Below are 56,128 nucleotides of genomic sequence, written 5' to 3' on the forward strand. Positions count from 1 at the left end.
GAACATACTAAATTCATTGTTATATAAGACCTTTCCACATATTTATAAATATGTGTCCATTATTCAAACAATAAAATCTGGAATAGCCTTCAGCTCATACACTACCATACATTCATTTAAGTTGTGACATCATACAATTACACAGAGATCAAGATACCAGTTTCAGTCCCATTATTAACATGAAAAATAGATATTAAATAACAGAGAAACGATACAGACAATAGTTACAGACATTATTATAACAGTCACCTACACAGCTTTAGAACTGCAAATCTACCACAATCTGAAGTTATCAGATTCTATACAATAAAACATTACATATTCAAGCAACTCCTCCACGTGGTCTTGCTTCAATAATTTAATACTTCATTTCAGATCAAAAATTAATTTACTCAAGAGACCTGTATTTCATTAAAATAGAAAAGTTAAAATTCTCTAAAGGCAGAATAAGGAAATGATAAATACATATTACTATTGCACTTTGGGACCACACAGCACACATGAGGATTCTGTCTATGCTATATAGAACAATATAAAAAAAACAGATTTTATCACATAAATATTAATATAGTTTAAGATATATTTTAAAACTTTGTGTTTTACTTCTTCAACTCAAAAATACTTCAAATGAATTTCCTAATTATTTTAAAACCCCACAAATAAATAACAATCTTGTTCAATACTAATACAATAAATTATACAAGTACAATACCACTCTTTTTGGAGTGGAATAGAATTTTAACTAAAATAGTTTCTAACAAAACCTGAAGTCCTTGGTTTGAATATATATTTTACTGATATAGCCCTTACCCTCAACAAAACCTAGAGTCTTGGTGATGCATTGATGTTTTACTGAAATAGCTCTTCATCCATTTTCTGATAATTTCAAAAAAAAAACATTTGCTTCACTTTCTTTCAATGTATTTGATTTAATATTATTTGCAAGAGCTAAATATGCTACAAAAAAGTGTTACATAGAAAATAAACAGAAACAAAAATGACATTATGTAGGATATTACAATATGAAATAGAGTTAGACATTAAGCCGAAAATCCCATTCACAACTGTGTATATATGAAGCAGAAATAAGAGACATTAAGAAACAGAGTTACTGGTATACACTGGTGAACGACAAGACAAATAATAATTCAGTTATGGGTATGGCAGCAAAAGCACTGGCGGTGATTGACAAGAAAATAACAGGAATAATTCCCACTTCTTTCATTTTTGAAATGTGTATCTGGCATGGATTTGAATCCCTATCCTTAATCAAGGGTGATCTGCACCAACACACTGAATCTGGCAGTCCAAAGCTGTTTCCATTGGAACAGGAAAATGGCATTTCCTAGAAATCTTAAAAATAGTTTTCCCGAAATATAGTTTGTTGGATTGTCTACCAAGAACAAAAGTAGCTGGATTATTTATTGAGAACAAAGATGTCGGGAATGAAAGTCGCTACATTCATAAGGTTCAGAGTAATAGCAAAATGAGAAATTCTATCACACAAAATCAATATCAAATATACCTGAACTTGTGTCTATGTTGTAGTGAAAGACTTTGTTTGTCAATACCAGGTGGGAAAAACAGGTTTATTATTAATATTTTAACAGTGACGGAAGAAATTCATGATGCTGTTGGCAGGCGTGGAAGATAAATATTCCCAATATTTACAAAATTCTCTCACACATCCACACCCAAGTAAATTCTGTCAATCTCATTCAGTAGAAAAGAGTTTCACTAACCACATCATCCGGAACATTTGCTGCAGGTTGGTAATGTCAATACAATACAGGTTCTTAAAACACAACCAGTAGAAGATTTGAGTGTAACATTTCAATAATGACACGATCACCTTCATCAAACAAATGACCAGTGTGGAGCATACTAGCACCGACGTACGCAGTGGACGAAATGGTAAGGAATCGTATACTATGTTCGTCAGAGCTAGTGCACTCCATACTGATCGTTTGTCTGATAAAGATGACTGTGTAGTGATTAAAACATCACACTCCAATCTTTTACTGGTTGTGTTATAAGAACTTCTATTCTATCATCCTGAACATTTTCACCTTCATATTCATATCAGGGCATATAAAAAAAAGCAATCAATTGGGATACCCGCACAAAATTAGGAGATACAATCTATACAAAAATGTCATATGATTTACTTACATATTTAACATGCATGATGTTTATTTTCATTTAAATTCGAAGTAAGTATCAAAAGCAAATTCACGTTAAGGAAACAAATCTCATAATTTCTTATCGTACCCTCAACAAATTTCCAATCTGTTAGGTATATTCTGATGAAGAACTGCCTAGCAAATAACGGAGTTTTTGCACATGAATTCATTTTTTGTATGCAAAAACATTTATGCTACATTGAGTATAAAATGGGTAACACATAAATCAAAATTGAAATCCATGATGTAAATAGTAAAGAGAAATAAATCTGTATAATTTATCTTGCTCAAAATTCAAAAAAAGAATGTCTAGAATATGTTTATCAATTAAAAATGATAATTCAATTTCTGTTGTATTCATCTGTTTCACAGAAAAGATTTTTCCCTCTATTTGAATGTAAAAAAAACTCTCAGAAAATGCCTTTCACATTTAAACATTATAGTAATTTTTTCACAGATAATGGGCAGCACATCCACAATATGGCACTACTCGCATACCTTTGTTTTATCACAAAATTTGTTGCAAGCTAAACCAAACATACAGCTGTTATTATACACAAGTATACACATAGTCATCCTCAACACTCGGTAAATCCCAGTCTCACACAGGTTCACATTTCTCCAAAACACAATATATGCCATTCTTTCACAGATTCACACTTCCCTAAAACATAGTAAATATCATACACTCGGCACCTTCCCTGTAAATATTTGGTGAAACTTTTTTAATCTTGGTCGCCTCTTTTTGGGCTTTGAGCGACTTTTGTAGTATTGGTTCAGGAGGAAGAGAAGTACAAGTCCTGTGGCAACAAAGGCCACTACAGGAAATACACTGTTTGAGTCTACATCCTGGAGCTGATTGGCTGGTTTCATCAGCGGGTCTGCCTGAAATCCACCGGATTCTTTCACAATTCCCATATTTGGCATAAGGTCGCTGTCCCGCCGATCAATCCCAGGAGGAACTGGGATATCCAGCCCCGTTGACAGTAATTTTTGTTGCTGATACAGATTGCTATAATTCAGAAACAAAACAACATTAAATACACTCACATGAATACCATAACCTTTGATCAATCAAATCACCTCTGTTAAGTACTATAGATACATCTAGAATCCTGAGGGGCCCTATCATATGTCTCGCCATAGGAAATCACGGTAATGAACAAACAGTGAAGAAGAGATCTGCCATGAACAATGGAAAATTTAACAATAATGATTCAGAATTGGCTGACAACCCAAAACTTGGTTGAGACAATCAAATATTAAAAATTAAGAAAGGCTACTTTGAAGGAGATTAACTAATGATTTCAATAGTTATCATAGAAAAACGGCATCTGTACAGAAAGGCTGATGAACAGAACAAGGTACCATATTGTCATGGTGGGCTGAACAACTTCTATAAAAACATGTTTGTGATGAAGATACCTGTAGCCTGAACTTGTCTCTAAACCTTATGATAGTACAATGTATACTATGAAAAATGATCTGATTTAAAAACGACTTTTGTATACCAAGAGTATGAGGATATAATAGTGTAGTTCAAATCATATCAGTGAAATATCTTTGAAATCCTCCAAAGCTAAATTCTACACCAGATGAAGTAAAAATCAACATTCTGAATCAGAACCTAAATTTTTTTTTCATATTAGAACCAAAAAGAAATATTGCAATTTTAAAGTCAATGACATCAAATTAATGACTTATGTTATGGTGGTTGAGTTTTCTGAGTCTCCCTTAATATCTAAAAAAAGAAATTAATTTGAAATGATAGTCAAAGAGTATGAAATAGTACATACGAGGGAGCAGATACATTCAAGGGTTGTGCAGCTGTCCAGATCAATCTTGGGCATTGAGGCAGAGGCCGTGACCTTGGCGACCCAAGGTGACCTTCTAACACTTTTGAATAACGATGCAGGTGATTCCCTGTAATAATAAATAAGGAAATATTGCATAACATTAATACAGTTATTAATTATCACACTAGAAATAAGAAAAAATGTCTACTACATATGAATGCCCTCATTCCTATACAAACCAAAATTTAAATATTCTTTTGTCTTCTGAAAACTTTGTCTTTTAAGGCCTATTAATGCAGATGTGCATGCACTCCTCATTACTCTGATGTAGGGTTGCAAAAAATTAACGACAGGAAAATAAGGCTGTTAAAACTCACCCTTTGAGTAAAACTCAAATTTGATATACCATTAGTGTATGATATTGTGTTTACTGAAGTTAATGCTTGAATGCCAACATCTTTGACACCAATGCTCTCAACAGCTGGGCACTGCAGAGACAATAGATTAGTAAATGCTACCCACCTTCCATCCTGAGTGGCAGCTCCGCAGGAGGAAGGATGGATTGGTCTGTGCCGGAAAACAAGGGTACCAGGCTATTGTATGCGGTGTACTCCAGGAGGGCACTAAGTAGCCAAAAGCAATCTGAAAACCAATACGGGAATATCACTGTCTCTGTCTGTAATCTAACGAAACAATGATCCTGTAACCTAGCAAGACAATAACCCTGAAACCTAGGTAAACAATGATCCTGTAACCAAGCAAGTCACTGATCATGTTATCTACAGGACAATGATCCTGTAACCAAGCAAGTCACTGATCATGTTATCTACAGGACAATGATCCTGTAACCAAGCAAGTCACTGATCATGTTATCTACAGGACAATGATCCTGTAACCAAGCAAGTCACTGATCACGTTATCTACAGGACAATGATCCTGTAACCAAGCAAGTCACTGATCATGTTATCTACAGGACAATGATCCTGTAACCAAGCAAGTCACTGATCATGTTATCTACAGGACAATGATCCTGTAACCAAGCAAGTCACTGATCACGTTATCTACTAGACAATCATCCTGTAACCTAGCAAAACAAATGATCCTCTCACCTAGAAAGACAATTTTTCTAAAACCAAGCAAACCAATGATCCTAAAACCTTTCAAGTACAAGACAGTGATCTTGTTCCCTAGATACAATGATTCTGTAAACTAGATACAACACTCCTGTAACCTAGTAAGTCAAAGATCCTGTAACCTAGATATAACAATCCTGTAACCTAGATACAATGATCCTGTAACCTAGATACAACACTCCTGTAACCTAAATACAACAATCCTGTAATCTAGATACAACAATCCTGTAACCTAGATACAACACTCCTGTAACCTAGATACAACAATCCTGTAACCTAGATACAATGATCCTGTAACCTAGATACAACAATCCTGTAATCTAGATACAACAATCCTGTAACCTAGATACAACACTCCTGTAACCTAAATACAACACTCCTGTAACCTAGATACAACAATCCTGTAACCTAGATACAATGATCCTGTAATCTAGATACAACAATCCTGTAACCTAGATACAACACTCCTGTAACCTAGATACAACAATCCTGTAACCTAGATACAATGATCCTGTAACCTAGATACAACACTCCTGTAACCTAAATACAACAATCCTGTAATCTAGATACAACAATCCTGTAACCTAGATACAACAATCCTGTAACCTAGATACAATGATCCTGTAACCTAGATACAACACTCCTGTAACCTAAATACAACAATCCTATAATCTAGATACAACAATCCTGTAACCTAGATACAACACTCCTGTAACCTAGATACAACAATCCTGTAACCTAGATACAATGATCCTGTAACCTAGATACAACACTCCTGTAACCTAAATACAACAATCCTGTAATCTAGATACAACAATCCTGTAACCTAGATACAACACTCCTGTAACCTAAATACAACAATCCTGTAACCTAGATACAACAATCCTGTAACCTAGATACAATGATCCTGTAACCTAGATACAACACTCCTGTAACCTAAATACAACAATCCTGTAATCTAGATACAACAATCCTGTAACCTAGATACAACACTCCTGTAACCTAAATACAACAATCCTGTAACCTAGATACAACAATCCTGTAACCTAGATACAACACTCCTGTAACCTAGATACAATGATCCTGTAACCTAGATACAACACTCCTGTAACCTAAATACAACAATCCTGTAATCTAGATACAACAATCCTGTAACCTAGATACAACACTCCTGTAACCTAAATACAACAATCCTGTAACCTAGATACAACACTCCTGTAATCTAGATACAACAATCCTGTAACCTAGATACAAAAATCCTGTAACCTAGATACAACAATCCTGTAACCTAGATACAATGATCCCACAACCAAGCAAGAAAATGAACCTGTAATCTAATAGGCAAATGGTCATGTAACCAATCATGTGAGCCAATGATCTGTTCTTTTCGATCTCCAATACAAGTTTGCTTTAGAACCCCACAACAAGAATGCATACATTAAGAACACCATGATATGCTATGTCCCTTGGTACATTGTTAAGTTTGTCCTCTTATGTCTGTAAATATTTCAAGAACTTAAAAACAATCATTCTATATTTCAAAGCACTTCTCTGGTAAAAATATGTCAATCTTGTCTACACAAAATCATTCATGCAGTGCTAACAATAAATGCCTGTTGACCTAGATATGAATGTTATTACATAAATGTAACAAGTAAGCAAAAGACTAAATATTTATACATAGTACCTTAATTATCTTAAACCTTGAACAGAAAATGATACATAAAATAAATACCATGGTTTCCTTAAGAAGCATCTTTATTTTACTTACCTTTTTGCATATGACTGTTGTCAAGACAATTGGAGTCCCCAAATAAAGCGACACGCCCACTTTCTGGAGCTGATGTGGTCTGGTACAACCCAAGAATGGCCACACCCTCCACCGTCTTGGATTCACCTTTCAGCACTTCATGGCCTAGAACACAAAATTAAATCCACTCATTAATATGTAATCAAATTTGGTAACTCTCATGGTCTAGAAAAAAAACATTCATAGTTTACTCTTGGTCCACAAAACAAAGAAATTTATTATTATTCATTATTTGGACTGATCACCTTTGACAATAACTTACGACTTTTGACAATAACCTATGACTTTTAACACAAAGCCAAGACCTTTGGTATCAACTGATGACCTTGATTGACATTAACCTATGACCTTAGACACCGACTGATGACCTTTGACAAGGGGGATATTGGGTGTTGACATTAACACCTTGGATAATGATTGTCTTTGAAGTTTAAAGAATGACTTTTGTGTGTTAAGTATGTTTCTTTCGAGTTTTAAAGAAAGAAAACAGTTTTGGAACAGCCTCTTTTATACATCTGCATTTCAATGGTTTATGTTCTTTCATTTCTGTTTTTGTAAAGGTGGACTATTTTTACAAGTCCTATTTTTCTCTTTTTTTCACAGATGGTTTACAGCTGTAAAAGACTACAGGAAAATAAAATTCACAAAGGAAATAATAGCCTATTTCACAACTTGAGTGGAAAAGATTATCCTTTTAAGTTTTTGGTAAACCCATCAACAAACCAGTGAACTTACCTTGATCTTTCAAATTATGACTCAAAATCACACCATCATCAGGAAACTTGGCCAGACTTGTTCCGGAGGCATAGTACACTACAAGGAATTACAGAAGATATATAATTTTTATCAAAAGATCATTTTTACGTGTGGATGCTGTAATAGCATTTTCTTATTACCAAACTATTTCAAAATAAGCATGAACGTTTTTAAACATAATTAGTGTATCATCCAATATAACAATCATTCTGATGAAGTATTTCACACACAATATAGAACTCATACAATCAACAAAACGGAGGATTTTACTGGAGATGATTCAATCCAAGGCTTAATACTGGTTCTCTGGCACCTTACTAAATACCTCAATATGTCTATGAGTCTGTAGGTTTGCTGGAGATGTGTTAGTATTGTGCTGTACCATGGAATTATGCTGCCAACTAAGTTAAATGCTACAGGGGACGTACTGTAGCTTCCATCCAATTCTACCAAAGTCCAACTGTAACATTTCTATAAAGGTTCAGTAGAGACTGAACAATCCTTAAAACAGACAGATCAGTCCCAGAGTAACATTTACACTGAGCCTGTGTTCTAAATTTCCTGTAAGTGTGCAGCAGACATAGTAAAATGACTATAGTCAACTTATATGATATTCTACACTTACTGTCATGCTCTCCCATCATGAAGTCTCCCTCGTATACCTGGTCACTGTAAAATACACAACATTACAGGTTATTGAAAACACATAGAATTATTACATGGTTTACAACACTCCTGAACAAATTCTAACGTTTTTCTATCGCAGATTCTTGCATTTCTCTATATCAAAATTTTTTAACAATAATTTCAAGACTTTTATTTTAAACTACAGACAATTGTATGTCAACACAACACTTTGAACATGTTAAAGACCTCTACTAAGAAAACATATAAATGACCTTGTATCAAAACACTTGAATTGTCTCTCCCAACATATTTGACAATTTCTAGCACCTTTCTATGATAATTATATACATGTATTTACATGCGTTGACCTTTCCGTGCATTGACCTTTTCATGCATTGACCTTTTCATAACCTTTATGAAATCTACATCTTACCCATCATTAAGTAATAAGCCAAATACACATCAGATTCTATAATATTTCCATCAGGTGACACAAAAATGACATTTTTCCAAAAAATATTTCCAATTTCTGGTATGTGTTAGAACTCTACATTATTACAGACAATTATACCAGAATGGTTATGTGTTAGCCCTCTAACTTATTACACACAATTATACCAGAATGGTTATGTGTTAGCCCTCTAACTTATTACAGACAATTATACCAGAATGGTTATGTGTTAGCCCTCAAACTTATTACAGACAATTAAACCAGAATGGTTATGTGTTAGCCCTCTAACTTATTACAGACAATTATACCAGAATGGTTATGTGTTAGCCCTCTAACTTATTACAGACAATTATACCAGTATGGTTATGTGTTAGCCCTCTAACTTATTACAGACAATTATACCAGAATGGTTATGTGTTAGCCCTCTAACTTATTACAGACAATTATACCAGAATGGTTATGTGTTAGCCCTCTAACTTATTACAGACAATTATACCAGTATGGTTATGTGTTAGCCCTCTAACTTATTACAGACAATTATACCAGTATAGTTATAAGATACATATATTACCTGAATGCCATTCCAAACGGTGCCAACAGATCATTTGTAGCTGGTAGATTGGCTCCTCCTGTGTCAGGCATCCACCACTGCCTGTAATATAAACACCTCACCCACTTTATCAACAATTCAGTACATACACTAAAGCATCAATTACTGTCGAAAGAGTTCCTAATTGAGATATCTATAAAAACAGGAGGCCCATGGGCTTTAACAGTCTAACCAAAATACACAGAAAACTAAGTGTTCTTCACCAAATATCAAATAGAAATGTATGTGTTCTTCACCAAATATCAAATAGAAATGTATGTGTTCTTCACAAAATTTTCAATGGAAAAAAAAAATATTTGTGACCAATACGGCAATCTTTGAGAAATGATTGCCCTCACCCAATGACGTTTCAGTCAAACAGGTGAGAACTCTGTTCAGGCATATGAGAGGAGAAAGCCCATTTTCTCAATTTACCCTAACGGGCCTCACAAACTCATAAAAATATAATGGCTGAAAAATAGTTCAAAATTTAAGTTTAAAACTGTGAATTAAGAATGAACATCACTCTAGATTGCAGATATACATGTTTGATGCACTACATAGTCTGCTGTTGGTCTTGCAATCATACACTAGTTCACAGAAGATTCTCAACAGTCCAGCATGCCTAACCTACCTTGTATTTTCGTCGTAGAACTTCACTTTCCTCATGACAGACACATTGTACCAGTCTCCAAAGATGATAACAGACAAGCCGTTGTCGACATCACGTTTGAGCTTCGTCACTTCCTCTGGGAAATATTCCTCTTCTGCATCCACAATCAGCAGCGTCCCGTACTGACTGGCATCAAAGCATGTGAATGGAGAACCTACAAGCAAACACAGGAAAAATCCGAACAGTCTACAAATTGTTACAACTGATTTGGCATTTCATCACTAAGCTTTTCAAGGCCTAGAGTAATGTTTGCTGGTCTGTCCTGATTTATGGCTGAATGTTACATTTAGAGAGCAGACAAACTCATAAACAAACTGACCTAAGGTATACTAGGACACTTAAACTTTCAGCCACTACAAATTCAGTTGACCATCATTAAAACCCTCAAAACAAAATTATACAAAATATTTTATAACATAACATGCTTAACACATTGATAAGTATTACATTAGGATTAATTTCTTTCATGCAAACAAACCAGTTTGTTAACATTTTATGCATTAATCATAAGTGACCAGCAAATGTTTAACACTGGACTCAAAAAGTCCTCAAGATTTGCAGGAATGTAAAATAAGATCAGAAGGTCAGTCTATATTTATATACAAAAAAAACTCTGTTCTGACCAGTCAAACTACTGGATAAGGTGAAGTGGCCCTGGTGACACAACGTGGAAATTTTGAAAACTCTTTTCATGCTTATAACTGATCTGCATATGTAATCATTCAAAACTTTCTTTCCCATTTCTACTTATACTTTTCCAGTACCAATATTCTCACCTAACACTTCCAAAAAGTATCCACTGCTCCGGAGGTGTTGGTACATATCTTTAAAATTTGTGTGGATATGATCTCCGTTCCTAAAATCACAGATCAAAAACACTGATATTACATTTTACCCATAAGACAAAAATATCTGCAGAACACTTTAATTTTCCAGTAAATTTAGGTTCATTACTTAATACAAATTCCCTGTTACAATTATCAGTCCTCTAAATGTAACTTTTTTTCAATGACTGGAGGGACATTGGCTATAACCAATGCCTTGCTTTTTTTCTGTTTTTAATATGATATATGAACGCTGGTTCACAAGATGTCATTGGATTCCTGCTATGTTTTTATTTGAGAGTAAGTTAAAAGAACGCTGGTTCACAAGGTACTACACTTCACACTACAACATTTACCAATAAAATCCTTCATAAACATAAGCATTCTATTTTTCATTTATTAAGAATTCTTCCACTTTAAGAATGAGAATTAATACTTTTCGCTGATATAAGACATGCAATCAAACAACATACCAATCAAGGGGGTCATTCTTCATCCTCAGGTTATCCCTGGGGAAGTACCCCGGTGGGTATCGAAGGTTGTGATATTGGTCCCAAAGTACACGTTTACTGCAATGTATAGGATAGTTAAGTTAACATCACATGATGCATAAGCCAACCCACATCTACTGCTGTTGTACAGAATCACTAAAGGTGTTAATTTTTCTATTTAAAGATGGCAGTATATCTGTTTTCAAATTAAAAGGTTGCTAATGTTAAGGAATTCCATTTTTTTCACTAGTTTCAAGGATAGAATAAAATCACACAAAATTGTGTGAAAATAAAATTAATACAGAAAACAAGGGTCTAATTTATGACTTACATGATCCATACATGTCTTATTCAACTTTTTTAAATGACCACAAATAATTTTTTCTAAACAATTTTACCAGAAAAATTGAATACAAAATTATTTTTTAAACCATTATTTATGGTGTTTTATTGAAATAACAGTTTAACTCCTGAATCCACACAATAATAATCATGTTGCCTTGCTATAAAATCACAAAAAGAGATATTTAGATGATGCTTTGGCCTTGTCTAGGTATGAATTTGCCCCAGTAACCTTTTTTCTAAAGTGATGGGTTTCAATGGTCCACTTTCTTTAAATGATACAGATATACATACCTTTTAGGTGGAGTGGGGATAATCTTCACTTTGACAGACAATTTTAGTGTTGTCCTTCTTGGTTCTGTTTCTTCACCCTGAAAAAGTAAATTAATTTGCCAAATTATTTTCATCAATGAGTTTTACAACACACTAATACGTTGATTAATATAGAACAAATCATGCTATTAACATATTGGATTATGATTCCATCAACATAAATTTACATATCTTAAAATACCAAACACAGATGGAGCAGCATATAATGTTCCCCAATGCTAAAGCATACAAGATGTACAACTGACCTGCAATGTTCACCGGTTCTTGAAGCTGTTTATAAATATCTAGACCATGACATTCACAGTGGGTCATGATAAAATTTTTTTGACTTAAGATGATATCAAGTTTGCTAACATTCCATTCAAATCAAGTATCACTTCATGACTGCAGACACATCTTCGTTGAAAATTTCTGATTTTTTATCTATTATAAATACAAAATATTCAAGGCTTCATCCAAGGGATCTACCTGTCTAATATTACTCATCAATAAATTGATACAAGGGCTCAACTTGGATTTTTCAAGCATCTTCTGATTATAAACCATCTGGACAAATATTGTCATACATAAGCTCTTTTACCAGCTTTAGATACTTACCTCAGGTGGAGACTCTATGATGAGGGAGATGTGACCCTGAGCGATGCCCTCCCAGGTATTACCTCCCTTGGCAACAGAGAGTGACACAGCTAAGTAACCAGACCAGGGCCACAGAGAGGCTGAATAAGACAGCGCCACTTCTAGGTAATTACCATGGTGAGGAAGGTATGGGTGCCACGTTGGCTGCAAGGGAGATACAAACCAAACTTAAAAAGAGGAAAATGTTTTAATAACATCCAGTATTGATATATCAGATTTACCTTTGTTAGCATAACTACATTAGATATCAACTATTGAATGGTCATTTCTAAGAATTTCGAACACAACAATATTGAATATGGGTAAAACATTTCCAACCCAAGAAGGTTCTGTTTTAACACAAACAATAAATCTGTTTTGGGTTATGTAAAACATTTATCCAACCCAAATAGGTTCTGTTTTGGTTATTCTTGTAAAACATTTAGGTTCTGTTTTCCTTGTAAAACATTTATCCAACCCAAGGACTCCAGGTTCTGTTTTAGGTTATTCTTGTAAAACATCTATCCAACCCAAGGACTCCAGGTTCTGTTTTGGGTTATTCTTGTAAAACATTTATCCAACCCAAGGACTCCAGGTTCTGTTTTGGGTTATTCTTGTAAAACATCTATCCAACCCAAGGACTCCAGGTTCTGTTTTGGGCTATTCTTGTAAAACATCAATCCAACCTCCCAGGTTTTATTAAGGAGTATTCTCCTATGGAATGCTTTGAAGTAAAATGTAGGAAACCAAGCTATGGAGAGAAGTGATTTATTATTGAAGTCCTGGGGTCAGAGAGATGCTTTATTGGAGAAAAACTCTTACTCTTTAGAAAAATGAACCATTAAACAGAAAAAGATTTAATGAATTATGGAACAAAAGTGCCATTTTTAAAGAGGATGACTTGACTGAACAGTAATTACCCTATACAGCCTTCATATAAAATTCAAATTATTTTTCCAAATGATAAAGACTTTGTCAAAGCTGAAAATGCTCCTTCCTTTAGATTAACAAATACACTATCTCACCTTATCAACAATCTTTCCTGAGACACCCATTCCATTCAGAATAGTGACCTACAAAGAAAATTCACAAATCATTTAACTCATTTTGACATGGGCTTAAAACCACTTAATTGATACAGTATTTGAGAATGTATTAGAGATTGGTGTCTGTCTCCATCGTGAAATAAACCATGAACAATGATAAAATGACTTCTAATATTAATATGTATTCAAAAGGAAAAATATTGCATTGTCGTTTAGTAAAGCAAATCCGTGGAACATACATTGATGATAACGGGCATCTGTCCATAGAAGAGAGGCTGTGAGCAGTATGGCCACATGTAGGGGCACTCAGTCAAGTCAATATAGCTGGGACTCAGACTGCAAATATGTAAGGTACAATTCAAAGGAAAGACACAAATTAAAGCAGTGAAATCATGCAGAATGTTCACAATCTAGTTTCAATCATATATTTTTTTCATTAACTGCTGGTTAACTCTAACCAAGACTTAAGCAACTGGGGCCAGTTACTTAATCAGTTACCTATTGTCAATTACCACATAACTGATCCAAACAACAGTTAAGTTACAATTTAGCTGTGGCCAGGACAGATAGATCACTATGATACTCTCACTAAAAACAAAGAAGTGACAACTTACTGTCTCAGAAAACATAACAACAGAAAGGAAACATGCCCCTGACATTGTCCCAACCTACCTAGCCTGTGGCTTGTAGGTACGCAGTGTCTGATAAGCCTTAATAAGGTCCAGTTTACCGTGACCCTGCTCAAACATGTTTACATCTGGGAGGCGTCTTGCTGAGGCCATCAAGGCTTGCTTCATACTGGCTGGGTTGATGACATGGGCTCTATCCAACACAGCGCTACAAACAACATGAGTAATGTTTAATTTTTTCTTTCTTTACCTAAGGAGCAATTTCTGACCTTACAAAACATTTGTGACATAGTATAAAATTGGAATGACCGTTTTGACAAAATTACACTCACATACAATGAAATCTAAATACTCTTCCTCTATGCTACTGTTTGACAACATTCTTGCAACAAAAATGCATGTAGTGTAATCCCACTGATGGAACATGAGAAGTCTGAAATGTCAAAAGTTCACACACAGTGCGCCTTCGGGTCAGAGGTCCTAACCATTAAAAATACAAGTACTGAGAATGAATTTGGTAGAAAGCATACCCACCTGCCTCCACCCTCCAAACTCCAATCCCCCAAACAAGGAGAGGTATACACACACAACCAGATTGATTTTCTCGTTAGAGTTTCCCTGCTTTACAATTCTGTTTTGTCAGACCTACACAAATGAATGGGTCTGAAAGCTTACCTGTACAGCAATGTGATGGCTCCTACTACTACAGGTGACGCAACGCTTGTTCCTGAGAGTGATCGACAGCCACTCCTACAAACAGAACAAAAAATATATTTTTAAATGTATTCATCACTACGAGATTTACATGCAGTAGAAAAATTACAAGAAAAAAACATTATTCAAGTTCCCAGTTGGGAGTAAATTATTTTCATTTAAAAGCTGGAACTTTTTTTTTGAACTTTTACTAATTCTGGATGTAATGTCAATATGCTGTGAAAGACATGACAAGAGAAACCTTAAAAAACTTACTTAAGAGCTGAACCACGCACAGCAGATCCATAAGTGACAATGTCTGGCTTGACCCGTCCATATCCCTGAGGGAGTTCCTGGTAAAATAAAACAAGACTTTTACTTTCAATCTCTTCTCATTCAGTCAATTACAACTGCATATACAAGTGATTTCTGATGTAATAAAGTATTTCAGTAAATAGTAACCTGTATGACCTTTGAAGGATTATCAAAACTGATGCAATCTTCACATCACGTATATACAGTGGTTCATTGAATAGAGAATTTCTGATGGAGACATGGTGAGCCTCTGTCATGAACATACCATTCTAATGCTCTTTATTTCATGTTTTATGCGTACTCAAAATGTGCATTGAAATATTCAGTGCAATAAACAATTAATGGTCCTAATTGCAGGGAAATATAAAGGTTTATTTACCCTCCGATATATTTCCCTTGGACAATGCCTTCAGGAAATAGAACATCTTCTGGTAAATAAACTTTCAGATTTCCCTATAACCAGGGAAAATTATCATGACTTAAACCACCTACCCATGTGGTCATTCCTCGTGAAGAAAATCTGGCAATCTGGTTTTCAAAGTTGATACCTCCGACACCAATCACATCCATCTGGTCTGCTGGGTTGTTTAAAGTCCTGTACATACAAATAATCATTATTACATTACATATGTATCCAACAATGGCAGTTGTAGGTGAAGAGGTGATATACAAAGTGACACATATCGACATTCAAACCAATAGGCTTTCCCTCCAATAATGTTATATGGAAACTGAAAGATATTTAGGATTATGCCAATTAACATCTACTAGGGCGGTCAGGTAGTACAGTAGAAACGCACATGTCTTTCATCTAAGCGTTCAGGGGCTCTATTCCTAGAACAGATATGAAAAGCTTTAAGGCTTAAAGTTGAAAAACTTGTTTTGAAATTCAATAAATAGTCTAATTCAAATCAATCTATTAGACACCAGAACTCCAAAATAAACTGCATCTATCCATGGTTTGAATTCTGTCTATTACTTTCAAGCAAATTATCAATTAAATTCTATTGGTAGTACTCCTCACCAAAACCAGGCATCCTGGGGTGGATTTGATGTTTCACAGAAATAAACCTTAATAGATTTATATCTATTGATGATAAAAAGACCTGAGGAGAGATAAATACTTACCCATATAGTGGTCCATCATTACCAATGGCTGACACCATGATCACCTTGTTTGCTGTTAATTCCCACACCTGTAAACAAATAAAGAAAACATCTGAAACTTCTCCCAAAACATCTCTAAAACTAACATGCAACTCCCTACCTCATTTCTAAATATGATAAGCAACATGAATGACACTGAGAGTGTCATCGCTGATATATAACAAAATCCATAATTCAACCTTTTTTTGTAGAATTGTTCTTCATGTCTGTTTCCCTTTGAGTACAATATGATTCTGCTATATAACCTACCTTGTCCACAAATGGATGATCCATAAAATCAGGACCCCCGATACTGAGGTTGAGCACATTGATTTTCTTCAGAATGGCGTAGTTAAAGGCATCCAGGAACCAGGAAGTATAAGATACCTGTAACACAAACCACAAATCATTTAACACAGACGCTGCAGAACAAATATATTAACAATCCTTAAATTCCAGACTCATAAACTACTTTACTTTATGAAAATTATTACACTAAAATCGCTTATTTGTCCATTTGGAAAACAAAAATTTTGTTCCTACAGGTATGTATTTTTTTAAAACACAACATAGCTTCTTCAGACTGACTGATATTTACTAAGGTGAATTTCTTTTTTTAAAAGAATATTTGAGTTTTGATTAAAGCACAAAGTTGTTATATAAGTATTTAATCTAACCTGATTGTTTGTAAACACTCTGAAGACATAGATCTCAGAATCAGGAGCAAATCCAAGGCATTCTCTGGAGCTGGCAATCACACCAGCCACAAACGTACCATGTCCAAGTCCTACAATAAACAAATAAGGTCAATTTAATCCACACAATCCAAACCAACCGCTGACTACTTACAATATAAATAAAACACATCTAATTTTAACATTTCATTAAAAAAGCATATCATTTCATTATAAAACATGTACATTTTTGTGGAAAAAAAACCCCACAATATTTTTGTTTGTGGAAAAGACACATACCATCATCCAGTGTTTTCTCATTGGTCCAGTTAGATCTATCTTTAATCCTGCCTTTCTTAAAATGTGGGTGATCCTCAGCAAGTCCTGTGTCAAACACTGCCACTTTTACTCCTATACCTGTATATATACAAAAAAAATCATCATCATCATCATCATCATCATCATCATCATCATCATCATCATCATCATCATCATCATCATCACCACCATCATCATTACATCATCATCATCATCATCATCATCATCATCATCATCATCATCATCACCACCATAACCATCACCATTGACATAATCACTATTAACATCATCATCATCATCATTGACATCATCATCATCATCATCATCATCATCATCATCATCATCATCATCATCATCATCATCATCATCATCATCATCATCATCACCATAACCATCACCATTGACATCATCACTATTGACATCATCATCATCATCATCATCATCATCATCATCATCATCATCATCATCATCATCAACATCATCATCACCATCACCCTAAACATCATCATCATCATCATCATCATCATCATCATCATCATGACCACTACATTCATCAACATTTCCTATAAAAATCAACCAGAACCAGTAAGAGTTATAATTTTCCTTCGATCAGCTACCAATATGATTATTGCATTCCTATGGTAAGTTTAAGAAGTTCATCACATATAAAACATCACCAATAGCGTTCCAATAGTAGCCATGTACCTATAGCAATATTGTTCCCCAAGTAACATACCTACATATAGCAGATATGTTAAAACACTTTCCACAGAAATATTCAAACAGCAACAGTATTCCTGAAGTAACACAATATACTAGTAAGTGTTCCAAGCTAACAATACATTAATTACAGTAGTTCTACAGTATTGTAAAATGTATCAATTACATGGTTACTTTGGTAACACTATTACCGTAGTGACAATGGATGAACAAGCATGAATACAGAAATCAGGTTTCATTAAAAAAGTTTTCAAAGTTATCACAGGCATTTTACTACAAAGACTGAATCTCATAGATTTTGTTTACTGTACCTGTGTAACCCATGTTCCACAGAATCTCGGCCTGAAGAGCACTCACAATCTGTAACAAAACATAACATACTCAACACAGCATTGACATTTCTTCATTTACTTAAATTTCAGGGCTATAAGACGTATGCATATATAGGCCACAGAGCCAACTTTTATCAATTTGATCCACATATCAGCCACACTAACATATAGGTTATATCCTTTCTTAGGATATAGTTATCATTATGTTGACCAAAGTTTGTCCAAACAGACAACAGAAACCAATTTATCAAGATCGTAAGTGAAACAAAATGAAGTTTGCAAATGAATTATACACAAATAATTCTCTATCTTATTTATTTTTCAAAATACTTATAATAGTAAATATCAAACTTGTTTGACTTTGGGTATTCAAAGATTGTCTATGCACAAATATAGGGCGTGATCGACGTTGCATATGGTTGCAGCTCACAATCCTCAAAATATGGTATTTCAATTCAAAAGACCCAAAGGCTCAATAACAGAATTGATAAGGTTGTAAGATAAATAAACATTCTAATTAAGAGGCTTAATATGTAAACATGGTTTTCTGACACACAAGAAGATAATTCAATATATCTTATACCAGATAAACTTAACACAAGTATCAGGATAGATAATGGAAGTGTGTCAAAGTATTTGGAACAGTGATGACATACCTGCTTTGGAACAGCTCTGAGGAGACGTCTATTTCTGTATCGGACTGGGGAGTGCCAGTAAGTTGCGCTCTGTAAACATGTCATAATTGACAGCTATAGCCTATACAGTATACATACCTTAAGTAACATGAGTATAAGAATAATCTGATTTTTTACTTTCAAATCTCCATCTCAATTAAAAACTTACTCTGTTAATCCTTAATGTTTCAGAAACATATAATATACAGGTAATACTGAAAATACATTTTAACAAGAGATCCTAGTTGGATCTTGGTGCCCACCATTGTTTGATCTTTATTTGCTCTTTGAATGATAAATTTTAACATTCCTTTGCAGAAATAGCAATGAAAATCTTTACCTACTAATCCAAGACAGTCACTTGGAAACCATTTTGTTTTTTCTGATCAGTCTAAAAATCTAACAAGTACAAGTTGAGACCAAAGGAAAGATACATAGTTAATTTGAGAGAGACCCATTTAGTACTTCTTAAGAAATAGGGATAACAAACTTTATTCAGCAAAATACAAGATGGCTGCCTGTCAGCCATTTTGTTTTTCTGATCAGTCCCAAACTCAAATAGGCAAAACTAGGGACAAAGAGAAAACCTATACTCAAAATTTGAGATTTTGGTGGGTTTTTTTTATCAGTACAGAACAGGCACAAATAAGGATCAAGGGAAACATACACATGAAATTTGAGAAAGATTTATGCTGCAGTTCTCAAGATATAGTGATAACAAACTTTAAATGTCAAAATCCAAGATGACCATCTGTTGGTCATTTTGTTTTTCTGATCAGTCCCAAAATTAAATGGGCACAACTAGGGACAATGGGGAACCTACATAGGAAATTTGAGAGAGATCCATCCAGTACATTCAAGTTATAGCAATAACAAAGATTGTTTACGGATGGACGGACAGACCAAAGATGTAGGGCAATTTGAATAGCCAACCATCTGACAATGGTGGGCCAAAAACTCATTTTTTCCCTGTGCGTACTATTAGTTGACCGTCTTTTTCTCATGTACCAGTTTTAATTCCACGCAGCAGAGAAAATTAACCTTTGGCTTAAATAGCAAAACTATGGACAGGTAAACTTGGCATCGTAGGTCTGATCCCAAGCAGGCACACTACTTGCTTTGATGCTACACACTTACAGAGGGGGCTTATCTGATGTTAAACATAATTATACAAAAGCTATATAATACCAGTCAGGAGTAAGCTGACCATCACTAGTAAGCCTATATAACACACTGTAACAGTTTCTAATTTGACATTTTAATTAGATCAGATAACCAATCATTATGGTAATTTAAAAATAATTCTCTACCAGAGAAAGACTTTGACGGTTTCTGTTTCTTTTTGGACCACATGAGGCTTGGCAGGGTTCATCACTGTCCGTGCAGTTGCATTCTTTCATCTCCTTGGTATTTCTGTCTGTATGGATTTCCTTTTCAGAATTACTGACCACTTCGTCCTTATTGTAACCCATATCTACAGAAAATAATCATCATATCAGTAAGCTGCCTCAATCACAGACAACTATCATGTATTGAGATAGGACACTTCCTGTTTAGTTTTAAAAGAAATCATTGGTATTTGGAGTGTATCATTCCCTTAACAGATAGAACATAATCACTACTTATTATCTACTTTTCATACTTCCATAATGGAAATGATTTTCTGGCGATGTTTACTTTCAAAACATTCATTTAACTTAAGTCAGTTTGAATGTTTGTGTAAAAATAGAAAAGGATTGACAAAATCCATTGAATTAAATTGGGTCTTTAAGTTACACTATATCAAGACAACCCAGTTCGTTCATACTTTGAACAACATGTCCTAGTAAACATATCAGTATAATTACATCCTTTTGTTCTCAAAATCAAATCCTTCACCATATGTCTAACACATTTAACGAAACAAGATATCATCAAAACAATGGGAACATCACATATTATAGGATGAGAGTCACTTAAGATCTTATCTTGTTGATATGTCACCATTAACTGGTAAATAAATTTCAATACATAAATTGTCAAACCAAAATGATTTATCCTACTGAACTTTAAATAGCGTATTTAAGTTGGTTGACTACAACTGTTTTGCAATCAATTCATTTTTGAGTTTATAGACTTGTTCATGTGATTAACTTTATATGGATAATTTGAGTTGGATGATTACATGATTGCCAACTAGTTAATTGTTAGGTGTAGAGAACCTGACTAAGGATGATGTAGTTAATTGTTAGGTGTAGAGAACCTGACTAAGGATGATGTAGTCAATTGTTAGGTGTAGAGAACCTGACTAAGGATGATGTAGTCAATTGTTAGGTGTAGAGAACCTGACTAAGGATGATGTAGTTAATTGTTAGGTGTAGAGAACCTGACTAAGGATGATGTAGTCAATTGTTAGGTGTAGAGAACCTGACTAAGGATGATGTAGTCAATTGTTAGGTGTAGAGAACCTGACTAAGGATGATGTAGTCAATTGTTAGGTGTAGAGAACCTGACTAAGGATGATGTAGTCAATTGTAAGGTGTAGAGAACCTGACTAAGGATGATGTAGTCAATTGTAAGGTGTAGAGAACCTGACTAAGGATGATGTAGTCAATTGTAAGGTGTAGAGAACCTGACTAAGGATGATGTAGTCAATTGTTAGGTGTAGAGAACCTGACTAAGGATGATGCAGTCAATTGTTAGGTGTAGAAAACCTGACTTAGGATGATGTAGTCAATTGTTAGGTGTAGAGAAGCTGACTAAGGATGATGTAGTTAATTGTTAGGTGTAGAGAACCTGACTAAGGATGATGTAGTCAATTGTAAGGTGTAGAGAACCTGACTAAGGATGATGTAGTCAATTGTAAGGTGTAGAGAACCTGACTAAGGATGATGTAGTCAATTGTTAGGTGTAGAGAACCTGACTAAGGATGATGTAGTCAATTGTTAGGTGTAGAAAACCTGACTTAGGATGATGTAGTCAATTGTTAGGTGTAGAGAAGCTGACTAAGGATGATGTAGTTAATTGTTAGGTGTAGAGAACCTGACTAAGGATGATGTAGTCAATTGTTAGGTGTAGAGAACCTGACTAAGGATGATGTAGTCAATTGTTAGGTGTAGAGAACCTGACTAAGGATGATGTAGTCAATTGTTAGGTGTAGAGAACCTGACTTAGGATGATGTAGTCAATTGTTAGGTATAGAGAACCTGACTAAGGATGATGTATTCAATTGTTAGGTGTAGAGAACCTGACTAAGGATGATGTAGTCAATTGTTAGGTGTAGGGAACCTGACTTAGGATGATGTAGTTAATTGTTAGGTGTAGAGAACCTGACTAAGGATGATGTAGTTAATTGTTAGGTGTAGAGAACCTGACTAAGGATGATGTAGTCAATTGTAAGGTGTAGAGAACCTGACTAAGGATGATGTATTCAATTGTTAGGTGTAGAGAACCTGACTAAGGATGATGTATTCAATTGTTAGGTGTAGGGAACCTGACTTAGGATGATGTAGTCAATTGTTAGGTGTAGGGAACCTGACTTAGGATGATGTAGTTAATTGTTAGGTATAGAGAACCTGACTAAGGATGATGTATTCAATTGTTAGGTGTAGGGAACCTGACTTAGGATGATGTAGTTAATTGTTAGGTGTAGAGAACCTGACTAAGGATGATGTAGTCAATTGTTAGGTGTAGGGAACCTGACTAAGGATGATGTAGTCAATTGTTAGGTGTAGAGAACCTGACTAAGGATGATGTATTCAATTGTTAGGTGTAGAGAACCTGACTAAGGATGATGTAGTTAATTGTTAGGTGTAGAGAACCTGACTAAGGATGATGTAGTCAATTGTTAGGTATAGAGAAGCTGACTAAGGATGATGTAGTCAATTGTTAGGTGTAGAGAACCTGACTAAGGATGATGTAGTCAATTGTTAGGTGTAGAGAACCTGACTAAGGATGATGTAGTCAATTATTAGGTGTAGGGAACCTGACTAAGGATGATGTAGACAATTGTTAGGTGTAGAGAACCTGACTAAGGATGATGTATTCAATTGTTAGGTGTAGAGAACCTGACTAAGGATGATGTAGTTAATTGTTAGGTGTAGAGAACCTGACTAAGGATGATGTAGTCAATTGTTAGGTATAGAGAAGCTGACTAAGGATGATGTAGTCAATTGTTAGGTGTAGAGAACCTGACTAAGGATGATGTAGTCAATTGTTAGGTGTAGAGAACCTGACTAAGGATGATGTAGTCAATTGTTAGGTGTAGAGAACCTGACTAAGGATGATGTAGTCAATTGTTAGGTGTAGGGAACCTGACTAAGGATGATGTAGTCAATTGTTAGGTGTAGAGAACCTGACTAAGGATGATGTATTCAATTGTTAGGTGTAGAGAACCTGACTAAGGATGATGTAGTCAATTGTTAGGTATAGAGAAGCTGACTAAGGATGATGTAGTCAATTGTTAGGTGTAGAGAACCTGACTAAGGATGATGTAGTCAATTGTTAGGTATAGAGAAGCTGACTAAGGATGATGTAGTCAATTGTTAGGTGTAGGGAACCTGACTAAGGATGATGTAGTCAATTGTTAGGTGTAGAGAACCTGACTAAGGATGATGTAGTCAATTGTTAGGTGTAGAGAACCTGACTAAGGATGATGTAGTCAATTGTTAGGTGTAGAGAACCTGACTAAGGATGATGTAGTTAATTGTTAGGTGTAGAGAACCTGACTAAGGATGATACAATACCTAGGATTTCCATTCTGATATCAACCCATCTGTATTAAATACCACAACATAATGGTGACAGGTCGACTCATGCTGTTTAAACTCTACTACAATGAGTTTGTTTTATATTCTATACCTGGTATAAACTTGAGTGTCCTTGTCACTTGTTTGTGTGGTGTAACTCGACGAACTAGTGGATGATCCTGAAGTCCTTCTACTCCTGCCTGTCCTCCATCACTCAACTGTAACACAAATAAATTATGATGTTACAAGGGCACCATCAACTCGATGCTGGTAATAAATATCTGTAACAAAAGCTAAACTTCAGCACAATACCTAACAATTTTTATCTCTGTATGTCTATACCATACATGAATTACGAATATTATAGATAACACTTTTTCATCATGTTCAATTTGCTTACAATATGAATCCATAAAAAAATAACCAGTTACTGACATTACTGAGAAGCTAAATATATTGATAATATATTTTTAACTTTAAATGTGAGATGTAATACCTCACAAGTAAAACAATCATACATTTTTACAGAAGATGGCTAACCTTACTTATACAGAAATTTTAGTTGAGTTTAACAGTTATGAAGTTATAGCCCAGAAAAGCTCTCAGATAGATGGGCAGATGGATGGATGAAGCCCAAATTAATACCCCCTGCATTCGCATTTTGTGGGAGATAAAAAAAAATTAATGAAATTATTACTTACGAGTTGACATCATCCAAAATCAGGGTGAAGTGTTTTCTCGTTAAAAAATACATGATCGTAACAAGCAAGATGGGAAATTACCTATTGGTAAAGATTTTACCACAGAGGTCTGAGTGGAACATGGACAAAAACTGTGTCAACTTTATATGACAATCTTTATTCTCTTTCACGTTAGATATCACAACAGAGAAGCCATGTGCACTTACTTGTGTATTGCAAAAGTTAGCGTTGACATACTAGTATGCAGAGTCTACATTAGGTCTAGATTTATTAATGATTAAAATGGACCTCATTGGTATTCATGAAGCATATCTGTGTGTTTTACAATTAAACAATTATTGATTTGTCATAACAAGGATAGTATTCCCCCAATTATCTTATCAAACTGTGTAGTGAAAGACTGTTATTCTTTGGTAAAGTACACTTGCATGCATTCCATGCTCTGCATATTAATTACTTGCAATACAGATTTGGAGTGGCCTCAATATGTGTCAGCTAGCATGTACATGATGTGACAGTGTGACATGACAGAAAACCTCACTCGCAGAGATTTTAATTACCAGGTTTGTGCATAATATTGTGTGACAAGGCTTACAAAACCAGAGATGCTTATGTGTTATATATGTCTCTAATAGAAAGCGTAAAATGATTATAGGATGAATTCTTCCCTGTAATGAATTTTACTTCCTGTCTTATCAACATATAACAAGTACTAAGAATAAGATGACACTGCTCTCAAGTTGTGATTGACAAAAATTTATCTTTCGGCAACTCAAAAAATTTCACAAATATCAACATGAAACTCAATACAAGGATGTATTATAATCATATTAATAATACATCTTTTGAAGCTGCTAACTTCTTTTGAGTATTTTAGGCGATAGTGTCTGAAGACGCATTACTTAAACTCAAATAAAACCTACACATGTGTCAAGCTGTCAATCTCATTGGATGAAAATCATCATAACTCTATCATTTTTCAGTTATGAGACTGAAACTTCATGTATTAATGTACTATGTTTTTATTAAATTTCATATCTTTTGATGTCACTAAATTTTCTTATTTTAAGATATACATTTGAAGAAGCTACACTTGAGTGTGATACACAATGTACAGTTCTGCCAGCGATCAAGGAAAATTCAAGTCTTCAATGCTCAATCAATTTTACAAATATCAACATGAAACTTGGTAAATGAGAGTATTGTGATCACGTCTATAATGTTGCTGTAACTATATTAATTATTCTAAAATAGATTTTCTACAGTCTTTTAGACTTTTAGAAAGACCACTAAGAATACAAGTCAATGATCCCATAATTCTGCATGTTCCACCATACTGTTCCGCCTCCGAGAACCCGCTGCAAACCAGGCAATAATAGTTTGTGATAGACGCAATCCTCAATATGAAAACTTTCATGAACACCTAGTCTGTCAATTTAGATAAGCTTTTTGTATAACATACCGTTGTCTCATAGCGACAGTATGCATGCATGATACTGTTTTGAAAGACAGCATCATTGTTTATTGCAAACGACTCCCACTAGGTGGTGTGGTGAACTCAGAATATTTCCACAAATCAGAAAGCTAAGATTGGCATCTAGTTCCAATGGCTTTGACAATAGACTGAAAGGGTAGTTGTGTTATGTTTATCATCAAAAATGTTTACCTATAACACTGATGATTTTCAATATATGTTTGTGCTCAGTTGTAATAGAGGGCTACAAATATCAGCAATATCAATAATTTCCATCATAATATACTGGTATAGGTTGTAAAAATTCTTTTTTAACATTATCCTAATCAATCTGCTTGCAAAACTCACCTTGACCACTTCGAAATCGCTGGGATAATCATTAGCTGGGTTGTTTCTCGGCATGATTTTCCATGAAACCACATTTGAGTTATGGAGGGCAGCTGTTAAATAACGTTTCCTTGTTTGTGCTTTATAATATCCATTAAACGTTACAATATATTCTGAAACAGACCAAAATGTGAAAAATGTTAAATCATCAATAGATCTTGACCTATCTGAAACATCTTGTGATAAAGTTAAATGTGATTTCATAGTCATTACTTGGATGAAAAAAAACATGCAATGTAAATACAAAGTATCTATATCCCTATATTGTTTATAAGCAAAACATTTTGGGGAAGTCAAATTTAGGGAAAATCTGACAAAAACAGGAATATCATTACCTTAAAAATATGAAACATATCTTATAATTCAGTAATTGGTAACATAATTCAGAAGACAAAGTAAACCAGATTTAAATGTAAAGAATATATATTGACAAAAACCAAATAGAAGAGCTCCATTTTCATTTGAGAACGTGTCTATTTCATAACCCTGAACAATATTCATATTTACAAATAATTAATCCAATGCATCTTTGGTTTTAGTAAACTTGGACTATAAATAATTACAAAAATCACACTCACCATGATCAACAACCTTGCTACCATATTCAATTTTGATGTTTTCCAAAGGTGATGTTTCATTACATTTAACATTGTCAGTCAGTTGGCTTCCGGGTACGAGTAAAAACAATAGCAGTAACGTCAACAGCATAACTGTACGTCGGAATAACTTCCCAAAAATCTGGGCATACATTTTGTGAAATTCTGACACAGTTATGATGCTACATTTCCAGATCTAATTTTTGGGCCTTTACTTCTTTGTATTAATTCCAATATGAAGACATTTGTCGCAATGGAAACACAGTATTATCTTCTATACTGGCAACATTTCTGCTTGACTTCTGTGACCGAAGCTAAAAACCAAAGAGATTATTTTTAAAATAGGTATAGATTGTATTATAATTTACATCACATTTATGTATTAAGGAAATTATCTAGGAATGTTCAAATCTCTTTTTATCAAAATCAACAAAATATATATGAGTGACACCAACATTAACTGTCTAATTGAAAACATATTAAATGTTAACCTGCCTGTTCAGTGCAATTGGCAGGTCAGATGCATGTTGATTTATTGTTGCCTAAGTTGTATATGACCATAATAATATTTCATAGCTATACTAAATTGACCAAAAACAATATTATTTCAGATACAAATGCATGTGCACAAATTTGACACTTGCAACTTACTGCAGATATCTATAAACAACATCAGAACAAACTGCAAATAAATTTTGATTCAAAACAAGAGCAATTATTAACTCATTTTATTCTCAACAAAACTGATTGCATTTGCTTATGGTACTGTTATGGACATTTCAATGTTAAACTCTGAACATAATTGAAAGCTAAAGTGAAGACAGAAAAACACACACTTGAATGGCTTAGAAATAGTAGATACAAATAAACTTGTTTTGCTTTGAAATGAATTTTTAAAAATCTCTGGGTACTCTGTGGGAATAATTGTTTAATTCATCGCATCCATGGTGGAGGCATTTTCTACCACTTTTTGTTAAGTATCTCTGTTCTGTCTCTGAAATGAGCATAATCGGTATAAATGTATATACCAATAAAAAGCCTAATAAATGCGAGTCTACTGCTGTCATTGCGCCTCGAACCAATATTCATGGGGAAAGTAGTCACAAATTCATACTTTATTGCACAGATAACAACAGATTCATTTTATTTAAGCTGCTTTTTACCAAGTCTGTTTCGCCATAAAGACCTATTTTACCGATGAATAGTTATTATCTTATAGCTATAAAACAACGTATCGCGACCTGATCGGTGTATGTAGGAGACTTGACTGCCAAATGTAATGAAACAAATGGCATGTCCAGTTCATAAATATTTTATATCTCATGGTAAAGTTAAGAAAGACAAAATGATCAAATGTACATTTTTTAAATGCGAGTTTTAGTCGGTGACAGTTTCAATACAGACATCAATGTTTCATGATTTTCGGTGCATCGTAAGTATAAAATAGTAACTACATTAATATCAGTGATCGAAGATAAAACTTTAACGTACCCATCTCGTGTACTCAAGGTAAACTTCAATATGAGATCACTGGCAGATTTATAAATTTGTTAACATAGCAAAATAATCAAAAAAATCTTTCCTGTCCTCTTCTATAACTTCACGCCAGCAGCCATTTTTCCATTAATCACCTTTTGTGTACACTGATGTAAGGACAGTTTTGATTGGCTGGTTGCAAAGATTCCTGAAATTTATTACTTCGGAACTTCTCTGACGATATCATTATTCTAGATAACAATATACGAGAAAATCCGAACTAAAACCCATCAAGCAATATGGCGGAAGAAAGTTTGGACCTTGGGAATGACACCAAAAACTCCAAATTCGTCCTATCTTTCTTCTGTGTTAGCCTTATTTATCATAAAGGTAAGTTTAAAGTTGTTTCCAATATTTCGTTGGAATATCTAATGGACTGTAATATAACATGTAATTTGAAAAACCGTTCTTAATGATAGTCATTTTTTCTTAAATTTTGTTAGATTTTTTAAGAGAGGCTAATTTACAGTCCTTGAACGATCCGATTTTTAATGGAATGTACTGCTATAGCAGATGTATTCGTCGATGAGACATTTTGATGAAAAAATAGACTAGTGGAATCACTGTCCAATGAGTCATTTGTACTTGTTTGGAGTCACATAATTGATTTTGTCTCGCACAGTCGAGGCCAGAGCTCTCGGCATCATTTACAAAAATATTGGTAAGTCGTATGAAAGTTTGTTCGCGAAATGTGAATGAGCCTCACAGAAAAATCATAAGTCAAATTTTCCAATTCAGTTGGTATTATGTTGAACTGTTGTTGGTTTAGAACATCACATCCATCACTGGGTATTATGATTGTATTAAAACTCTCCATCAGAAGTATGCCTTAGTATACCAGTTTTCATCCCATGTCTAAATCCACTGAATGAAGCGTGTACAAATCTTCTGATCACAGTAACCATTTTGTGTTGAAATTTGATTGTTCAAGTGTGGCATAGATAGTGGTGTGTTTGGTTATGGAGGACTGTTCTCAGTCAACTGTTACTTAAGTAAAAATGGCTGCATCTTGGGAGGGATTCAGCTGTTAAAACCAGATACATCAGTGGGATTTTTTTTATCCAGTTGAGTCCAGAACACCATTTCCAAAATTTGATGAACATGTGTCCTTACCCAAAATTCACTGATGCATACATATCTGCCAACTTTTCAAAATTCTCAGTGTGTGAAAGACATTTTTGACTCCAATGTATATTTAATTAATAAATCTAGATAACTTTAAATTGATTAAGTGCATGCTTTAATATACAATAATAATGAAAAAATATCTGCATTTTCCGCAAGTAAGGTTCAAGTTGGAATTTATTCATTTAAATTCTCAGTATTCATTGAACTCATACAACATAACAGAAATTAAGATTGGTGATTATGTGTTTGGATGTTAGTAAGGATATGTATTTCCAAATATGATGCTTCTGAAAGAATTTGTTTAATGGAAATAAGGAAGAAATAATATGAATCATCTCATGAATTTTTAAGCTGTCTTTTTTATTAAAATAGAGAGAAGCAAAAAAGGATAAATGAAATAAATTCATTCATAAAATTCAAAATCTTTTAATCTTGTAATAATGGTCCATCATATTTGAATTTTTGAATTTACTGTGAAATACATTCATAAAGATCGTTTCTCAAATAATTTTCTTGTTGAATTTGTTATTTGACCACGCAGGTAGTATAAACATGGTAATAACTACTTAGTTGTCTGTAAAATGACATCATCTTAACCAAACATTTACCAGGGCCCACTCCTGAGTCCTGACCAATGGTCTATCGTTAATCAGGTAGGGAACAATTGATCAAGTAGAAGAGTGCTCTAAACCGTAGCAGTCAATTAGAATTAAGTGGAATTGGGTGACACTAATTAGATAATTGGGCAATGTACTCACATAGCTACCCTTGATTATGTGGCCAGGTGGTCAATCTTACCAATTTGACAAACATAGCAAGGTTACCTATGGCCTACCTAGTGGGATCTCAGAAATCGGGAGATTACCCCAATTTTGATCCATATGATAGGGAGGCGGGGATGGGGAGTGAAAATCAGGAAACTCCTGTCTGAATCAGGAAAGTTAGCAGGTATGTGCATATGGCAGTTAAACATAGACAAGCATGATTGACAGTTAACTGAAGCTTTCAACCTAATTCAGTAATAACATAGTACATTGTTTTTGATAAATGGATGTTGATATAAATTGTTTCGTGATTTTGGTACGGCTAAACATATGTTTGTTTCCTGTTATTTGTTTAAATATTAAGGATGGTAGGTAAGTAAACAAGGTACTTCCTTGATAATTGCAATAAAAGGTTTAGAAAAGGTACAAAATGTTACATTTGATAGAGTAACTTTTAGGCATAAAAAGACAATATTTTTTGTTTCCAAATATGGTAAATTAAGATATTTATGGTGGCAAATCGCAATGACCTGGGTAACTTGACTGTCAAAAGATATCTATCACATACATATAGAGTAATATAGAATGGAATAACATTTTATTGAAGTGTAGACATAAGGCGTTATCATGCTATCAATATTTCTGTAAAACTTGTTAATGTTTTTCTAGCTACAGAATAGATGGCGACTGGAGAGACCAGCCATGTATCAGCTATAGCCATTGAATCTGAAGAGGTAAAGTGCAGTGTGCCGGTAGTTGTGCCTGCATTAGAGTTAACAGTACAGGTGAAGCAAGGCAATGATGCAAGAAGAAAAACAATGACAGTTGCAGGTACTGATGTAGGTGCCGATGGTGCTACAAAACAACCTGATAACAACAACTCTCAACTCAACAACAATGTTACCCAAACAGAAAGTAGTCCTACATCTACACTTCCACCAGCTGTAGTAACAGATTGTCATAATGATCAAATTTACACAGATTTTGATATTCCAAGCCTCCGATCAAATGGAAATGAGAGTTTCAATTCTAGAAATGAAAAAATCAAAGTAATCTGCAATGGTGAAGTAGATTCCATGGCTGGTGAAGCCATGGGGAACAGTATTGGAACTGGTTGTACATTTGGGAGTTCTGATGATATTAGAACACCCAATGGATTCATCATTGGTAATGGTGGAATGGAGGATCAGGGGTCAAAGGCCTGCCAAGCAGTTCGGCCTAAAACTATTTCTTGGAGTCGATTGGTCAAACAGAGAAAGGATAAAAAGGAGAGAAATCGAAAGCAAAACAATATTCGAGGCCAAAGTCGCGGAGAAGCATATTTATACCCAGAAATGTACTCTAGCTCCGAGGAAGATCTCGATGATATTGTTTCGGTGTCTGCAGAGGATTCCAAATCACAGATACAAAAGTCTTCAAGTGGTGGAGGAACTGATTGGAATTTCCATCTTATCTGTGAAACAAAACAGGAACAAACAAGACCATTGTCGTGTGGTAGTAATTCAAGATACAACTCCAAAACTGAGTGCATAGTTAATGGAACTGTATTGAGTAATGAAAGTACAGACAGCTATGGGTCAAAGTCCTCCTCCTCAGAAAGTGGGACATGCCCTCCATTTGATCCAGTAATGATGGTGAGAAGTGATTGTATTCTAGCACCACTTGCAGTGCCAGAGGACAGTGGAGGATCTTCTCTGTCAAGTGGGTCTGATTCTAATTTTAACCCTAATGATTTTCACTGTGATAATCTTGACTTTTCTTTAGATAATAATAATATGTATAGATATTCCCAGTCCCATGCTAGTCAAGATCAAATTGCTTCACAGGTTTTAGAAATAAACAATATTTCATGTGAAGAAAACATGCCAAAACGTGAAGCAGAAATGAGATCACCAATTATGCCGTTCTTACCAAATGCACAAATTCAACAGCTTCCACGGCCTGCTAGTAATGACAGCTTAGATGAGATAGGTGACTACATTGACACAGATTTTCCATCTCAAGCCAGCCGCCTACTGTTTGCCTGTAGCTCTGCAAGCTCTTCCTCAACCTCATCTGATGAGGACGAGGGGTATGGGGTTAATGCAGAACCTCGGATCCCAGATTATTCAGAACGCGAGGAAGATAGAAATGAACTACCTGTTCTCCCACATGAGCCTTTGCAATTTCACGAAAGGAAATCAAATGGACACAGGGAAGATGAAAGTGAAAGTAGAGTTCTATTTTTAGATGATTCTGCAAGTGATTTGAAGCTCTGTGATAGATTGTCCAATCATGCCTGTTTAAAAGACAATGATCATGACTGTGCAATCAAACCAACCAAACCACTGCCAAGGTTGGGCAGTTGTACAGGTAAAAGTGAAAGTGGAAGTGAGGTTGGAGGTCATATGGGTTCTGACTCATCTGTGGTGTACTCACCTGAAGCAGACTTTCTAGAATTTGTTGACTCTGATCTTCCAGGGTCTGCAGGACTTCACCAATCATTTTCCTTTGTCAGGGATGCAGAGATTCTCACCCCGTTTTTGTCTGATGAACGTTGTTATCCCAGTAATTGTGATGGCGTTCATCAGGCATCTTTGGCCAACAGCTGCGAGGACATGATGGCTGAGGGTGCTGTATCCCTCACCAACAATCTGAACTATGACCGATGTTGTACAGACTTTGAAGACTTTGACAATAACATGGAGAGGTATGATCCACACCTCCAGGTTGATAATGAAAACTTTCACGCCTATTGCAATCCAGATATATGCAAGCAAGAAAAGGTACCCGGTGCAAATTTTCAGAACTCTGCCAGTAATCGTCGTGAAAAGATATTCTACAAAGCTGCTCTGGATAGGGAGAACAGGTTATCATCAGGGTCTTCTGATGAGGAGGAGAATGTCTCTCATAGTTTTATGAAAGATGTGACTGCAAACCTTGAGGGTGATGAGGATCGTGCACCCCAAAATAGCAACACTGAATGCATGTACATGGGGGACCTAGAGAATCTCACTCATGCACTACAAAATGCTGTCATCATGCAACTGCCACCTAAACTTGAGGAATCTTCAGGGTATGATCAATTTTTTTATAAATGTTTTATGTTGGTTTGTCACTACACAGGTTTTGATCAATTTATTATAAAATAAGATTATTTATAAGATATATAACCCTGTATGAAAGTCAATTTTCATAATTTACTTTTCGGAGATAAATTGATTACCGGTATTTCTTAATTTTCTTTAGTTGTAATATGTATCACTTTGAATTGCCACAGTCTGAGCTGAGACAGCATTCTATATTAGAAGTGATAGAAAGTAGGACTTTCTTTCAAATTATGATAGACTTGGTTTAACATATGTAATATCAAGAACAGGACAACTGCTTCTCTTATTCAAAACTTTTTATCCTGGATTTGCCAATGGGCCGACACATAGTTTCTAACTCAAGGAGAGACAGGACAATTAAAATTTAGTAGTATATGTTATTAGAATGCCTTTAACTGGCTTTGAATGATGTTAGTGTTGGTATCCATAAATAACTTTATATATAGGATTCATTCAGGAAACTAACATATTTTCTGGGTTACAAGCTACACCGATATAAAAGCCACAGAGCCAATTTTTACAGATTTTACAACCAACTCCCATGGAAAAAAAGTGCAGCTTATAATCCAGAAAATACAGTGCATTTAATAACATCTATTCATGTTGTTAGTATTTCAAGCAGTTAAGGTCATGATGATCCTTGATTTTCTTTCTAGGGGTCAAGAACTTGAGGTCATAGTTAATATTATTATATAAAAGTATTCAATTGAATTAACATTATCATTACAGCTGACAAATTTTTAAAAGATTTTGAACATACACTATCAATGTAAAATTTAAAGTTAAATACAAGAATACCTTTCAGTATGGTCATATATTGAAATTTCTAATATAAGATAAAAGTTTCCATTATAAATGCATGCTTCCATAAACTCAGTAGCAGAACCATGATTTTTAGATTGGGTAGCCTTTAAGCATATTACACTGATCACAACTCAATGAAAAAATACTTAACATATATGAGAAAGAAAAATTCCTCAAAAAATGCCGGGGCCTGGATTAATCATGAAAAGGGTGGGACCTGTCATGTGCTTGTCCTCTGGGTCCTTCACTGCTATTTACGATAATGATTAATTTCATTTCCCAAGAATCTGTAGTCCTAAGCCACAACAATTGTTTTTATGGCCTTGAGAGTGAGTGCATTCATGTCTAACATATATTGTCTGAAGATATATACACATGTTGACTAATAATAAAGATCCCATCAACTGTATGTAACATATGATTCTACATCTAATTCAAAGTGTAACTGATTGTAGGGAGAGTTCTGATGAGCCAATCTATGAGGAAATAGAATGTCTAGAGCCACTGTTGACAGGTGATAACAGTCTACATGTTGTCAAGGAGGAAGTCACAAAATCTACCGACAATGTGTCCCAGGTATGTCGTACTGAGTGTCTAGAGCCACTGTTCATAGGTGATGCCATTCTTTGTAGAAAGTTCATGTGCAGTTGGTATATCATTTCCAAAATTGGTAGCATCATTCTACTGACTTCATTTTTCCAGGATTTGTCAAAGAATAATTCTTTTTCAAATTCAAAATCACCATTTCGATATTGCATTCATATCAACATTTGGACTGGATAGGGAATGTATTACAAAGATAATATGTCTTATATAGGTAATGTCTTGTTTATGAGTAACATTTTTGAGTAACCCTGGTATCAGTTCTATTGTATTTATGAAATATGTTATATACTATACACTGAAGTTTTAATTGTTTTTTTATGATTCAAACTTCTGAACTTTTTTAGGTTTTACCAAAGTATGAACAGCGACGTCGACGAGGTAACAAGCCTCACTGCCATGTGGAAAAGGTAATGATCTGGAATGAGTATGAGGCATATGTCTTGCAAGTGAAACAGATTGGAACAACAGCTTGTGGTCCGACAGCTGTACTTAATGTAATGGTGAGTTCATGTTTATATTCACAAGTTTTCTGTATTCATTCTGTGCACCAGTGAATACTTCTCCTGTTTGCACAATATTGACTTTTCCTAATCCTTCTATCAATATTACACGATGGATAAAAATTTTGAATTTGAAAAAAAAAATTTTGAGATTACGTTTTTTATTCGAGGATAGAATAAAATTACAAAAAATTGATTCTTTGAAAATGATCACAGGAAAGGACCCCCCATGAATTATGCAACTTTTCTAATTAAATGTTTTGATAAGTGCAAAAATTTGAACCTTGAAATAAAGTAAATGTTATTGTTATGGTTTCCCAAGGTAGCAAACTTTATTGTTCATATTGATACTTTACACGTATAAAAGTCAAGTGCTACTCAGCATATAATAATCTTATATAGTGCATGTGAAATTCCTTTCTCAGACTGACTGCCATCTTTAACTTATTAATTTTACGTTAATTTTGTTTTACTTTACAGAAAGCATTTGATTACCAAGTAGACAAGGATGAGATCTGTAAGCAAATTCTGGCCAATTTAAGGATGGAGGGGGCACCAATACCGTACTACCTCTTCTCTAGGTCTGCCGCAGGTAAATAGAAGTATAGGTGTCAAAGCAATGAAAACACATTATAGAACCATATTGTTTATGAGTGAGGTCTGATTTATGTTTAAATGTTACTAGAAAGATTAATGGCAGACCTTTTTTAAAAGTTTATGATACTTTTATATCTCATTATTTCAATGAGGCGATAATCTTTGTCCATATGACCGCATTTCGTGTAAGGGGAGGAAAAAGTCAGCATCATGGTTATCAATATCACAGTTTTGGTATTAAATACAGCATTGTGGATGAATTCATTTCATTTGAATATGTTGAAGTTAGTCATGTTTGTTTTCGTATCTTATTGATAATTGAACTTAAATACTCTAATCATATTATTTATTATATGTTTGTCAATGTAAAAAGTATTTCTTCTTTACCCAGTTGTCATTGATGTCATGATGACTTCAGAGTGATATCATGACATGACTCTGCTTATCTTGTCATCATGTGGTGACCAATAATTAAGGTAATACACAGATCTTATGACCTACAGATCCTGTCGTTTAATAGAGCAGAAATGAGATAAAATGTGTTATATTCCAGGCACAACAGCTGAGAATCTACTGGAGGGAGTAGAAAAGCTAACTAAGGGAGCTATACGGGGTCGCTTTTTCAATTTTTATCCGCCTCGCAAAGTGGAGCTCCTCAAATGGCTTGGTTACTGGATGAAAAAAGGTAATCTCTTTAATTTTAGGTGTTTGAGAATGTTTTGAACCAGTCTAGAAAAAACACAGCTGCAGTCGGCAACTGTTTATACAGTGGTAGGGGATGGTATATGAAATCACATTCTTTCACTAATTTTTTTATCAGATATTACTGATTTTATGTTGATTTGCCACTGAAGTCTGTGTAATAATCAGAAAAGAAAAGATCCATCATAGTGTTGGTAGGAGTCCCAGCTTAGAACAACTGTAATGTCCTGACTATATCTGTTCAGTTTCACACACAATTATCTCTGTATCCTATTTAATCTGATGCTTGTCCATGAATGGTATTAGTGCCTTTCCTAAGTCAGCAGAAGAAAATAAACTCTAAGGTTAAAATATCGATGAAACATTGAAATATACAGACTGCCAGATAGATTATCCTTTAACATGGCACCGTGTATATACTTGAGGAGTTCAAGGGAGACAACTGTGTCATGACTACATGTACTTCATGCAAGTTCTGAAATATATATATATACATATATAATATCAGTGAAAACTAATCTGAAGTATCATATAACACTTATCTCGATATCCCAGGTGCAGTTCCAATTGCCACTCTAAACCTTCAGCGTGGAGTAAAGCCAGGATGGACAATACCAGATGCCTGGCATCACCAGATGGTGTATGGTGTAAGCTCTAAAGGTAATACTGACCAAATCAGCAAAACTTTATATCACAATTTCAGAAAAAAAAACCCTTCCTATAATTCTCTTTTGATTTCGAAAATTGAAATTTATAAAATGTCCTAGTTTATGCATCATTGAGAGTTAGGTGACTTTGGTGCAAACGGTTGGAATGGTTGGACCTTTTGAACCAGAAGGAGGTATAGATCAGGACAAGTCTTGCAAGTGGAACCTTCTCATGTTCAGAAAAGTAACTAGCAGAATATCATAAATTTTTCAGAATTTTTTAATGATCTGGGAAAGATATGATATTTAGTACAGGTTAATATGGGACATATTTTGTATTTAATAGGAAATTCAGAAACTGTGCATTTTGAGCTTTAGATATAACAATTTCAACATCAGTGCAGGTGTGATTGTTTACTAACATGCAACCTGGATTGACTCTCTGGTTCAAGCAAAAGCACCCTCATCGTAAACAGGTGGGTTTAAGTAATGTGTTGCTTATTCTGGGCCTCTTACGTTTACAGGAGTGTATCTGACAAATCCTCTGGAGATTGTACCCGCAGAGACAGTTATGGAGCAGTTGACTAGTGACTCAGTTCTGTTGGTGAGACGACAAGATGTTGTTAATCGGTTCAGGGACTGGGCTCCACTTAATGATTTTCTCAAACAGAGAGATACACGCTGGCAAACATGGAATGTGCTTGGTAAGTTTAATTCTTTCTTGATCTGGAATCAGTCAAATTAGATTTGTGTGGTAACATAGAAATAAAGTGTAAAAACATGTTAGCTAGATTGAGGTGTTTTTGAGGAAACAAGAAGTCTAGAATGAAGACACAATCAGATTTTAACTCAATTTAGATATTTCTGGCAAATTTCATCATCCATATGAAATAATAACAAAACGTCAAACAAAATTTTAAATACTGAAGTGAAATGAGGATGGGATTGTAGCTTTCAATATTTCAGAGAAACAGAGAACAAAAAATCAAGAGACGAAAATAAAGATTTCAGGGACTTTTAACAGTTTAAATATTTCTGACTAGCTTCATTATCCATACAAGATGAAAAAAAATTCTTGACTTTGTTTTCAGGTCAAGTAGTGAATGTTCTGCGTGAAGCTTGTACTGCGCTGTCACACCAGATACCTCGACACCGTGCCCAGCTCACCTCACACATCACCATCCCTGCGGCATACAAGGCTGGCATAACGCTATTTGTACGTCAAAATACAGAGGTGACAGAGGAACTTCTCAGTGCACAGGAACTAGAATTGAGAGACGGTTCAGAGTTAGAGACTGAAAATTTGAATGGAACAAGTAAATGTGGTGTTCAGTTCGACTTGGACAGTTCAAGTTTAACCTAGTACCTACATCTATGTGTAGTGTCCATTTGAAGATATTTCTTTTTAAGATTTGCTATTAAAACTTTGCTTCTTATATTTATAGTACTAAATTTTGAATAACACAGTTGAACCAGATAGTTTGGATACAAACATGACAGTGCTATTTAAAAAAAGAAACAATCTTTTACCATGAACTCGCTTCTTTTTCTAAATGCAGAATATTTCTTCTGTGTTTTTAAAGTGGAATATTACTACCAGGATATTTTTTATGAAATTGTACTGTTGTTAGGGATATATTGGCTATGAGTGTGTTTGTATACAACATTGCTTAATGTGGGTTTAAGGAAAAGATGAACCCTTAGTAAATGCGTCAATAGAGTTTTGTGTAGATGTGTGTGAAGAGAAGGGAGTGAGGGTGACGCTTTCACCTCAAACATATGCCCACTTGATTACCCAGTGTGTATGAGGATGATCTCTTTGCAGGTATATATGCCCACTGGATTGACCATTATGAGTGAGGGTGTTCTCACCTCGGGTATATGGCCAGTGGATTGCCCTGCATAAGTGAGAATGTTCTCACCTGGGTTATTTGTCGAGTTGATTGCTCTGTGTGTGTGGCTATGTTCTCACCCCAGCTGTGTGTGTGGTATATGTTCAAAAGAGCATCAAGGGGAAATCTTACAAGTATGTGTTCAGCTGTCATAGTGTGTGAAATCAGATCTGGCATTTGTTAGATAGTTACAGATAATGTACCTAAAATCATTGAATTTGTACATCTGAAAATTGTTTTTGATAAGAAACGGTACAAACAATTTGTTATAGATTTAGCATTGATATATTTCCACAATATAGGTAAGTGATTGTATTCATACCTGTTCTCATAGTGAACAATGAATGGTGTTATTGGTGTTAACTTCTTAAGGTAAGTATATTATGGCTGTTAAATATATAAATATAACCCAAAAGTCCTTTTTGGCTGATCTATGTGTTACAATACAAATATGTACAGAAAACATTAGTGCTTATACTGTGCAGAAATATTGTTCAAAAATATTTTTGTTATTAAGTTTCTTAAAAGTTGGTATTGTACAGTAAAAACATTATTGTGATGAAATGTTGACCAGCCTCAGAGTCATTCTCATGTTAGTAATTGTTTGTATTTCAAATAGGAATGGTCATTATAGATAAGGTGTTTTAAATGTGTATTGATATTTTCATATTTTTTAGCTCACCTGGTCTAAAGGAATGATGAGCTTATGCCATGGTATGGTATCATTCATTTGTCCAGCGTCTATCAACATTTTCCTTAACACACTACTGGTCATGAATGACTGAATAGTTTTTACCAAATTTGGTCAAAAGCATTCATGAGGGAAGGGGAACCAAAATTGTTTATATATTGGTTCTTTTCCCTTTTTCTTGAAAATCCTACTTCTCTTGAAGCATTGATTGGATTTAGCCCAAATTTCCTTAGAAGCATCCTTTACAGAAGGGGAAATAACTTTGTATAAACATTGGTTCTCGTTTCTCGGGGACCTGAGGGGCAGGAAGCAGGGGCCAGGAAGGGAAATAGAGGGAAAAATTGAAATCCTTCTTCTGTAAGAATGCCTGAATGTTGTCTCAATTTGATGAGCATGTTTTGATGAAGGGAAATTAATTTGTGTAATTGATAGGTCTCTGTAAACAGGATCACTATTGTTTTTGAAGATGAACATTTGGGGGAAAATAGAGCTAGGTAGTTAGATACTATATAAGAGACTATTACAGAAAACAAAAATCATAGCTCCTTTCATGACCTTTGTGAAAATATTCACCCAGTTTGCTTAAAAATTGTAGTATAACTGAAACATTGGATCCATCAAGGAAAAGAACTTTTAACTTTACTGTATTGTATAGGATCTGTTTACTTGAGAAAATGCTTCTATTTGTAATTGTTTTGGCTGACTGTGACAATTATGATGTAAACATGGTCCAACAATTTACAAATATGCAGTTTGTAAAATCCATTCAAATTATGATAGATTGCCAGTGAAGGAAAAAAATGATAGGTTTTGAGAATAAACACATTTTGGTGTTTATTACATAACATCCCCCCAAGCTAATGCCTAATTCATACAAGTCATTGTCAGTTACTACCCTTGCCATCAAACATTGCCTTATTCACAACCTGTAATTATTCATTAATATTTACCTGAATGGTAAGCGATCTTATGCTTTGGTGTAGTGCCCTGTCAGTGTCATCTTTTTCCTTTAGACAAGTTATATATAGGGCCTTGATATTAGGGCCAATGGCATGCTGGAGTAAATATCAGACGTGTTTAAGTCATCAAACAACTTCTCACTAACCATAAGACCTAGGATCATGACATTTTGCCTGATGCATGCTGGGTATTCAGATGAATGGCCATGATTTATGTTCAAGTTGATAGTGTCAAATGATTATAATTTTCACTTATCTTTGATAATCTCAAGTCCAAGGATCATGATAGTTGACCTGTGTTTTTTTGAGCTAAAGTGATATCTTGATTGTTTAAATGGATGTCCCTGGCAAAAATGTCAAAGGGATCATTTATTTTAAAATCTTAAAACAATTTTTCCCGTAAGTAAAAGGTCCAAGATCCCAACAGTTGACTTGTTGTTTGCTTGGATAATTGGAAGTTAAGTCTGAGATCGGCTTTTAAATGTCAGAACAAGTGAATGATACAAGTGGATGTCCCTGGCAAAAATGTCAAAGGGATCATTTATTTTAAAATCTTAAAACAATTTTTCCCGTAAGTAAAAGGTCCAAGATCCCAACAGTTGACTTGTTGTTTGCTTGGATAATTGGAAGTTAAGTCTGAGATCGGCTTTTAAATGTCAGAACAAGTGAATGATACAAGTGAAGATGTCATGCTTAAAGTGTGTGTTATGTTGATTATACTTGATCATGTTAAGGCCAGTTAAATTGTGTTATTGTGATAACAATGAATTAATGTATGTGATGAATTTTTTTTTTATACTGATGTGAATATCTTGTGTAATTTGGCAGATTCAATGTTAACCCAAAGTTCTGCATTGTGTTGCCTCCTGTGGTGAGTTTTATCTGTGACAATGTGTAGCAGGGTTTTGAAATTACATCATTCTGAAAATTGCTCTGGAAGTGACCTGATATCACATCACCCTCAAAGAGACCCAACATCACCAACTCTAAAAGGTACTTGACATCATATTACTCTGGAGTTGATTAAATATTACATCACTCTAAAGGTGACCTGACATCACAACACCCAGAAGTGATATGACAAATGTCACTGAGGAAGTGATGTGCCTAATGGTGACCTGATATTACATTACAGTGACTTGACATCACTTCACTATGGAATTGTCCTGAGATCACATTACTGCTTAGGTGTCTTGACATCACATCATTTTAGAGGGGACATGATATCACATCTCTCTAAAGTTGAACTCAATCACATCACTCCAGAGGTGACCTGACACTACATCACTCTGGGGGTGACCAGACATCACATTACTCCAGAGGTGTCTTGACATCACATCATTCTAGAGGGGACATGATATCACATCGATCCTGATGAGATCAGACATCACATCTCTCTAAAGGTGAACTCAATCACATCACTCCAGAGGTGACCTGACACTTCATCACTCTGGGGGTGACCAGACAACACTCCAAATGTGACTCGACATCACATCACTCCAGATGTGACCTGACACTACATCACTCTGGGGGTGACCAGACATCACATTACTCCAAATGTGACTTGACATCACATCTCTCCAGATGTGGTCAGACATCACATCACTCCAGAGATGGTCAGACATTGCATCACTCCAGAGGTGAATGTCATGTCACGTCACGTCACTCAAGAGGTGACCCAACACCACTTTAGAGGTAAATGTCACATCACTCCAGAGGTGATCTTACATTACTCCTGAGCATAAAAAATACAATGGATAGTATTGTTGACTTGTGGTTATACCTTTATGATTAATAATAATATTACTTTTGATTGCTTTACATTAATGAATTAGTCGAACATATATGTTGCATGGTAATTTTTACTTTAATATGTGGTAAATACTGTGACCACAAGAAAATTACTGGTGTTTGGGTGTCAGAATGGATGTATGTTGTTTCAAGTTGAGGTCTGTGTATCATACTCTTTCTAGCCAAACTTATCTGTTACATTAGCTGGTTAATGTTCAAGATGTCCATACTCATAATGTAGCCAACAGTTTACAGGTCAAACAAGTATCTCTATGCCTATTTATGACTTCAATGCTTGAGATATAAATATGTGGTATATTTATGCATACTGATAAGAAATTATGACTAGTTGTATATAGTACGCTCTCTACCTGCTCAATACATACTATTCAAGTCAGACATGTCACATGACTGACAATAAAAGTGCTGCATAAGCTATTTTGTGTTTGTTTTAACTCACTTGACTGAAGGTTAAGTAAGCTTATGTTGATACATGGGCCATCATTTCCCTAGTGTTCATTATTTAAACTATTTCCCAATAACCAATACACCTGAAGTCATTAAAGTTCAACAGTATCATGATTGCTTGCATTCAAGGAAATGATATTGGTCTTTTTTCTGTTGCTACGGGTTAAATTGTTTGGTCGCCATAAAAATCTCTGCTCTGTTTTCAAGGAAATTTTGCAGAACGCTTCCATGACCAATAGAAAGAAAAAATCATGTATTAATTTTTTCACATTCTCAAAGGCATTGAGAGGTGGACAAACAGGGAAAGTTGGCTTAAATTTCTAAACTCTTCTCCAGGGTGAGATACGGTAAATAGAAATACCATTAATTGAATGAAGGGACATAAGATGACTAATCAGAATTTTAAAATGTTATTTCTCTAGATACCATAGGTTAGAAAGGAGAATATCAGTTTTGGTAAACTATGCCAACTAGGTTAGATGATAAAAATCTATATCCTGTTGGGACATGACTGATCAGTCAGATTGCCTGAAATATCAAGAATCATTTCTTCAGATCAAGATGATAGTACGATATTGTTATGGATGCATTGAACCTTAAGTGCTTTGTCAAAGTATCCAATTCCTTTTAAATCCCATACCTTCCCACTAAGTTACACTGATAGGGATTTTAACAATCTTATAAATAGGAAACATTCTTTTCCAATTCTGTCATTTAATTGCTCCTTTTTTAGCTCACCTGTCCTGAAGAGCAAAGTGATGTATATGGATACCAGGGTGTTTGGTGCCCGTCAACTTTTACTATCTATAAGCAAAAGACGCAGAAGCATAGTGTTTGGATGATAGGTTCCTTAGATGAAGCCTGACAATATTTGTGAAAAAATATCTTGACTCTTATTCAATGTCACTAGGGTCAAATTTGTTAAAACCTTTAAATTATCTTTTCTAACCAATCGATGCAAATGCATGGTATATTTGGCTGATAAGTTTCTATGATGAATTCCGCCAAAGGATGCGAAAATAATTTACCATAATCCTTACTCCACGTCACAGGGATCGAATTTGTTAAAACCTTTAAACAACTTCTTTTGAATAAGCAAAATGGCGAAGAAGCTTGATATTTGGTTGATAGGTTTTTTTTCAAACCTGTAAGAGATTTCTTCTGGTAAACCAAAAGTCTTAGAAGCATGGTATTTGGTGGAAGGGTATTTCTAGGTAGAAGCCCGGCAAATTTCGAGAATAAAAATCTGGCATTTAACTTAAAATTCAGGTCACTGTTAAGAAGTGAGTATCAGAAGCTGTTTGTTGTTGAAATTGGTTTAAATGGATTGGATGTGCCCACTTTGAATGCAAATGGTATACATATGTCAATATATATTTGTGATATGAACACTGATTCTATTTTTGGTGAAACGTTGAATACCAGGTGAGCGATGCAGGCCCAATGGGCCTCTTGTTTTATATATATTGGCAAAATCACAAATTTCAAGACAACCCTGTAACTTTGTACACTTTGCAGAAGCTGGCGCTCTCTTGTTGCCTTTAGCTTTGGGAGGGATTTTCATTTTTGACATTTTTTTCGGTTTCCTGTCGAAAACTATCCTTAATCATTGGTTCAGTTTTCCTATTTATAAGTAACCACATATTTATATAAATCTCAGAATAAGATTATTGATTTCGTAAATATTTTATTTGCGGACCATACATCACCAGTAAAAGACAATCTACATCAAAATATCAGTAACAATGGTGGAATGGAGTTGTAATATTAACATATTTATATATGACTGTGACTTTCCTTTAAATAGCTGGCACTTTTCCTTAACTTTCTTATCATGCCTATAAAACTCAATTGATTATTTGTTGAATAATGAGACGTATTTTTTTCTTTTCTTTTTTAAACAAGAGTTCCGCTCACAACATTCCGTGTCACCACGTCCATGAATGTTTAAACTTACATGGATATTTTCTATGGTCTCCTCAATGTTAGATAAATCTATTTACGCTGTAATTAGGACTATATCGCTGCATTTTGTCTAACTTGAATTCATCTGCAAGCTATCGATCGTCATTGTGTTGAATCATGGGTATTGGTAGATATGACGTGATTGATGACGTAAAGAGTGGAATCCGCCAATGTATATGTTATAATGAATTATGTAGCGGTTGTAATCACGAGCGGCTATATTTACGGTGTCCAGTGACTGATTACTCGTAAATAATGAATCCTCGGCTTTATGTTCAGCATCGAATATGTGCGAGTTGTTCTGTATACCGGAAGTGTCAGTATTTTTGTCTAATGGCAGATTTTCTGTTTTTGGCGGCGTATGATTTTCTTTTGGTGCACCTTTTACTTGTTCTGATCTAGATAATGCCAGGGCATCTGTTATAGTGATAGAAACACAGAGAGATTTTGAGTTACATCTCAAATACGGAGAGTCACAACTCGATTGCGTGGTAGTTGCGCTGCACGTAGGTCGCGGTTGATATTGCACCCTGTGATTCCATACATCACTGAGGCCATCTAAAACAACGAGACTGCCAAGACCCATCGGAGCTAGTGGGGCATGACCAGCTCTTCCGTAAAATTGAGGATAATCCCTCTGAGGGTCGACGTCTTCTCTCCTTTGATGGGACCGGAAGTCCTCCCATATCTTGTCTACGAACGAATGGAGAAGGTAAAAAATAGGATCGAATGCGCCTATCTCAATTTTCCTCATTTGACCTCCAACCCAAACATGAACTCTATTGTGTAGCGCTTCTATATTACTCTCTTGGCTAGCAGAAAAATAACTGATATCTCCCAATCGTCTCTGAGATAGTATCTGTATTATATCGGCATCAGAAATTAGGCGCCCTTGCGCCGAGATAAGGCGCTGTAGATGGCCGAATCCAAACTGAGTTTCCCAATGCTTGAAAGGACCTTCGATCACTTGACCGTGACCTGAACCCAGAAAATCATCTGACCAGATGATCGACTGATAAGGTTTTTCCATTCGTCCGTCGAGAGTGACGTCCCAGTACGGAATTGTTACGTTAGGACACGCCTGCCGCAGAGCGTTCTCCATCCTACAACGAATTCATATACTTTACTTCGTTTTGCATTGAATTTTTTAAACTGACTTTGTGGGGTATGTTTAGGAACAGTCGTTATTATTATGTAACTAAAATGAAGACAGATATATCCTTTTTAGCCCTCCCTCAAAACTTTACAAAAAAAGATTCGATGAGTTCATAAAACCACAACTCTGACACGAGAATGATATCCGACTTATCTGGTTGAAAACAGTCTAGATGGTAACGGTCGACATTTTTGAGTCTCGATATTTCTTGGCTTGAACGTGAAGCACAACTGAACCCATGCAGGAAGCTACTTGCCATTAATTTCTTTCTAAGTAAACAGGATGAAATCAATTTTAAAATCGGTTTTATAGTTATGATTTCTTAAATACCTCTGATTCTAGAGTTTCACATGAAGGGAAGACAAAGTAGATGACAAATGCGTAAAAGCATTTCATTAATTTAAGCGCTGCTAGCGAGTCTAACTCATAACGAACCTGACATTTAACAGTTAACTCGCCAAATTATCAAAATCCGAGTCTTTACGGGATTTACCGGACAGAGATGTTGCGAAAAAGTCGTGCATACTTACATCAGCAGGAAGACTCTGTGCCATCCGAGGAATCCCGGACCTGCGTGCGCAGCTTTATTAGCAGACGCACGAGAATGGATGTTGGCCAGTAGGTCATACTTGTTGAGGCTTACTGACTATAATACAGATAACTCAATGTTAGTACGGCTTAAAAATAAACAAAATATCCTTTCCCCATGTGACTTCCCGGGAATTACCTGCAGACTGAGAAAAACGTTTTATAAACAAAATGAAGGATAACACAGAGGTTGAGGAATCCAACGTCCTGTTGGTGGCGCTGGTTGGTTGGTGTACATGTCAACCAATAAAATCGTTGATGTTCCATCCTTTATCTATTTATTTTATAAACGATGACATATCTCATGTTATTAATGGTTTGTCTGTCTATTAGAATCTTCACCGAAAAATTAATAATTTTGGAAATCTTGCTTCTATGACTACTAGCACTAATATTATTCCCTGACTCCCCCTACCCTGGCCGGGACAATCTATCGTTATTGTATTGTCAGGGGTATACATCAGCACTGCACTACCCACCATCGTAAAATTGTAGAATCAAATTACAAAGTAGCCCTTTTAAATTCACCTTTTCATTCTTTGTGTTTCAAACACTCACCGTATCGTTTTTGAGAATATTGAGTGCCAAATGAAATTTCAGCCTTTCTCCTTCAGTCATTGCACGGTATTCCTTTCGAATCCGTACCTCGTGTTGTTCCGGGAGGTGTAGTAAAGACCCTAACCAGACAACATCCTGTTTGGTCAGGGGAAACTCGAAGGCATCCATATCAATTTTTTCTTCGTCGGGATTATTGCCGTCTCCGGGAATCACTATTCGGTCATCTGTTTGTATGACCTCGACTCCTATGGTCCCATTCGTAAAAACGACAGGTCGTATGTATGCAGCGGAGACAGCTGATAGGGACAACGTCACAGTCCACAAAAGGATGTTGTATATAGATCGAGGCTAAGGAAGTAAAATAACGTACATCAAATATCGAAATCAGAAAGCATAGTGTGAGGATTGTTCCTGAGGTGAGGTAGGATTGGGGATTTTTTATTATAAAGATCGCCGTTAACTGTTTGCATGTTATTCTCGGTAACCAAGCGGTCTAGGGTCGAGATATCGGGAAAGAAGCCAGCTGGGGTTAAATACTGAAAGTTGTTTCAGTCGAATGACCTAGTTCAATTCAAGTGTCAAATGTGGGGAAAAAAATTTGAAAAAGCATGCTGCATGTCTTTATTGCGGATGGCTTTTGTCTTTACTGTATTCAAAGGATCATTTTTCAGAATGTAATATTTGTGATTTAAAATCTTCATTCAGACGTGGAATTCTTTCATTATAGTGAATAAAATGAGTGACATTTCTGTTGTAAAGAACGACAACTGACGGCAATATATACTCAGGATTATATCACTGTGTTAGTTTATAACACTAGTATATTACTTAAATATAAAAACAAATCTTAAAGATAGCATTACACATAGATGTGAATATGTTTAGAATATTACAGAAAACGGTCCCATACCTTAGTCTCACAAATCGTGATTTGCACGTGACGTTTTGTGTTGAAATTGTCTACCACGTGATCTAAATATAAAATTTACACATATTTGGACTAAACTGATTATCATACATTCCACGACAAATTTGACTTGAGAATTAAAAAGCATTCCAATAAATTAACACTAATTTGATTAACAAGGGGAGGCAATCTTAATTTGTTTACATTATCTATAGATAATATTTCTACCTTTGGGGATCATGTATTGATAATGTCCAAGTTATGTCGTAGCAATGCCAAATCACGAGCTGTAAGCACATAATTTGATGTTCCCGGGGTGATCTGATTTTGGACTTTTCAACATGTATATTAAGGAACCAGTACAACCATTATACATTATAAATGTAATGTTTTGTCCCAGACACACCCGGCACTGTCAATGCGGCGTTGAATGTAAATCTGCAAATTCCTTTTTTTTTTTAAAGAAAATAAAATTCGACTTACCATAATGTTTTAGACAACAACACATTTCCGTAATTTATGTCAAATATCCATGACATATGACTAATATGTACCCGTTTCACTGACGTCACAAGCGGCCTTTCATTTATCACTTTGAGCACTTCTTGGCACATCCACATTCATATGAATAATTAATTACCGACGAACCAGTCCGGGAAACACACTAATATAAATAGAATCATTATTCATATCAAAGAGGCAGACAGCGTCCCAGTGAAGGACAAAGTCTCTGTTACTGGACGAAGTGTCTGCTCACCACATGTCTTCAGAGCAGACCAACATAGAATGAGAAAATGTTACTTTCTGCAAACATCATAGAAATCTGAATTTACTGGTCAGTTGAAGAAAAAAAAAGTTTCTACGAAATATCAATACGATTATTTTCCTACGGCTTTGCTCTCTAAAGTAGTATGTACATGTAATGCGCCCTAATTCAGACTTTCAGGGGTGGCCGCAGGGAAGTGGCGTGATGATTGATATGGCTGGGAGTTATTGGTATGTCAGCTAAATATCACGTGATTCCCGTGGGCTTTCGCAATATATTCCATCTGCACTTTACACATGCATATTCTGATGATGAATAAGGAAATAAAGAAAAAAAAGAAAAAAGCGATGATCTACGCAAGTTCATACTGTGCCTAAGTTGAAATGGAAGGTTGGATCTATAAGTTAAATGTTTAATACTGTTAATTATTTTTCACCAAATATGTATATAGATGTTTATCTCAACACATTAGCTCGTCTTGGAATGGTATTTGTTGTAAGAAAATATCGTGGACATTTTTATTCACGTTCAGTATCAGGTAGAAATACAATCGAAAAATCACATACTCTGGGTCTGGCTTTTCAGTCATGCCTTAGCAAATAGTTACCTTTAGCCGAGATTATTTTTCCATCCATCGATAAAGGTAACAAAACTATATTTACAAGGGACATAACTTCTCATAATTATGACGTCATAGATGTTTACGTCAAATGTTATGACGTAATACACACAACCGGGAAATCCAAGCCATATTCCAGCCGAAATCATACACAACATCCGGTAATACAAACAGATTTACATGCCATGCCCACTGCAAGCCAAGCAATGATTTTGAAGACGGCGGAGGGGTCCGATCACATCATTTCAAGACGTCTTTGTTCGTCAATGTCTCACTTGAAACCAGCTAAATCTGAAGGTATGAATAAACCGCCACCACAAACAGCTGGAAGTATGCCTACATTCCAAAAGGGCAAACCAGGTCCAAGGGCATGTCCAGGGACTACACCACAGCAAATTATCCTTCAGGGTTACAGAGGCAACATGTTCTTTGATCAGGAGACCAGACGCTTCCGTTGGCAAATCATATCACAGAATAACAATATTACAGAAGACATGCTTACCGCGACTTCGATTGACTGTGAATTGCCAGAAGAGAAACCTCCACCTCCGCAGGTAAAAATAATTTAAAAATCACAGTAATGTTTAGCTTTATTAATACGATAACTTTCTAACTTGGATATTATAACAAAACAAAGACAGCACATTTCTGCTTCGTGTCTCGACCGGAATCGAATCTGGTTCTCCGGCGTGATCATTCCACGGTCCTACCAACTGAACCAACGATGCGGTTAAAGACTGTAGATATTGGGATATTGTGTCGGTTCTAATAGCGGGGTTTAGAAGCAAGCCAGTGATTAAGTATCTCGGCTGCATGCGGCAGATGGTTCGCGTACATTGAACTCCAGGGACAAAGAATTGGATATGTGATATCGAGTGCTGGACCGATGGATTTCTGGGTTAGGTGTGCTATAGTGGACATTATTGGTGATGAAATCATAACAAATAGAACACGAGATACAAACGTTCTAACGTTGACTCAGAGGTTTTAACAAGTTTAAGCCTTTGTTAACAGCATAGCTATACAAAAATAACCGATTTGTCACAGATGGTATCATAATCACAGATAACTTGGTAATATACTTATTAACACGAAATATTAATGATCATACCAACAGAAAGCTCGTGTAGTACAACAAATTGTTGCAATTGAACAAATCGTATTAAATTTTCAGTATTTTTTATTGGTACGTTTTTAAAATTTATATGGGATGAAATTATGGAACCATGACGTAACCCGAATCACTGGCACTGTACCCCAGACAAGTCCTGGCAGGAATCTAATGCTTAGATAATTGTAAACGAGGTTGACTGATAGGCTGTCAAAGCTTTGCACATCTGTTGTCCGATGCTTGGTTCCAGTCCTCCAGAAGTCACAGCATATTATTAAAAATGGACGTTGGTGAATTTTTGGATTTTCCTTGAACGGAAGGTGTTCCCCAATAACAATCATTCTTACAGATGGACGAAACAGCTGTATGATGATGTTTACTGCATTGTTTAACTCCACTATATCTCATTCTTTATTAAATGTGGTATTCACTTGTGTGTTTTCTGTACAACCTCAGTGATACCGAATGGAGTTATAAAGCTAAATATGTTTCAATATCTAACAGGTTTATTGATTTGAAAATGTGTAATTAAGATTTTTTTTCAAAAAGCAAATCTCTTCATGAGGCTAAGATGATCAAAGTGATTGTTGATTAATCCAAAAATGTGACAATAATTCAAACTGTTACTTGTCTTAAGCTTTTTTCAAAACACATTTTATTACCCAGATTATCAGCAAACCAACAAAGTTACTGTCGCGACGGAGTGACATGGCTGTCACAAATACTGCCACAGGCAGTTACACGCCTACTGACAATCGGAACATACCCGCTCAGTATGGTGTAGACGAAAAATCCTACGGGCGTTTAGAGGAGCTAGGCTTCCGAAGGAGGTTTATCGCAGCACCGTCAAAAGTGTCTCCGTCAACCAGACCATCCAATTCTATTGTCCCTAAATATGAATCCACAGACAGGACGAGCACTCCCATCATGCAACACACAATAAGGCTCCATATACCCCATGGAAGTACGCCGAACATTGAGGGGCAACACTCGGACGATGACGAGTAAGTACTGTATACCTCCCGAATATCACGTTATAAGGCAAAATTCGCGCCTAACAAAAGGATATAATGCTTAGCAGGATATGGATTGAAAGTTGTTTTTTTTCTTGTTATGTATAATTTGTTTTGCATCCTAAAGTGTAGACCAATGTTATCCACCAGGCTTATGCGTGTATTCTAACATAGTATTTTTTTTTATTTTACCTTTACACACATACTACATGCACACGCGCACTCGCGCGCACGCACACGCACAATCTGCATCAACTGTTTTGTTTTTATGACCATATTAAATGGAGGGAAGACAAATGTGTTTTATGTAACTATAGTTACAAGGGAGATATTGCTAGGAACTGTTCATGTTTCCGCATTTAAGTAGCATTTGTCCATGCTCAGGTTATATCACCTTAAAACGAGCTGAAAATTTCGGCTACATCTGACTAACATCCATTATGCAAGCTAGCTACTGACCCTTGTCATGTATGCTGACGGTCTACGTTACAATGAACTTAAAGCTCAACTTCCTTGACCCAGACGATAACTTCGGAGTCCTCGATCATTTTAAGGCATGCTATTGATAAATCATGAATCGCAAGACTTTTGATAAGTGTCTGTGTTAAAATTAATATAGTAAAGAGTTTAGGGAATAGATTAATGATCGGGGCTTAATGATTACTTGTTATTGCATGTCCAGGAGGAATTATCGTGTTCTTCTCTGTATGGAGGAGGTCAAAGACACATTGAGGTAAAATGTCATACAATTATATTGCCAATGTCATCAGTTTCTACTCGCGATGGGATGGCTACTGAAATGTCATGACTATGGTGTAAGATAGTACGATCTACTGTGACTACCATTGGTACAATATACTGTGACTATCATTGATACGATCTACTGTTACTACCATTGGTACGATCTTCTGTGACTACCATTGGTACGATGTACTGTTACTACCATTGGTACGATCTTCTGTGACTACCATTGGTACGATGTACTGTTACTACCATTGGTACGATCTTCTGTGACAACCATTGGTACGATCTACTGTTACTACCATTGGTACGATCTTCTGTGACTACCATTGGTACGATGTACTGTTACTACCATTGGTACGATCTTCTGTGACTACCATTGGTACGATCTACTGTGACTACCAATGGTACAATCTACTTTGACTACCTTTGGTGCGATCTTCTGTGACTACCAGTGGTACAATCTACTGTGACTACCATTGGTACGATCTACTGTGACTACCATTGGTACGATCTACTGTGACTACCATTGGTACGATCTACTGTTACTACCATTGGTACGATCTTCTGTGACAACCATTGGTACGATCTACTGTTACTACCATTGGTACGATCTATTGTGACTACCATTGGTACAATCTACTGTGACTACCTTTGGTACGATGTACTGTGACTACCATTGGTACGATCTACTGTGACTACCATTGATCCAATCTACTGTGACTACCATTGGTACGATCTACTGTGACTACCATTGGTACGATCTACTGTGACTACCATTGGTACGATCTACTGTGACTACCATTGATCCAATCTACTGTGACTACCATTTGTACGATTTTAAACGAAAATTATATGACTAAATATTTCTAGTTCACTTGATGTACTTGACAATATTTTCAAATGAACATATTTTCGGCGAGGATGACTTTTTTAGATTTAGGTTGATTTGATGACATATAATCACTACGGTTTTCAATCGCTAAGAGGCAGTTGAAGTGGCCGGTAGTGTCTTACCGACTCAAGATTAACTCCATATTAGTCAATTAGCTTCATACGTTATATTTTCAGGTGTGCTGAAGCTCACAGAGTAAGTGCCAAAACCATATCGCTTATTGACGACATCAAACAGAAGGTTGGGTACGATAAGCGCATTTTCCCAACTATGTATATGAGGAAGTCCTTTCCAACGGAACAGCCATTGTCTTTGTGTTTTAGTCTCCGCGAGGACAACATTTCACATGCATCAGTTAAAAGGTGGGTCGAGAGAGAAACCGGACTCAAAGTAGCTTCAATCCAATATGATCCAGTGTCAATCAGGGCTGGGGTGATGGTCGGTACTGGAAGTCGCTGGATCGTCACCATGACATCACTAGAAGACTGTCGGAAATTGCTACAGCAAGGACTCGAAGAAAATGGGGAGAAAGTGATGGTCCGATGGCTTGACGATATTTGTGTGTGCGAGTTCGACGCTTACAAAATACACTGCCAGGAACAAAATCGAACAAAATTAAGAAAGATACAGAGAAACCATAAATCTGATGGAAGTTTAATAAAACAACTTTGAATAATATGTTGCTTTTCTCCAAAACCGTTACCTTGCACTCTAAAATGCACATGGAGGCATTTTATGCAACCGTCAAAATTTCGGCGGGCGTATTTTTGACTCAGCATATTAGAATTTTCATATTTATATCCAGTTCTACACAGTTAATCATGAATATTTCTCTGGTACTGGACGAGCGTATTGCGTTCTGTCCCGTGGAACTCGTGTTCTTAATGGAATGTATTAACATTCAAAACAATCTTCATTCTACATTTGACAGGGGTCTCGTGGAAACCTGCTTTGCATACCAGCGTAAGAGAGTAACGCGAAAGTTAATACAACAGTAAAACAAGTACCTGAGAAATTTAAACATAAAACTATATCAACATCCAGCCATCAATGACTTATGGGACACTTTCGACCTTTAAAATATCTTCAATGATAATCCATACGTAAATAAAAAATGGAGAAGAGAAATTAAGAACATTAAACAAGATATATCTACTTAGCAAATCAAACTTATTATGAGTAGAAAAATCCTTATATAGAATTTTAAAGCCCCAATATACGTAAAAATCACTATAAAAAAAACAAACTTTATCTTATTTTCCCCGTAATATATGTAACAAAACAAATACTTTCCTTTAATTAAACAAAAAAAACTGACTGTTTGCAATTTAAATAAAAATTGAAAAACTCGAAAAATAAATAATGTGGGACCCACAATAATTCATATATTACCGCTCGTAGCGATAACATTGCGCATGCGCATATTCCGCGTGTAAACACGGCAGGCACAGTACAGACGTTCACCAGTCGCTTCCTTTCTTTCCAGTTATACATCAGGCCAGTTCTGAATTCTTACGTTATAATTGTGCGTCGGATCGTTTCTAAACTAATTATTCTTTCTAATAATTTCCCAAAAAACTGAATATTTATCACAGGAATACCTCAAGACTTCGCAAACGGTGTTTGTAAACAAAAACTTACCGTAGACATATCTGCATGTGCTTCCTCTATAAGTAGAAACCTCAACTCTCGCGAGATCAGGTCATGAACTTTCCGACGTGTTCGACAACAATCGTAATTTCGATGGCGGCGTGTTTAAAATGGAGGTGTGTTTACAAATAGCGAGTTTCAACTGCTCATATATCAATACTTTATGCACAAAGTCATGGTAACTATTGTTTGAATAACTTTATTTTAACTACATCTTAGAGAATATCTCAATAATTATGTGTAATTCTACACTAAATTTTTGGTGAATGTTACGTATATTGGGGCTTTAAGAACAGCCTCCTTCTGTGTAACATAAAATGTACAGTAAAAAAATGGGGCAAAGCCTCTTTTGGCCGGGTTGCGGGATGAGTGCAATGTTATTTGGTATTTATAAGACAATTAAGTGTGTTCCTTTTGTTGAGTATGTAGAATACTTGTTATAAGAGAGACGTTTTGGTTGTATTTTATGAATTGGTGCAGAAGAAGGGCATTTGAAGTAAGAAGTTGCAGCCATTTTTGATTCGGAGATGTTTAAAAAACAGACAATGGACATCTAGGGCCTCAATGTGATTTATATGTGGAATTTCGGAAAGATTCTTGTAGTAGTTTCTGAGAAACTGTGATAAAAATAAAAGTTTCAGAAAATGACTAAGTTCCAAAGCCCGGAAAGCATCATAATAGGAGGTGCACACCTCAACATGTATATAAACATCCTACAAAGTTTCAAGCTTCTATGTCAAAAACTCTAGGGGGAATTGATTCTACAAAACTGGTACCCCTTTTCCCTGCCCGCCCGCCCACCCGCCCGCCAACCATTCACCATACTATAACCCGGATTTGCACCAAAAATTGGATATCTGGATTGTCCATCAATAGACATATTTTCATTACCATCACAATCTTTGAAAGTATCACACAACATCTCCATTT

General features: G+C 35.4%; 4 protein-coding genes across 4 annotated transcripts; 2 read left to right on the top strand and 2 right to left on the bottom strand.

Annotated features, from left to right (window-relative positions):
• Positions 1 to 608: 608 nt before the first annotated feature.
• Positions 609 to 28,647, bottom strand: LOC132554905 (membrane-bound transcription factor site-1 protease-like). Its single transcript, XM_060219235.1, has 29 exons — positions 28,547 to 28,647; positions 27,038 to 27,369; positions 26,421 to 26,572; positions 24,010 to 24,115; positions 20,481 to 20,644; positions 19,153 to 19,221; positions 18,476 to 18,524; positions 17,427 to 17,543; positions 17,130 to 17,239; positions 16,723 to 16,839; positions 16,435 to 16,502; positions 15,799 to 15,901; positions 15,268 to 15,344; positions 14,974 to 15,048; positions 14,342 to 14,506; positions 13,909 to 14,005; positions 13,649 to 13,696; positions 12,606 to 12,788; positions 11,970 to 12,046; positions 11,316 to 11,411; positions 10,795 to 10,874; positions 9,980 to 10,172; positions 9,328 to 9,408; positions 8,304 to 8,347; positions 7,658 to 7,735; positions 6,884 to 7,027; positions 4,502 to 4,621; positions 3,980 to 4,106; positions 609 to 3,195 (listed from the first exon to the last, which is right to left on the bottom strand). The coding sequence occupies exons 2-29, from the start codon at positions 27,207 to 27,209 to the stop codon at positions 2,865 to 2,867; spliced, it is 3,243 nt and encodes a 1,080-aa protein (XP_060075218.1). The 5' UTR covers positions 27,210 to 27,369; positions 28,547 to 28,647; the 3' UTR covers positions 609 to 2,864.
• Positions 28,648 to 28,845: 198 nt separating this feature from the next.
• Positions 28,846 to 43,199, top strand: LOC132554909 (uncharacterized). The gene is made up of 9 exons (XM_060219240.1): positions 28,846 to 28,921; positions 31,153 to 33,538; positions 34,832 to 34,952; positions 35,327 to 35,482; positions 35,963 to 36,074; positions 36,633 to 36,764; positions 37,337 to 37,441; positions 37,953 to 38,132; positions 38,520 to 43,199. Exons 2-9 carry the CDS (start codon positions 31,164 to 31,166, stop codon positions 38,789 to 38,791), a joined length of 3,453 nt encoding a protein of 1,150 aa, XP_060075223.1. The 5' UTR covers positions 28,846 to 28,921; positions 31,153 to 31,163; the 3' UTR covers positions 38,792 to 43,199.
• A 2,110-nt stretch (positions 43,200 to 45,309) lies between these two features.
• Positions 45,310 to 49,804, bottom strand: LOC132554944 (putative tyrosinase-like protein tyr-3). Its single transcript, XM_060219273.1, has 5 exons — positions 49,777 to 49,804; positions 48,407 to 48,468; positions 47,497 to 47,844; positions 46,881 to 46,996; positions 45,310 to 46,297 (listed from the first exon to the last, which is right to left on the bottom strand). Exons 1-5 carry the CDS (start codon positions 49,802 to 49,804, stop codon positions 45,310 to 45,312), a joined length of 1,542 nt encoding a protein of 513 aa, XP_060075256.1.
• A 169-nt stretch (positions 49,805 to 49,973) lies between these two features.
• Positions 49,974 to 54,220, top strand: LOC132554945 (uncharacterized). The gene is made up of 3 exons (XM_060219274.1): positions 49,974 to 50,342; positions 51,566 to 51,903; positions 53,725 to 54,220. Exons 1-3 carry the CDS (start codon positions 49,974 to 49,976, stop codon positions 54,218 to 54,220), a joined length of 1,203 nt encoding a protein of 400 aa, XP_060075257.1.
• Positions 54,221 to 56,128: the final 1,908 nt, after the last annotated feature.

The sequence above is a fragment of the Ylistrum balloti genome, unplaced genomic scaffold, assembly GCF_031769215.1.
Source record: "Ylistrum balloti isolate Yb309-2 unplaced genomic scaffold, AGI_CSIRO_Ybal_v1 Utg370450, whole genome shotgun sequence".
NCBI classification, from domain to species: domain Eukaryota; kingdom Metazoa; phylum Mollusca; class Bivalvia; order Pectinida; family Pectinidae; genus Ylistrum; species Ylistrum balloti.

Bases quoted from the DNA above. Each gene is read 5' to 3' on its own strand.
- LOC132554909 (XM_060219240.1), top strand. From the start codon at position 31,164: ATGGCGACTGGAGAGACCAGCCATGTATCAGCTATAGCCATTGAATCT. The intron at 33,539-34,831 runs GTATGATCAATT...AACTGATTGTAG, and splicing joins AAACTTGAGGAATCTTCAGG to GGAGAGTTCTGATGAGCCAA. The intron at 36,075-36,632 runs GTAAATAGAAGT...GTTATATTCCAG, and splicing joins CTTCTCTAGGTCTGCCGCAG to GCACAACAGCTGAGAATCTA.
- LOC132554905 (XM_060219235.1), bottom strand. From the start codon at position 27,209: ATGTATGCCCAGATTTTTGGGAAGTTATTCCGACGTACAGTTATGCTG. The intron at 13,697-13,908 runs GTATGTTCCACG...TTTTCTTTGTAG, and splicing joins AGATGCCCGTTATCATCAAT to GTCACTATTCTGAATGGAAT. The intron at 10,875-11,315 runs GTATGTTGTTTG...CTGTGATTTTAG, and splicing joins AAGAATGACCCCCTTGATTG to GAACGGAGATCATATCCACA.
- LOC132554945 (XM_060219274.1), top strand. From the start codon at position 49,974: ATGCCCACTGCAAGCCAAGCAATGATTTTGAAGACGGCGGAGGGGTCC. The intron at 50,343-51,565 runs GTAAAAATAATT...TTTATTACCCAG, and splicing joins AGAAACCTCCACCTCCGCAG to ATTATCAGCAAACCAACAAA. The intron at 51,904-53,724 runs GTAAGTACTGTA...TTATATTTTCAG, and splicing joins CAACACTCGGACGATGACGA to GTGTGCTGAAGCTCACAGAG.
- LOC132554944 (XM_060219273.1), bottom strand. From the start codon at position 49,804: ATGGATGGAAAAATAATCTCGGCTAAAG. The intron at 48,469-49,776 runs GTAACTATTTGC...TTTTATATTTAG, and splicing joins AAAAATAATCTCGGCTAAAG to ATCACGTGGTAGACAATTTC. The intron at 46,298-46,880 runs GTAAGTATGCAC...AATTCGTTGTAG, and splicing joins CACAGAGTCTTCCTGCTGAT to GATGGAGAACGCTCTGCGGC.